General features: G+C 43.2%; 2 protein-coding genes across 4 annotated transcripts; both read right to left on the minus strand.

Annotated features, from left to right (window-relative positions):
* Positions 1-10,275: 10,275 nt before the first annotated feature.
* Positions 10,276-33,906, minus strand: MYBL2 (MYB proto-oncogene like 2). Of its 2 annotated transcripts, none has more exons than XM_081916870.1 (14): positions 33,664-33,906; positions 30,693-30,780; positions 29,831-29,899; positions 29,546-29,638; positions 27,828-28,048; positions 27,363-27,519; positions 26,464-26,736; positions 24,325-24,702; positions 23,558-23,697; positions 23,078-23,177; positions 21,858-21,971; positions 20,568-20,684; positions 15,825-15,953; positions 10,276-13,310 (listed from the first exon to the last, which is right to left on the minus strand). In XM_081916870.1, the coding sequence occupies exons 1-14, from the start codon at positions 33,681-33,683 to the stop codon at positions 13,182-13,184; spliced, it is 2,028 nt and encodes a 675-aa protein (XP_081772996.1). In that variant the 5' UTR covers positions 33,684-33,906; the 3' UTR covers positions 10,276-13,181. The 2 variants fall into 2 exon arrangements, with proteins under 2 accessions (XP_081772996.1, XP_081772995.1); XM_081916869.1 differs by having other exon boundaries at positions 15,825-15,974; positions 33,664-33,905.
* An 11,864-nt stretch (positions 33,907-45,770) lies between these two features.
* Positions 45,771-60,362, minus strand: IFT52 (intraflagellar transport 52). Of its 2 annotated transcripts, XM_081917077.1 has the most exons (14): positions 60,207-60,362; positions 58,336-58,460; positions 57,072-57,159; positions 55,873-56,002; positions 54,809-54,884; positions 54,634-54,705; positions 53,674-53,800; positions 52,479-52,565; positions 51,609-51,677; positions 50,642-50,796; positions 49,571-49,658; positions 47,444-47,552; positions 46,847-46,992; positions 45,771-46,099 (listed from the first exon to the last, which is right to left on the minus strand). In XM_081917077.1, the coding sequence occupies exons 1-14, from the start codon at positions 60,222-60,224 to the stop codon at positions 46,052-46,054; spliced, it is 1,338 nt and encodes a 445-aa protein (XP_081773203.1). In that variant the 5' UTR covers positions 60,225-60,362; the 3' UTR covers positions 45,771-46,051. The 2 variants fall into 2 exon arrangements, with proteins under 2 accessions (XP_081773203.1, XP_081773204.1); XM_081917078.1 differs by lacking the exons at positions 53,674-53,800; positions 54,809-54,884; positions 55,873-56,002; ... (1 more) ...; positions 58,336-58,460; positions 60,207-60,362.
* Positions 60,363-61,451: the final 1,089 nt, after the last annotated feature.

Genomic DNA, 61,451 nt, shown 5'->3' on the forward strand with positions numbered 1-61,451 from the left:
TCATCTTAAAACAATTCCATCTTAGTCAATGTAGCTATCTCTTTTTCATTTTGCCTACAGAAGAAACTGAAAATAGTCTAGGGATTAAGCCTCATAAAACTACAGTTTCTCAGATGTAGTAGCGGTATTTGAGCCAGTTTGTGCTTGGAGCATAGAGGTGATTTTAGATACCTATGATTCCAGTGACTGCAGTACAATTACTTGCATATAATAATCTACATTAAGGGGACACACATTGACACATTCTTAATAAGAGTTTAAATGCCGTTTCATAACTGTTCATTGGGAAACTGAATCAATTTAATTTTCCATTAACCAGGGGTATAATGAGGATGCAAAGGGTTGAATGCTTAAGCATCTAATCTATGCTCAAATAATAATGCAGCCTTTAAACATAATTCAACAGAGGAAATGTTCATCCCCACACACAGGCCCAATTTTGCTGCGTAGTCAGTTGCTTGTTTTGCCTTTTTTCCCCTCCCCAAGTGGTCTAACCTTATGCCAGGTTCCAGTGTTATTTACTTATTCTGTTTGTAAATCACTGTGCCGCAAGGCACACCCATGGTGGTTTAAAATATTAAAACACCAAAACAAATTAAATGGTACAAAACAAAGAGTGGGAACCTTTTTTACCCTAGCACCACATTCTCTTATGAGGAAACCTTATGAGGGCCATATGCCAGGGATGGCTGGGGCCAGAGATGAAAGTGGCCGGACCAATGAACCAAAAGTTTAGCACTTGCAGTAGGGTAGCTTCTGTACACATTCAAACACACCGCTCTCTCCTCCATCCGGACAAACAAGACATTATCAGAGGTCGAGGACATATTGTAGCCGGGTAATACTCTCAAGGAGAATGTGAAGAAAGGCCAGTGAGGGTGGGGCCTTGGAAGAAATCCAAGGGTTGTGTGATCTGGGGAGAATTCCGAGTCAGAAAGGGGTGAAGGGAGACAGAAATGGAGCAAGAGCTCTTGGGTTGAAAGCCTCTTCAGGAGCCAATGAAACATACTGCCTGATCTGGGCTTCTCCACTTCTGTTACTAAACTGCTGTGTGATGGGAAGAGCTGACATTCTTCATTCATCTCTCAAGCCACAGGCATCATAACACATGCTAACTCACCTCCCATCTCTCCAAACACGCCCTTGATGGCCAAAACCGCTATGTGCATCATGTATTTGTGCAGGGTGCCCATGCTTCTGTGCTCATCAGAAATGCACAAGCTGTTGCTGCAGCACCGTAGACACAGGTTTGTGCAATTAGTAGGAGCTTATTCAGGGCATTTGCCCTCTTTTTATGTTGCCCCCTCCCCCCAAAAAAAAAATCTGTTCTGGGGCTTCCTCCCAACTCACCAGAGTGGATGAGGGTGGTCCTCGCAGGAATAAGAGGAAGTCCCATAGTGCAGACAGATAAAACCCTACATATTGTGATGGTATGACAACAGAAAGGTTTCTCTTTCTTAACTGCTGATTCCAACATAAAGAGAAATATTAGTAGGAAAAACCGACCTTGAATCAATAGGATATTAAGCACTGGTTGAAATGAATATCCCAGTCCTTAGCACGGTCGATTTACTTCAGATTTGAGGCTTTCACCTCATCCTGTGCATTGAGCAAATAATCGTATCCATGAAAAATAAAACTGCATCCGTATTTTACACTTGCTGGGGAGTAATTCCGACAGAATGTACACCTTGTAAATCCCGTTGCAATTACTAGGATGTTTAAGCCTAGGATGCTTGCAATCCTGTGCACGTTGAATCAAAGAGTAAATTCTGTTAAATTCATTTGGTCTAACTTAAGTAAACACGTAGAGGCTTCCTTTACATGTAAGTTCATTTGATGGAATTTCAACATTTGAGTAAAAGTTTTGAACAAACCTTGTTTCCGAAAGCCTTATGCAAATTATATTTAAAACTGTTTTGATTATCATTATTAAAAAAATTCCCCAGGTATGACTAAGAAATTGATACAGCTAAAAAGAACTGAGTTTAGAATACCAACAGGTCTAGATTTACTGCTTCAGAAAAATAAAATGCAAAGTTATCCCATTAATTCAGTTGCATTAATCTTTACTTAAAATCTCCCAGTGCCAGCTGTCAGTTAATTTCCGCTTAATGGTACCTGCCATTTTAACGTCAAGTGTTGATTGCAAATTATGGAGGAAATATATGCCAAAAGACATGCCCTGTGTACTGAGAAGGGCTTATAATACCCACAATGTCCAAGTTGGGTACTGCAAATTGTCCCATCTTTTTTAAAATTTAAAATTTTATTTTGCTAAAGTAATATAAATGAATAAGAATAAAAATGTGCACCCCACCACTGAGACCATTCCATTGTAACTATCCAACCTCCCCAAATTTCAACACCTTTTGCAATGGTTTGACCCCTTTCCGTACAGTACAAATTCTACAAACACCCTCCATATCTCCTCAAAATCATTTCTCCTGCATATTCCCTGTGTTACCTTAATGACGCAAGTTAATTTATCATTAATAGCTATGTCCCACACCTCTGTTTACCATTCTTCCGTTTTATATTCTGCTTGCCCCTTCCTAGCTATAATAATTCGTGCAGCTGTCAATAAATTTGTGAGCAAGTCCTTCATAGCCTGTGAACCTTCCACTGCATCATAAATTGATAATAATGCTACCTCTGGACTTTCAGTCAGCTTTAACCCAGTGCAATTTGTACATCTTACTCAGAATTCTCTACTCTTTTAGTGGTTCTCAGGCAGGAGTCTTTCCCACATCATCTCCCTGGTCTGGAGAGAATATCGCCGCTTGATCCTGCTAATACCAAGGATTAAACCTGGAAACTTCTTCATGAAAAGCATGTGCTTTCCCACTGATATACAGTCCCTCCCCATTGTTATGGTTGAACCCAGTTGAGTATCCAATATAACAGGCTGAACCAGCTCTTGTTTATTCATATCCCACCTTTCCTCCAAAGAACTCAAGCTGGTGTGCATGATTCTTCCTCTCCTCCTTTAATCCCCACAGCAACTCTGAGGTTGGGGAGGCAGTGAGTGGCCCAAGGTCACCCAGCGAGCTTCATGGCGGAGTGGGGATTTGAACTCTGGTCTCCCAGGTCCTGGGCCAGCACTTTTAACCACTACACCACACTGGCTCTTGATGGCAGAAGCAGTGTTGAACCCATGCCGTTTCTGCTCTGTCACAGTGGGGTCACCCTTTGCAACACCCATTGCCCTTTGTGAGCTCCCAACATCACAGTACCTAAAAACGTGGTTCCATACTAATTTCAGCAGGGCCATGATCTTTGCATGCCGTATATTACTTGTGGAACCTTTTTCCAGGCTACATTTCCTTCTAGGGGCCACATGGCAAGAGCAGACAGGGCCAGAGGCAAAAGTGAACAGAAAAATGAATGTGTATTTTACATAAACCTCTCTGTGTTCTCCATGCAGGGCAGGAAGTGGTATCATTATCAGAGCTGAAGGACGCATTCAAGGCAGGCAAAAACACTCAAAGGTGTGAAGCGGGGACACTGAAGGGTGTGACCTTAGGAGGGTCTTCAGGACCAGGCAGAGGGGACTAGAGGGCTTCTGTCATCCACCAGGCCTGAGGTTCGCTACCTCTGTGTTCAAGCTGCTGCCAGACACCTTGCTGCAGTTTTGTTTATTTTCACCCAGACAGGGAAATACAGTGTTCATACACGCAAGGAACTAGCATCTGCATCTGACAGGGAAAGACAGGAAGAACAATGAGGTTACGCAAAACAGATTCCTAATTGGTGCAAGCAAGCAGACAATTCTGCCCCGCTGGTTCCACAGAAGGGACAGACAGTGCAGTGGGAGAGATTTATGGCTTTTACATCAGGCTTACCTGAGCAGCTGTCCTACATGGGGAAATGGAAATTAGCAAATGGTACCAGTTTTCTGAACAAGAGTAGCGAGAAGCCCTGGAACCAACAAAGCAAAAAGCCAAACAAGCAAACAACTCGAGTGTGCCTTTTCAGAAGACTACAATGGCAGCTCTGCTTGAACAACATCCCAAACACAAGCAACAAGACCAGCATGCTAATGTTATTTATACTGCTCAAGGACAGTAGTACATCCTGCAAGAATAAAAAAGATGGTCCTGACTTTGGAACATACAGAACGTTAAAGGAGTGGGAGCAGAAAGGGCTTAGCCAATAAAGGAGCACAGCGAAGTCCATTAACCTCTGACTCTCCACACCTAGGTGGAGGTGAAGGAGGAAGAGATGAGCTATGTGGCTGCAGGAAACAGTGGAGTCATCTTTTGGTCTGCTTCTAGCTGCACTGTCGTCAAAGTTCAGCTCAGCCTTTTTACCGGTTCTGAGAAAGTATTGGTGGGAACTGGTAGGAAAGCATTCTTAGGACTAATCAGTGCTTTTTTTCTGGGGGGACACAGGGGTATGCATACCCCTAAACATTTTGTAAATCTTTGTACTTTTGTACATTTACTGTGCAGAGGTACCTCAGATTACAGACGCTTCTGTTTACAGATGCCAGTAATCAGGAAGTAGTACCTTGGGTTAAGAACTTTGCTCCAGGATGAGAACAGAAATCATGCTCTGGCGGCACGGCGGCAGCAGGAGGCCCCATTAGCTAAAGTGGTACCTTAGGTTAAGAACAGTTTCAGGTTAAAAACGGACCTCCAGAACAAATTAAGTTCTTAACCCGAGGTACCACTATATTTATTTTCCCCAATTTGAACTATAAAATGGTGATTTTCTTGAGTCAAAATGAGAGTACCCCTAAACATTATTATTTTTTTAGAAAAAAAAGCACTGGGACTGATACCCACCACAAGAGCATGCTCCTATAGAGCTAGCAAATCAAATAACTGGGTCTATACCATAGTAGTGTGCTACAAAGGGACACTCAGAAATCTAAGCAAACCAAGGTGATACTAGCGCAGTGCTCCAAATGTTGTTGGACTACAGCTCCCATCATCCCTGACCACTGGCCATGCCAGGCTGGTGCTGATTGGAGCTGGAGCTGGAGTCCCAGTTGGCCATGACCCTGTGGTTCCCCAGTTGTGGAATGCCCTCCTAAATGTCTCCATCATTCTTAACTTTCAGGAGGAATCTAAAATTATTCCTGCTTACGCAGGCATTTGGTGGCTAATGAACAGCGTTTGTGGCGATCTCACGATCATTGGACGGAAGAATGTTTTTGACTGTAATTGCTTCTAACTAAAACTGCTTTTAGAGGTTTTGAATTGTAATTGTGTTCAGAATATATTTCCTTTATAAATTGTGTATCTGTTTGCTGCCCTGCGCTCCTTGCAGAGGAAGGGCAGGGTATGAATTCGGTTTATAATGAGTCACAGCATGTGGAAGGCCACAGGCTTTGCGCCCTTGGGCTGGAGTATCAAGTCTGAGATGTTGCAGATGAGGCTCAACACTTCCACCACAGTTAGGAAGCCCACTGGGAGGCGGGCTTGTGCAAGCCAGTTTCTCAGTCTAATCTTATTTCACATGGGTTGCTGAGAGGATAATACTGAAGAAGAAACATGCAACAAAAAGTTGAGCAGTGCAACCTCAGAGCATGCTTGTGGGATACAGGGTAGTGACAGCAGATAGCCCCGCTGCTTCGAAATACGAAGGGTTGGCGTGGCTGGACTTCATTTAAATAATTTTGAAAGGGGAAATTAGGAAATTACTGTAGCACACAGGAGGTCACCGGTATCCTCAAAGCATGTGCATTAAGCTCAGCCCACCCTCACCCACCCTTCCTGTCCTTGGATTTATCACAGAGGGAGCAATGCCAGGCCTAAAGGTGTGGTTAGATCAGGATTATGGAGAACCACTAGCCTTGCATGGTACATGTGCCAAACTGTAAGCTGTCAAGCAGGTACCATGTAACTCATATTTGTCTACTCTGAATGCGCCTTCTGCTTATTATTAGAGGATAACTCAGTCGATAAGAGCATGAAATCCTTAATCTCAGGGTCATGGGTTCAAGCCTCACATTGGGCAAGTTTCCTGCCTTGTAGGGGGTTGGACTAGAACAGGCATGTCCAACAGGTAGATCGTGAACTACCGGTAGATTACTGGATATCTGCAGTAGCTCACCGGTAGATCATTGGCTCCCCCCAAAGAAGCTGAACATCTGTGGCTCCCCTGAAAAAAACTCAACAACTTTGACCCGAACCCCCCCAAAAGGGGGTAGATCACTGCCAGTTTTAAACTGTGAGTAGATCGCAGTCTCTTGGGAGTTGGCCACCCCTGGACTTGAAGACCCTCGTGGTACCTTGCAGCTCTAGTTCTTCAATTCTTTGGTTCTAAATGAATAAAAGAAGGGCCACATACTGGCACTTAGATGTCACTGAATTGAATTCTGCCTCACCACGTTGCACAAGCAAACCTCACCTCTCTCTTCTCCCAAAATTTGCTCAAGGATGTCTTCCAACCCACTGTGTGGAGTGGCAGGCAAAAGGAGGATGTTGAAGCCCTGTTACATACATAAAAGTCCACTCCACACAGCCTGTCAACCTTGTGGACAGTATCCAACTACAGTGGTACCTCTGGTTACTTAACTTGTTCCGGAGGTCTGTTCTTAACCTGAAACTGTTCTTAACTTGAAGCACCACTTTAGCTAATGGGGCCTCCCACTGCAGCTGTGCCGCCACTGCACGATTTCTGTTCTCATACTGAAGCAAAGCTCTTAACCCGAGGTACTATTTCTGGGTTAGCGGACTCTGTAACCTGAAGTGTCTGTAACCTGAGGTGCCACTGGAATGGACCCTGTCAGTGCAAAGTTTTACACTTAGGCAACATAGCATCTCCCCTCTCCTCCTCCCCGCATGCCTCTTAAATCTCTTCTAAGCGTTCCCACTGATTTGGAGAGGGTGGAGGGAGGGCTGAAGAGAGACGGTAAAGTTCCATTGTGGAAGTGTAAATCCTTCTGCTGCTGGGATGTTCATTGGATACTGCCCTGTATTTTTAATTTAAGAAGCCTCTGGGGGGTTATAGACATGCATAGCATTTACCCATCCACTCCTACATCTATTGCACACGCCTCAAATGCTCCTATGAATCCACCACCATGTTGTTCTAACTCTACCCACAGACCAGCCAACTCCAAGAGACCAGCTTTAATTCTGCCAATGTGAATTATTTTAAGCCCCAGACTAAATAAAATGGAAGGGACGCAACCTGGAAGCTGAGGTCACTGTGGCCTTTCAGAGCCACTCCTACCAGAAATACCTCGTTAGTAACATTCAAGAATCACTTCACAATTTAGCTAAAGAAAAAGGCTTTGTAATACTTGAGAGCCGTTCTCTGATATTTTTGGTATCGAAGGCATTTTAAATGTATAACAAGATGTTCAGCATGCATCCGAGGTGGGTGGAAGAGGGGAAATGAACTGAAACAGGCATAAGTGTGCCAGCATTGGAGTGCCAGCTTTTGGCTTTGGCAACAGAATTCTTCCTTTTTCAGTTCATTGAACTGAATCTACTATGAGCAAAGCTCTCGCCCTCCACCCCCCGCCACACATGTTTACAAGCTATTACTAGGTTATAATTCTGTATGTAGCACTTATTATATTGTCTGGCTTCAGCAGAGATGCTGGTGAGCTTTGCACCAATGCTACTACCCAAGGGAGTTTGATCATAGGTACAGTCAACCTGTTCTTAGTGGAGAACCTACAGCCCATGGGTCAAATTAGGGTTGTGTTCCCCAAGCCTTATCCACCTGTCCTACAACTGATGTCATATATAATGTCAGGTACAGGACAGGTAAAGTCATGGCTACAAAGGAACAATTGGAAGCTCCTGGTTGTTCTTGACAAATCTGTATGTAGCAACTTTCACAAGCCCCACTGGCATGGTGTAGTAGAGTCAATCCCTGCTTAAAGCAGCATCAATCACATCCGATAGCACCGATCAATAGCACTTGTCAGTGGTGACATCAAGTCCCGCTATGATCAGCTGGACTCTTCCCTTTGCAGCAATTTGAACTCAAGCCGCTATGCAGAAGAAAAATGTGCCACCTGGTCATTGTGATGCCATGCGATTGGCAGGTGAGCAGCCGCAACCACTTGTCAAAGTGGCCTGTCAAGGGTAGGGGAGTTCAGGATCTGGCTGTTCCCCATCCCTGGTATAATTTGAACGAATATGCATGTGGATCCTTGGAGCCAAACTCTTGGCTGCTTTACTCCTCCTCCACTACCTGAAGGTAAGCCATGGTTTAGCTTAGTGTTAAATCAGAACTTGTTTATGGGTTGTTCCCTCCAAACTACAAGCAGTAGTCCAGGAACAGACCTTGGCTAGACCATGGTTTGTCTGAAGCAAAACAAACCAAAAGTTCAGGTTGACACGCAATACTAAGTCATGGCTTAGCTCTGGGTAGCTGGAGGATCGGGAAAGGAATGAAGTGCCACAATTTTTGCTATGAATACAAATATGCCTGGTTACTCACACTCAGCTATGGATTTAGCATTACTTCCAGTCCATGACACTGTATCAATCTTCCTCTCCTATCTACGAGAATATGGATGAAAAGGAGCACATTCTTCTCCCCAAAAAGGATGGGAGATCAGTCTACTCCCAGTCTGTGTCACTTTTGCATGTGTTCTGTTCTGTTCAGTTCAGTTCAGCATTCAATTGGGATGTTTAAAATTTTGCGGGCAGTTATTCTTCTATCCTGTTTGATCAGCACAAGGATTACCACTAGTGCAAAAGCACTCCATCCCACCCCCAAATATGTTCCCTAGAACAAATTTAGAGAACATGCAAGGAGAGGAAGTTCCATTGCAAGCAGATGGAACTTACTTATTACTATGTTGAATACAATCCTATGTTTCAAAATGTATTGCTAAATGCATTCTCTCACAATATAAATTTTGGTATGTTTTTGAAGCCAAAAGCTCATCCGAACATTTAGGAAATGCAAAGGCGGGTATGAGTCACAGAGAATCTGCCAATTAGTGGAGGCCCAGATAAGGTGAGTTCGTATAAGAATTCACAAAGATTGAATTCCTCAATTATCCCTACTCCCAAGCGCAGCATTACTGCTGCTCAACTCTCTCCAAAACAGAAAGGGAAGGTGATCTGCATTCATCAGAATGTTCTGCAACTCCATATTAGAGCATTTGGTTTGCATGCAGAATGTCCCAGTTTCCATCTCCTGGTAGGGCTGTCTGAAAAATCCTGGAGAGTCAGAGCTAGATAAACCAATCATGTGCTTTAGGAATTTCCTGTGATCCTGTGTTCTGTATTCTAGAATAGTAGCCCAGATACCTATTTTCAAGCATCATCTCTCTACTGGTTTCTGGCTAGGAAGAATTGTATCTTGCACCTAAAAGAAAATACGATGGACAAACACACATGCTTGTTGTACCAAGCTCAGAGGAGGAAGCACACAGGAGCCAGTAACAATCCTTTAAAAATGTAAGTAGTGCAGTGTCTTTTCGTTGCTTTTTCTTTTAATGGAGACTGGATAAGAATTTGAGGCAGGATAGTCACAGGGAAGACACAGGCAACATTGACAGAGCAGCTACTTTTAAAGATCACAAAATGGCTCCAGCAGGCAGAAGGAATGTCAGTGACCACCTGGGATATTTTGCCTGTGATGCTGAAAGGCGCAAGTGTCACACCCCTCACCACTTTATACAAAGCAAGCATTTTAACAAATAATAACTGTGCCAGGTGGGGGGCATTATCTTCCCCCAGGAACAAGATACAGCACACAAACGATGCTGGGGAAACATCGCTGCAACATTAGCATAACATGCAAGCTTAGAAAGTGGGACTTTGAGAAAGAAATATGTGTTTATTGGGAGAGAGGATTGAGGAAGACATCTATCCGCCCCCCCCCTGCAGGCCAAATGTAGCAGCTGAATGAGCCTAGATCATGGATAGGCAAACTAAGGCCCAGGGGCCGGCCCAATCGCCTTCTAAATCTGGCCCACGGACGGTCCGGGAATTAGCGTGTTTTTACATGAGTAGAATGTGTGCTTTTATTTAAAATGCATCTCTGGGGTATTTGTGGGGCATAGGAATTTGTTCATCCCACCCCCAAAAAATATAGTCCTGCCCCCCAGGGACAGTGTCTGAGGGACAGTGGACCAGCTCCTTGCTGAAAAAGTTTGCTGACCCCGCTTTAGATAGATGCAAGAATCTTCACAACGAATGTATGTGGATGAAGGAGCTTCTTATTCTTCCAAGACAGACAATTTGCATTGCTAAGAATAGATTCCTTTCAAGCCATCTTCCTCCTCAGCAGGCTGTGCTGCCTATCAGTTTTCTCTTTTCATAGGCACACAGTTCCCCTCACACAGGTCACTTGGGCAAATTCCAGGATGCTATTTAAAGTGAAAGTCCCAGTATTTCATTAGCCTGAACACACTTGGTAAGCCTGTGATCTTTGACACCTTACAGAACAGGAATAATTTTATCGTACATCCACACCATTTTTTATTTTAACTCAGGCCCAGAATACCACAAGGTATATACCAGCCGCCTTCTCTCAACTGTTCCTGTGCAACAAGCTAAGAGCCTAGACTCACAATGATATAACCTATTCTACAGGTGTTAGGACTCGGGGATAACATGGCCAGGCATGTGTTTCAGACAGGAAATGTCTGAGCTTTCCAATTAAAAGTTAATTGTCTTTGTCATTAACAGGCTCCCTCTGTTCATTTCCCCTGAAATTTGCTCAGCACTAGATCTTCCTTAATAAGCAATAAACACATAGCAGGGCACGCTGGTAGAATCAGATTTATGGGATTAGAAATGGCTTTTAATACCTTCATCATAATCTTTTAATTTAGAGCAGACTCCAAATCAAATCGGCCTCACTTTCTACAATGAATGATAATTTATTTAGGGTTTTAGCCATGACAGTGGTTCTATGAAAGATAAATTCTTAAAGCAAAAATAATACTAATTATTCACCAACCTCACCTGTTGTTTTTTTTCCAAGCAGGCATTTACATCGGAATGAACTGTGACATCTTCCCCCAAAGTAGTCTTACTTTCATAACAGTTCCTTCCACAAAAAAATTCAGAGCCACGCTGTTTGTCTTACATCCATCCCATGAGGCAGGTTAGGCTGAGAAATGGGGTCTTGCTTGCCCAGAGCGATCCAATAAGCTCTTCAGCACAGGTTGACTTAAAGTGCTATTTCAAAGACTGAACGATGGAGAGATAAGAGAAGCATGCCGCCTTCCATAAGCACATGTTGCAGAGGCATTGGTCAAACCCATTTTCTTTGTCCAAACATGTGCATTAAAGCACCCACCGTAAGGTGCAGGATGTAGATGCACACTTAAAATGTCCAAGCACTTCTGACTGAGCTACAAATCCCACAGCTAAACTATGGGGTTCACCTCCACAAGATGCGAAGATGACCACCAATTTAGACAACTTTAAAGGGGTTTTAGATCAATTCATGGGAGGTATCGATGGCTACTTATCATGATGGCTATGGTACCTACAAGATCAGAGAAACCATGCCTGTGTCCCAGTTGCTCAGAAACAACTATATTACTAGTGGACTCCCCAGAGGCATCTGATTGGCCATTATGGGATGCATGATATTGGACCAGATGCAGGATATTGGTTTGATCCAGCAGAGCTCTTCTTATACAACTAGACTTCCTACATTCAGATTGTCCTCTAAATCAATGCACTGCACTGGTTGCAAGGATTATTTCACATATTATGCAAAGGCAAGCACTGGTTAGTCAATGGGGACCACAGCCAATCACCACTTCCTGCCTAGTGTACCTGTTTGATGCAGGCATTTGCTAACTTATTTGTCATTCATCTATATAGCTGTAAAAACGAAAATGTGTGAAGTGGCTGTTAGCATACATCAGATGGTTGGGAAGTGTGGAAATCTGTGGTATCGGTCACCAATTTGAAATTCATTTTAGGCATCCAGAACTGATTCAGTTAACAATGCAGTTTTCACAATGTCTCCTTCTGCAAGATTCATCTGACAACACAACTCATGCTATACTCAGGAAGAATACAAAGCCCCAGACAATGAAGTGCTGTGGAGTATACAACACAGAACCACATTACTCTCTGGCCTCTCTTGTTTCAGCTCAGGTCTGGTTAGTGGAGGCCATTAAAAGGAAAAGGTTGATACACTGGGGAAGATCTGTTTGAATTGCTTTCCCAGGGATTACATCAAACTAATCTGAAGCAAAGTGTAAGAGTGCTTTGAAGAACCTATCTATAACATGACTGAAGACAAGGACTGCAAGACAGAGACGTATCTTATCTAGGACACGCTTTCTCTCAAGGGGTATGGGTCAGACTTTCACTCACATGTGATTTACACAGATCTCTGCAAAAGCTCCTTTTACCATAGCAGTTGTGAAGCGATAAAGCCGATTAACTCTCCCAGCACTGAGCAGACCAGCTCACTTTAAGCAGCCTGCACCTTTCCTTATATCAGAGCTGGAGTGAAAAGATTGGCATCAGCACCATCTGGTGGACTTGGAAATATAAAATACTCAGAAGCAAATCGCAACATCATATGCAACCTATCAATAGCAGATCAGGGTAAGAGGCAATGGTGTGCCTCTTTGGAGGCAGTGATTTTGATATTCTTAAGACTGCAATACTCTGGAAAAGAGGTTTTGATGCCTACCTTTACATAGTGCAACAGACCACGTCCCAGTTCACAGAGTTTGTCCAATCTAAAGAGCATATTGCAGACATTTCCAACTGCTAGCAGTTCTTCTTCCTTCCATCTCAATCCCTTTGCCCGTTACCACCAGACAAAAGTTCCAAAAGAGCCAGGTGGAACGGGCAGGGACTTTAAACATAATTACACTTGAAGAAACTCAAAGAAGGCAAAACCAAATCCAGAAGTCCAGGGCTTTCTCTTCCCCGTGAATTGGTTCACTTCTCCTGTGTCCCTCTTTGCAAGCCAACTGATTCTTTTTTATCAAAATGAAAAGGGAGGTAGAGAAGGTTTCTCAAGGGAAGTGACAATGTCTCAGCTTAATTAATGCAGGGCTGTTGCCAAAATTTTAAAAAAAAATCTTTTCTGAACATTGTTTTCTATATCATGCTTGGAACCCAGAATTTAGAGCAATAAATCAAAACAAGGACATCTATGGTAGAGCTCAGGAGTCACAAAGAAGGAGCTGGTATGAGAATGCCATTCCAGGTTCAGTTCCCTTCCTCTCCCTCCCTCCACCCATGGCTACAAGAGTTTACAAGAGTTCTTCAAGATAAGATTAATGTCCGTGATGTGTGGTTCTGTTTCAACACGCCCAAGACCTGTCGAGCTTTGTCTTGCATGATCAGCTGGTCTTTAGAACCACCACAAGCCACTGTTTTCCAAGCACTGGACATCTAAGGAAGAGAAGAGAAGAGAAAGTAAGCACACTTTGGGGGAAAGCTTCTTGATGCAATTTTGTATATTAGCCTCTCACTCAGGAGTCAGAATTGGCTCAGGTGAACCCATAGGGAAGCATTTGTAAAAAGTTGAGAATGAGTCCCCGAACTTCTCACTGACCATTGATGTGCTACAAACAATTTAAATGCACAGAGGACTAGTAATTTTGGGGGGTGGGGGGGATTTACTTGAAAGGCTGCAGTGGGTTTAAGCCATGTAATGTATACTGTCCCAGGGCTGTATCCAACATGGTAGTTTTGTTAGAGCAGAGTTTCCCCAAAGTTGAGTCTCCAGCTGTTATTGGACTACAACTCCTATCATTCCTAACTAGCAGGACCAGTGGTTAGGGATGATGGGAACTGTAGTCCAAAAACAGCTGGAGGCCCAAGTCTGGGAAACGCTGCAAGGGCTTTTCACTTCACAATGGAGCTTCCCCTCCATCTCCTCTCCCCGCATGCCCCCTAAATCCTTTAAGAACATAAGAGCCTGCTGGATCAGGCCAGTGGCCCATCTAGTCCAGCATCCTGTTCCCACAGTGGCCAACCAGATGCCTGTGGGAAGCGTGTGAGCAAGGACACTCTGCCCACCTGTGATTCGCAGCAGCTGGTATTCAGAGGCATAGTGCCTCTGGCAGTGGAGGCTGAACATAGCCATCAATAGACTTGACCTCTATGGATTTCTCTAATCCTCTTGTAAAGCCATACAATTCCATGGGTATCGCTGCCTCCAGTGGGAAGCAATTCCATAGTTTTAACTGTTCTGGGAGTTCCTGCAACCTTGCAGAACAGATCAGGGTAGGGCACTAGGGATGAATAAGTTCTGCTGTGCAAACTGAAATTCTTACATTAATGGAACTGCTTTGTTGGATACGTTGCCCTGTACTGATAGCCCTAATTGTGTGTTTCTTGGGAGCCCAAGTTCCAATAGCCACATTCACTTGCCCACCCCATCCCCACCCCACCAAAGGCATGATTTTAGACACCAGTGCTGTATCTCTTCCTTCGCTGTTTCCAAAGCAGGCTTTTTGTTGTTATAAGGCTGCATACTTTACGCACACAAACACACACAATCTGATTTCTCAAAAGCAATCCTGAATTCTGAACAAACTGCACGATTTCTTCAAAGAAGGAAGTTCACTCATTTTGTATCATATTTTCAGAGGCACAGCCTGCCAGGCAAGGAGTTGTACAGCTTACTCAAGTGTTGAACAGGGTGAGAGTTGGGATAGGGAAGCAGGAGGGGGCACGCAGTGTTCAAGTGCATACTCTTAACAGGCTGAGGTCCCAAATTCAGCCCCAAACATCTCCAGCTAAAAAGGACCCTCAGATAAAAGGAATAAATGGATTGACCATGTATAAGGCAACTTCCTACATTCCTAAGACCCATTCCCTGAATATTATGCATTAACTGCTGTAGCAATGCCAGGAAAGATTAATGACTGAAAATCTCAAGACCATTAAAAATAAGTCAGTCAGGTGACTGGGCAAAACCACATTCGCAGAATGACAACCACAATTGCATCTGGCGGTGGTCACCTGTGGTTAACCCCAGTGGCACCACTCCAAAAAGCAGGGAACCCGAAGACTCATACTGCTGGAGTCAGTGTCACAATTGGTGCCACAAGTTATCGATTTGCTGTGAAATTTCAGGTGCCTCACCACAAACTTTTAAGCAGCTTCTATGCCCATCAATTCAAGAAAACAACTTTTCAGCAAGGTTAGAAGGAGGCTCACACAAAATACCATGGTAAATAATATTGCTGGAACCTGGGACTAGAGTATAATCTCTCTCCCCAACCCCACTTGATTCTTTATCAACAGAATTTTGTTTTAAAAACTCGGCCCACTTATTTATAACCTAGATTCTGGGCTCAAATTTCAGTGAGTCTACTCTGAGTAGACTCATTGAACACCACCCTCCATAGAAGAAGAAGAAGAGGAGTTTGGATTTGATATCCCGCTTTATCACTACCCAAAGGAGTCTCAAAGCGGCTAACATTCTCCTTTCCCTTCCTCCCCCACAACAAATACTCTGTGAGGTGAGTGGGGCTGAGAGACTTCAGAGAAGTGTGACTAGCCCAAGGTCACCCAGCAGCTGCATGTGGAGGAGCGGAGACGCAAACCCGGTTCCCTAGATTACGGATCTACTGCTCTTAACCACTACACTACTCTGGCTCACATATGTGATCTTGTTTTAAGCTTGTACACAACAATATGCGAAATAGTGACTAAGCAGACTCTAGTCAAATGATGGAAAAATTAACCATCACAACTCTTCATAAACTCCACAATGGACCTTAATTCATTTAAGAAATGCAAAATCATTAACATGTGTACAACCATGTTGCCTGGCACTTGAGCATGGCACAACATTCACAAAGCTCATGGAGATGGCAGGTTCTGGTACTGCAAGTCTCTCAAAACCCCATAACTGTGGCACCTGCCCAAGTTTCCCCAATGGACTATGCTTACCAGAGGAGGTGGTCTGAATTTGCTTTGGATTCTCTTGGAAGACGGGGCCTTCTCTGCCTTCACATGCACAAACCCCCTGTTGAGCAAGCTGCTGTCATTCCTGCTGCTTGACAAAGAGAGGTTTAGGGACTGCGGAAGGAAGTTCACAGGCTGCAATCAACCAAAGGGAAAAACGAAAGTTACAACCAATGGCATTGCTGAGATTTCTCTCCCAAATCCTCTTTTTAGAAAAAGGAGGCGGTGGCAGGCAAAGAAGCAAATATTTAATGTAATCAAGTTTCTCTTATCTTTCACGGTGCAAGTTTCCTAGAGAAAAAGAGGACTTTGTAATCAATCACTGGGGCAGCGATCAGAACAATAAGCCTGATAGCCTAATGCTGTGCAGTCTAGCATCATATTCGGCAGTGGCTCTCCGTGACTAAGAAACTCCGTAACTATTACTGTGGAGTAATGGAAAAACTCAACCTTTTGGCGTTACTCCACAGTTAATTGTCATGGACACCTGCCGGCAAGGAGGTTAGGCAACACGGCTGATGGATAACAGTATTGTGCATATTGTTCCAATCGCTGCACAAATGAGTCATAGAACAAGGGCAGTTTCCCCCCCAAAAACCCCACAACCATTTACATCATGATGGAAGGGTAAGAGATAGGGTTGCCTGCTGGTCACAGAAAACAGTAGCTTCTACAGACTCCCAATGGTTTCAACTTTCTCGTCACAATGCGTGTGGAGAAATACTTGAACATTTTTGGCAGGTTAGAAGCTGGGTATCTTAGCAAATTGTGCTGTCTGTGTTGATTGGACTTGAGCCTGGCTCTTATACAGCCCCTTGGTAAGTCCAGGAGAGGCAGTGTGAAACTCCTCCCACACCATGTAGTGTGTCGTGTGAACAGTGGTCTGGGTAGAAGAGGAATGGTGGCCACAGGAAACTGCAGCTCCAGGATGTTTTCAGAGCAGGAGCAACATAATCTGCTGGAGCACCAGGATAATGGACAGACCTTTCTTGCTCCAGCAAGCGAACAAGGCGAAAAACAAGGTTTTCAAGTTTTACAGTGGAAATCAGGAGGAAAATAATTGAGCAGAATACTGTCCTTGGATGGGGTTCCTGAAACGTGCTTGCAATTTATTTGCAAGGTTGCTTCCATTTTAATTAAAAGCTAAAGGTTGCAATTCAGCAGGCTAAAGTGCTTTTGTTAAATCTCAGTGTTTTAAGAAGTTTAACCTGTACAATCAGGAGTACTGCGTTCGATGGAGCATATTCCCAGGTAATTCTGCACAGGACTAAAGTCATGCAACTCCAACATGCTAACCACTACACCTGCCTTTGCCAGCTCACTATCCTATGACTGATAGCTGACCCTAATAAGCTGGGGAGGTTTTTGTTTCTGTTTTGTTTTTTTAAAGTATCTCAGGATTCTGTTAGCAGGCCTGTTGCCCAAGTCTACCCAGTGAATTCATGAACAAGCTGGAGCAGCCAGGTCTCCCATCCTCCAAGAATCATAAATGTGAAAGTCAACATTGTGTAAATGTTACACAAATGAGAGGGTGTATTGAACTCTAACACTTCAGAGTTCATCTTATTTGGGGGTGGGGAGAGCAATATTTTTTTAAAAAATCTGACTCACCAACCTAGAAGTTATATGCAAGTGTTTTCAATGACAAGGGAGCATTCAATATAAAATGGCCTACTTGGTCTTAAGTGGTACAAATCCAAAATTCCAATCCCTGCTTCTATGAAATGTGCAGTATGCTTCTGAAGATGTTTAAACTATAATTGCTTAAGCACACAACCAGGATTAAATATAACTGATCTCAATGGGATATGTATTTATGAGAAAACACGCATATATACACAAATCAGAAGCACACAAAACAAGTTCCACCTAAGGGCACAGTTGGGCAACAATGCATATGGATTCATCAGAGGTTGCCAACACAACATTGCAGATGTTGCTGGACTCCAGACTCCTATCAGCCCCGGCCAAAATGGCCAATGATCAGGAATAATGTGAATTGTAGTTCAAAAGACCTGGAAGGCATCATATTTGTTGTTGTTGTTTAGTCGTGTCCGACCCTTCGTGACCCCATGGACCAGAGCACGCCAGGCACTTCTGTCTTCCACTGCCTCCCGCAGTTTGGTCAGATTCATGCTGGTAGCTTCGAGAACACTGTCCAACCATCTCGTCCTCTGTCGTCCCCTTCTCCTTGTGCCCTCCATCTTTCCCAACATCAGGGTCTTTTCCAGGGAGTCTTCTCTTCTCATGAGGTGGCCAAAGTATTGGAGCCTCAGCTTCAGGATCTGTCCTTCCAGTGAGCACTCAGGGCTGATTTCCTTAAGAATGGATAGGTTTGATCTTCTTGCAGTCCATGGGACTCTCAAGAGTCTCCTCCAGCACCAGAATTCAAAAGCATCAATTCTTTAGCGGCATCATATTAGCTGCCCCTTACTATAGATGTTAACATAATACAGTGATACCTTGGTTCCTGAACTGCTTAGTTGTGGAACAAATCGGCTCCCGGATGCTGCAAACCCAGAAGTGTGTATCCCAGTTTGTGAACATTTTTCGGAAGCCGAACATCTGACACTGCTTCTGCTTGAATGCAGGAAGCTCCTGCAGCCAATCGGAAGCCGCACCTTGGTTTTTGAACAGTTTCAGGAGTCAAACGGACACTCGGAATGGATTAAGTTCAAGAACCAAGGTTCCACTGTAAACATGTCACAAGGAAACGGGTTGGCTTTACCAACTTCCAATGTGTCCTTTTTTTCAGCACCATTCCTAGATTTGCTTCATCTTATTCTCTCTCTCTCTCTCTCTCTCTCTCTCTCTCTCTCTCTCTCTCTCTCGCATTTCCCCCCATTTCCCCACTTCTTATGAGCCAATCGCCCAGCAGATTTTTACCACCCTTTTTACCTGCAACAACCTGAGCCTCTCATCGGCAGACTGCCACGGCATGGTTGCTAAAAGCATGGGCCAAATGCAGCCTTGCTGCGACTCTACAGAGGTTAACCGTTTTATAGCATGCATGAGAAAAGCTGTAGCCTGCCGGTTTGCACTGGTGCACAAGTGCACCCCGTTAGCAAGCAAAACATTGATTATTGTATCAGAATTAATGAGGGTCAAACATTCAGCAATTGTTTTTAAAAGCCATATGGGATTTGTCTCGATTAAAAACAAACCTAGATTTCCAAGGCAATTCATTAGTGTGGACAGGCAAGTCACTAACATGCCTCTTGCAGAAATGAGTGCCACCAAGGGTGGCCTCACAAGGAAACAGCTCATTTGAATTCCCAGATTCTAGTACTGAAGGCACTTGCAATGCACTAAGCAAATGTCTCTGAAATGAGTCAGCCTGGCTGCTCCCACCTGTTAGCGAAGTCAAAGTAGAAATCCCTGGGGTCCTAATGAGCTGCTGGTTCCACCTCCCCTTTACTACACTTTCCTTGCTTCTGGCTGATTTTTTTTTAGTAATCCTTGGCATCTCCAGTGTTTGCCCTTTCTTTTCCCCTAGCAACCAGAATGCAGTGTTCCTGTGGTAGTGTCATCTGAGATCAGGTACTCCCTAGAACTTGTTTTCTGTGAATAAGTGTGGGTGAATGTTCAAGAATCCTCTCCTTAAAGGGAAAATCTAAGTTGTGGAAACTCTGCAAATAGGCTTAGACTGTGCAGAAGCTAAAGACCAGGCCCTCTTTAAGAATTCACTTTGGTTTGGGATTGGCATTGGAGAAAACAGGGTTCTTGTGCCTTTCACAGTTGTACTCCTTATGCTGGTCTGTGACCATAATAAAGTTCATTCATTCATTCACAGTTGTACTTTCCACAATCCAGAAAAGGAAGAGCAATTATGACTGTACAGTGGTACCTTGGGTTAAATATGCTTCAGGTTACAGACTCCGCTAACCCAGAAATAGTGCTTCAGGTTAAGAACTTTGCTTCAGGATGAGAACAGAAATTGTGCTCTGGCGGCGCAGCAGCAGCAGGAGGCTGCTAAAGTGGTGCTTCAGGTTAAGAACGGACCTCCAGAACGAATTAAGTACTTAACCTGAGGTACCACTGTACTCTCTTAATTCTGTGTTATGTCATGTCCCCAAAGCAGCCATTCTTTTCGTTGACACCCTCACTACTGTCTCAAAATTCAAAATGTGCCCACTGGTCCACACTTTTGGGCAATCAAAGCCCTGTACGGCCTACTTTGAAGCAGCTCTTGAAAATCTTCAACAGATGTTTTTTCTCTGACCGACTGCAAGGAATTCAACTTAAGACATTTTGTATTCAAATGCACTACCACTGAGCTATGGCCTGCCTCAGTGCATATCCATTGCCACAAAAAAAATATGGAGGCATCCAAAAGCCAAACTAGACGAGACGCAACAAAAGTGCCTTGTCTAGTTTGTTCCTCACTGAAATACACCCAAGGGTGGGGAGCAGAATTGATTCAGGTAGCGCTGGTGCAGAATGGGGGACTTAACCCTCTTTCCAATCAAAATGGCAATCTTGTATTTTGTGGGAAGCATCCACTTCTCTAATGAAATCTGCTGTCCACTATGGTTACATTCTGGCAAAGGTAATACAAACCCCTGTCAGATATTTGTCCCAAGTCTCATGTAGTTTGGCCTGTTCCAAGCTTTTTAATTCAGAACCACGAGGACCAGATACTTGTGGTTTTTAAAAATGATCTTAAAGAGTTTCTAGTTACTAAATCTACTCCCCACTATCACCACCACCCATCTGATTACGACTCACCTGAGATCTTTTGAAGCAAACAGGTTTGGCCGTGGTGGAAACTGTCAGCTTCAAGTCTTCATCCACAATATCAAGGGCTAAAGATTTCCTGACCTTCTTAATGGGACTCCTGTGCATCTGGAAAGACAAGAGAAGAATATTTAAGACCCAACAAAAAAACAGAAGGCAACAATTTGGGGATGCATTGTATATTAATTTTAGAACAAAGGGAAAGCTTCATGGGGCACCAGTAAGTTATGGAGAATGAATTCATTTGAGCACACTTGACAACTGTCAGGAAGACTCCATACTCTCTGCAGTTACATAGGAACAAAGGAATCTGCCTTCTACAAAGTCAGACAACTGCTTCATCTAATGTAGGACTATCTACACCAGAGGTGAGGAACCTTCCGCCCTCCAGATGCTGCTGGACTACAACTCCCATCATCCCTGACCGTTGACCACGCTCATTGAGAATGATGGGAGTTGTAATCTGGCAACATCCGGAGGGCCACAGGTTCCCCAGCCCAGACTGAGTGGCTGTGGCTCTCCAGAGTTTCAGACAGGAGTCTCTTCATGCCTTATGTAGATATGTGAGTGATTAAATGTGGGCCCTTCTGCGTGAAAGTCAGGGCACACTGAGCTACAGCCTTTCACCAAAACAATGTACAAACTGGCAGACCACATACATGCATTGGCTGTCATGACTGCAGCACCGGGGAAGTACAGAGCTGGCTTCAAACCGCCAGTGCAATACCGCCGGTGCAAAGCTGAATTTGCTAGCTGCAATGCCTATGGACAAAATATCATGCCTGGGAAAGAGAATCTGCTGTGGTCCACAATGAATGTCTTATTACCAGTTTTTAAAGATGCTGCAGCACACTTTATTTTGGGGGGGGGGGGTGCAGCCAACACTGTTAGCAAATGCTCAGCATTCTGGATGCATCAAATTCCTGCAGAACCCTAATGGTCCCAATGACCCAGCCTGTTCTTACATACTTGAGCAGATATCTCACTTATCCAGTACTGGTCCTCATGTAGTCATAATAGCTCTAGACACATGCAAGAGGGAGCTCTCAGAAGGCTTGGAGCAACTCTGCAGTTTGCAGATGTACCAAAAGTATTTAGAAACTATATAGTCCTTGAGAGGAACCCACCTACTCCCGAGAAAAACACCTCAATGAGGAGTTAGCCTGCTCAATGAGCACTGAATGCCGACTGAAGGTTTGATGAGCAGGGGATGAAACCCTAAAGAGAACCACTCCACACTGCACCGTTTTCCTGCAGATCATTCTTGTACAATATACTTACACCCTGTTTCCTCTTCTGTCTCTCTGGCTTCACATCATCTTCTATGATCAGCTCAATACCAGCCTCGCTCCGTAGTACTTCTTTCAAATCCTCTTCCAGGTTAGGCGTTTGAGGCTGGCGTTAGGGATGCAGGAGAAAGAGAAAAATTTGCACTTCCAGACTTTCCATCATGAACAAGATATGTGATCAGTACATGTAGCACAGGCCAAGAACATAAAATTGTTTCGTAGCCACTGTGCAGATCTCCATCATAGATAAAGGCTCTTTCTGGTAGTGCACAAAAGTCTGTGTCTCTAAGCTGGCTCTTAGCTAACCTGACCTGGAAGGACTCACATGGCACACTTCTCTTAGGACTAATGTTTCCCCAAGAACACCTACATGCTCAAAGACAGCAGCAAAGCCCAGCATGCAGCTTTGAGGAAAGAGCTGTGCGTCTGAAACACTGCAAGAGCCTTAGAACTATTGGAGCACAATAGCCTCCGGATATTTATCCTCCTTACGAAGAACCTAAAAAAGGTGGCAAGATCAATAACCTTATTACACAGCTTGACTGATATGGCATCCATAGCCATTTAGGGAAAAGACATCTAAAAATAAGGAAATTGCACGATTCCTTAATAGAGAAAAATACAATAAAATACCAGCCTTAAAGTGCTTGGGCTTGCTGAGAGCCGTAATGAAACTGAAAGCTGCTGTTTTGGACCTACTTTGTTAACCTATTAAAAAAAAAAATCAACATTGTTCAGACAAGCAGAACACCATCTCACAGGCCAAAAAACCTGACAGGTTGAATCTAGCCTACAGTCTAGAAATCTGCTCTTTTAATTTTCATGTGAAGCATCATTTCATTCTATACTAATGTAAGGATATTTCTGCTGAATGCTGGCTTGGTGTTTTTGCTTAAGATGGGGGACTTGGTCCAGAATTATAGCACTGTGGTCCCAGCAGTAGAAGTACATTGGGATGCAATACAGGTAGGATGCACAAAACAGCTATAATAATAATAATAAATAATAATAATTTGTTATTTATACCCCGCCCATCTGGCTGGGTCCCCCCAGCCACTCTGGGCGGCTTCCAACAAAACACTAAAATACAATAACCTGTTAAACATTAAAAGCTTCCCTAAACAGGGCTGCCTTTAGAGGTCTTCTAAAAGTTTGGTACAGCACGCGCGTGCGCGCACACACACACACACACACACACACACAGATACATACCAAAGGCCTAATTGGTCCGTACTTCTCCAGAGCATTCTTGAAAGGTGTGGGTGTATGAGGTGTATTGTCCGTGATGTACTTCTGATCAGGTGTCACAAATCTGAAAGCACAGAAGAGGAGAGGTTTGCTGCAGGAATTTTTAGGTCTTATAGATTTCGTAACTTGTCGATTAACTGTTGTATTCTAATTCCTCCTTGATTGTAAGCTCCCCAGACAACACTGTTACTGGGAAGCATACCAGCAATATAAACAAATATCCAAACAATTAAAAATACCAGCTCACATGCTCTTCCTTGAAGGAAGGTCAGTGGGATTTGCATGGAACGCACAGTGGTCTCTCATGCCCAAGACCACAACACTGTAGCTTCACTGGTGTCACTGTAGAATTAGGTCTCCAAGCACTGAACACTAGGTCCAGACATATCCATGAAGCCAACAGGATACATGCTGGAGTGAGAGTGAGGGGAAGAAAATGCTTACACCGAGTTTTTCTGAAGCAACGGTGTCTTGTCTCTGTGTAGCGGGGTAGTCACTATCACTTTCTGGCTGCACACAGGAGTGGAAGTTAAAGATGGGTTCTCAAGGTCAAGAGTGTCCTGCTTGGTCCAAAAATTCAGGAACTGCCAAAGAAAGGAAATTAGAAGAGTCAACACACATCAGCTGAATTGGATTAAGTAACGGATTGGTTTTCAAATCTATTTCAGCTTTGTGTAGCGATTCCTGAGCCCTGGATTTTACATTTTCAGTATAATATGACCAAGGACAGTTTTCCATGTTGTAAACACCTGGCCATAAGGAAGCATGGAAGGCTGTGCCTTCCTCCACCACAAGTGACTGAATCTGTAGTCAAATAGGTCCAAGAAGACCTGTAAATCATGTCTGGAGAGTGAGGGTCTAAAGCAGTCTGTGTTATCAACAAAAGTCATGCGACCAGGACACCCTGATCTTTCTTGGATAAAGGTCCTCCAAGCTGTATACTTAAATATGGAAGTGTAGGAAGAGTATCTAACATGACTTTAAAAAAAAAATACTACAAGAAAGCAGGCTGTAAAGCAAATTTTGTGTTTCTGAGTTGATTTTACCAACTCAAGTGAGCAATTTCCATATAAAAGCCATGCGAGCTCCAGTGAACCATTAATAAATGGAGGACATCACTAAAGAATAAAAGGGTGATTTGCAGAAGCTAAAATGTCATGCATGAAGGCAGCCACTGACTCACTCTTGCTGCCCTCTTTGCACCTCCATACCTGGGAAGGGGAGAATGGCAGCGTCTTGACAGGGGTGCTCTTAGGCGTCATGCTGTTGCAGGAGTCCTGGAAAGAGAGGTTGCCACTGGTCCACCCTTCTGGAACAGGCGAGAGTGCGACTTTCCTCTTCTTCTGCCGCTTAAGCACAGAAGGCGGTGTACCGAAGCTCATGTCCGTGCATGGGGAGATGGGGATGAGCTCGCCCTTGCTGCCTTTGCTCAGGTCCGAAATGGTGTGGCCATCCAAACGGTACTCTGTCACGTTCTGCGATGTGGAGGAGGGCTTGAGGGATGGTTGCCTATCTGGGCTGCTGCTGTTACTTGTAGACAGGTAGTCAGGGAGGTCAAATTGAAACAGATCACACCAACCATCTGGGTCCTGCCAGAATAGGAAGTTCAGAAAGTTTGGGAGGATAAAACTGCAGACAAAGAATGTGGCAGGGCAGAACGGGTGGCAGAATAACTTGGCATAGTAGATTTGAGCAATTATAATGCATACCAAATGCACAAGCTACGTACTGGAACCTTAGGCCTTGGATAAGGAGCAAGTTATTTTCCTGTTCAAATCCATGCAGAAAAGCTAACTTAACATCTAACTTAAGTCCTCTTGATTTGAATGGGAACTTAAGTGCAAAAAACCTGTGCCACAATCCTCCACACACTTTGCTTGAAAAATCAATACCCAACACTGGGGAAAAAGGCAGCATAGCTGGGTTTCGTTTTACATATAATGGCAGGACAGTTTTAAATTGTCTCAGTCGTAAATACTAAAAACCAGTAGTAAACTGGAGGGAGGGAAAGTGCTTCAAAGAACATTAAAGGATCCCTGCTGGATCAGACCAAACGGATATCCAATAACCATTCTGTTCCCCACAGTGGCCAATGGAAGGCTTATGGAAGGCCAGCACGCAGGACATGACTGCAACACCAACCTCCTGCTCATGTTCCCCAGCCACTTCTGAGATTGGAAGTAGCATCCAGCCACCATGACTAGTAGACACTGATAGCCTTTATCCTCCATGAATTTGCCTAACCCGCCTCTATAGTGGCTATCGCCCCATGCCATGAAGAAAAACTCCATAGTTTAACTATGTGCTGTATGAAGAAGTCCTCACTTTTGTCTGCCCTAAACCTGCCACCCCATTCAGCATCAATGGATGGCCCCACACTCATGAAAAGGGAAGAAAATTCTCTTTTGCTGCACCAAGCATAGTTTTTTCACATCTCAACTACGACCGCCCTTACTGTGCCAATTCCCTGCCGATAAGGTGGGGAGGGGATTGTTTGTGCTGCTATTTGAATGCTTTGTATTTTATTGTTAGTCACTGTTGCAGTGATGATCAACTTGAGATGTTTGTTGGCCCTATTGATATTGGTGTTTAAACTGTGTTGTAGCTCTTAGAGCAGTGGTTCCCAATTGGGGGTTTGCATAACTCACCCAGGGGGCTCACGGCACCATTCACATAACAAAAACTACCACAGAGATATCAAAATTTTCAAAAGTAGGGGGCCCAAGGCTTGGCTTTTGCAAAAAAAAAGCACTTTGATAATAGGGAACCACCGTTAGAGCATTATCTTGAAACGTTGTTATATTTTATTCTGCATGTTGCTGTGAGCTGCTTTGAGCATGGCTTTACCAAGAAGCGGCATACAGCGGTACCTCCTGTTACAAACACCTCGGGTTACAGACTCCGCTAACCTGGAAGTAGTACCTTGGGTTAAGAACTTTACCTCAGGATGAGAACAGAAATCGCGTGGCGGCAGCAGTGGGAGGCCCCATTAGCTAAAGTGGTACCTCAGGTTAAGAACAGTTTCATGTTAAAAACGGACCTCCGGAATGAATTAAGTTCATAACCAGAGGTACCAGTGTACAGTGGTACCTCAGGTTACATACGCTTCAGGTTACAGACTCCGCTAACCCAGAAATAGTGCTTCAGTGGCAGGCCCCATTAGCTAGTGGTGCTTCAGGTTAAGTACGGACCTCCGGAACGAATTAAGTACTTAACCTGAGGTACCACTGTACAAATAAACTTGATGGCGATTATGATCGTAGCAAAAAGAGCCTATGATGAGCAGAGCCTACATGCAAACTCCTCATCCCTGAACATACTACGGAAATAAACATCAATTCGCTTCTTACAGATTCGATCATGTCCAGAGCTTCTGTAATAGCTGGGGCCGTAGAGGTACACAAATAACTGCCTGCTTCGACCACCCATGTGTACTGAGATGAGCCTTCCTTCAGGTCACTGTCAGGCGCTGTGTTTTCTGATGCTCCTGCGATACTGTCGTCCGCCAGGCTTTCTGGGAGTTGCTCAGGAGGCAGCTTTGGAAGGCCAACAGATTCTTCATCCATGGCTACCTCCTGCTTTATTTCCAAGGCCTGAACAGGCCAGTCTGTCAACAAGGTTTGCTGTGGAAAGCAAATGAGGATTTGTGTGACTACTACACAACAACAATAAAAGCAAATCAAGTACACGGCTGCACTCAAAGAGCATCAAGGCTGCAAAATCAGGTACTAAAATCAGGAGCCAATGTCCAAAACAGTATTCGGCAGTGCTAAATCAGACCCTTCACAGTAAAAGCACAAAGTCATGAAACATTTCCGAAGCATCCAAAATGAGGCTGCAGTCCTAACCCCACGGACCACTTCTTGATATATGAGGATTATGTTGTTAAAGATTTATTTTGAAGCTTCGATGCCAACTCCTGTTGGATTACAAAATGCAAATGAGAAAAAGTTGAGCGGTTATGATACAAACGTTCTGCCTTCATTGATTCCAAAACCAGCATCTTGGCTACAAAGAAAACTCCTGCTTTCATCTGCCGTTTGGATCCCTGAATAAAAAATGAGTGGATTTTGCAAGATGCTTTTTACAAATGTAAAACCGAAGTTTGCAACCTTATTCCAACGTACCCCAAAAAAGGCAGATTAATTTAAGGCCATATAGAATATTGTGACACTATCATCTGGAAGCTTGCCTAAATATATTCTCTGTTTAATAACGTTTTCAGAGACATAAAAATGCTTTGCAATACCTGGCTTTCGACTTCTTGTGCAGTTTGGCTTTCCTTTCCTTCCACCTCCACCAGTAGATAGAGGGGCTTAGAGTCTTTTGCTTCGCTAAGAAAGCCTCCTGTCTCCACCTTCCTTTTGATGGTGGAATTCCAGTGGTTTTTCACAGCATTGTCTGTCCTGTAAAGTAGAAAACACAGACACATCATTGAAAAGTGAGTCACAAGAGGAGAAGCATCCTAGGAACAGACCAAGCTACCTTGGGCCAAGTCGGGCCATTGATTGGTCCATCTAGCATAATAATGTCTACACTGATTGGCAGTGATTCTCCAGAGTGCTAGACAGGGCTTTCTCCCAGCACCAGGGGTTGAACCTGGGATCTTCTGCATGCAAAGAAGATGGCCACCCACCGACCTCCTCCATTTTCTTGTTTGACAGATCCATCCCAGTATGGGACAGAAGAATGCAAAGGTCCATAAGGAACCTACCTCCCAGGCAGCAACTTCGCAATTTCGGCCCAGCGGTTCCCCAGAACCTTGTGAGCCTCACAAATGATACGGTCTTCCTCCTCTGTCCACGATGACTTTTTCACCTCCGGGTTCAGGTGGTTGTGCCAGCGTTCTCTACACTGCTTGCCCAGCCGGCCTTTCAAGTGCTTGGCTATGAGCGTCCATTGCTTTGTGCCATACTTCTTCACTAATTCAGTGACCTCATAAGGGGGAAAGGACAAATTGTTATTCACTGTGTGATCACGGTGGCAGACTCCATCCTCACTGTGCATTAAAGGGAAAAGGGAAAGGACCCCTGGACGGTTAAGTCCAGTCAAAGGCGGCTATGGGGTTGCGGCGCTCATCTCGCTTTCAGGCCGAGGGAGCCAGCGTTTGTCCATAAGACAGTCTTCCAGGTCATGTGGCCAGCATGACTAAACCACTTCTGGCACAACGAAACACTGTGACGGAAGCCAGTGCACACAGAAACTCCATTTACCTTCCCGCCGCAGCAGTACCTATTTATCTACTTGCACTGGCGTGCTTTCGAACTGCTAGGTTGGCAGTAGCTGGGACAGAGCAACAGCTCACCCCGTTGCGGGGATTCAAACCACCAACCTTCTGATCAGCAAGCCCAAGAGGCTCAGTGGTTAAGAACACAGCACCACCTGCATCCCTCTTCACTGTGCATATGTTCAACTCTATCATTCTATGATTCTACCCAGAAGAAAAATTCTTCTGAGTTCATTGCAAGGGTGTAGGATTCAACTGAATAGCTGCAGGGAGCCTGTGCATGTACAATTACATGCAAAGGTAGCTTGCAAAAGCAGAGCTCCTGACTGGGTTGAGAATATCCAATGTGTGTAGTTGTGTGTGTGTAGACTCCATGAAGCCATTTAATTGCGGGAGGGGGGTGTAGATCTCACCATCCCACACCACAGAGCTGCTCAACAGAGTTACATTGAGAAAATAATAAATTTGATTGGCAAAAAGGGTTGCTGAAAAAAATGTAAAATAAGGATGCAAAAAGGGTGAGGTATGGGGAAGTCCGAGAAAAGAGGTTTATGAAAAAGTGCTTTAAAAATTATATTTGTGTGTTTATTTGTTTTTTCTTTTTCTTTTTGATGTTCGTATGTTGTTGTTGTCTGGTCTTAAAATTTGGAAAATTAATTAAAAAAAATTTTTTTAAAAAAATACATTGAGAAAATAATATGAGCTTATTTGCTTGCTACCCTATTAATACATTGCTGTTTCACAATTCCCCAACTTAACAGCCATTAGCGTAAGGTAACTCATGTTCGATTTCTACCGAGCAACCAGAATTACCTTACCCCAAGGACAGTGCAATGGCTGCATGGAGTGTACAAACAAACGTTACCAAGTTACTAAAAGTGCAAGCCTATTTCGAAGGAACTTACTCCCTCGTAAAAACACACAGGACTGCAACCTTAGGATAGCAGCTGATGGGGGAGAGTGAAGACAGCATGGTGCTCTGTGTGTTTTTAAGGAGGATATTTAAGAATTAAATCAGCCTTACCAGAAAGCTGCTAGGGTTAGGAATCTGTACCACGGACAAATTAGACCCTGTATTTGATAGATGAAGAGTGGCAGCCAATACTGCAGAATCTTTCAAATACTGGGATTCTAGAGATATTCTACCTGCAAGATGGAATTCCAATTTCTTCAACTATAAGAGCCACATGTTGAGAAATAGTTACCTTCTGATCTTCTTGTTTCGTCCAAGGACCTTTAACCAGGACAGGGTTTAGCACCCGAAGCCAACGATATTGACACTGCTGCTCAGTGCGGTTCTATGAGCAAACGTAAATAAGTACATGCTAAAGTGAAGATTGATAAGGCAGGCATAAAGAGAAACCAAAAGTATCAGGCAGAGATATTTTTTTAAACTAGCAGCTTGATCTTTTGCAACTCTGTCGTACCCCTCTCTGCTCCAAAATACCCCACCAGCAAAACCTTCCACTCTGTTGAAAAACTCCACTTACAGGAAACTGACTTGCTAGGAACTTCCAGTCATGTCCAAACTGTGTCACCAGGGAATTCAAGAGCTCATCCTGCAAAAAAGCAAAGCCATCAGCTTTGGCACACAAGTAACATATACAGTATGTTGTTTCATTACCTAAATTATGTATTTCAGGAACAAAAGAATGGAATTTACCAAAACAGAAGTTTGTGACACCATGACATCATGAGATACAGCATGGCAAGGAAAGGAACAGAGGTTTGACCTTCAACACAGCATTCCAGCTACTTCTATGTGCCACCCAAAAAACAGAGCTGCCAGCTAGAAACTAGGCCTTGTGTTGTACTCTAAAGCAGCAAGGTGCTATAGCGGAAAGCAGGATGAACTGGGTAGCTCCATCTTATTTGTCAGGGACAGAATGCCTATTTCACAGTTGCTCCAGGAGCCTCTCCTCATGGCACAATAGCTAAGATGGTGATAAAGGATCGATCTTTAACAAGATACACACACACACACCAAGTCCATTGGTTCATATTTATCCCCACTCAGTTTGGCCAATTTGGGACAAGTAATGCTATATGTATTGCAACAATTTGACATGCAATACTTTAAGCACAGAACTTTGGCCTCCAGAGAATGTCTGGGCTTGTTTGCATTTAAAATCAAGTTTCTAGTCCTCATGAAAGTAGGGGAAGCAGCAGGAGAGAAGAGGGGAACATGGCTGGAATAGGCAAATTATGCATTCCATTCCCATTTTATTTCTTTATTGGATGCGTATACAAGGACTTCTGTAAGGATTTTCAAAGTAGCACTTATTGCATGTCAGCAAAGCATTTTCCATTCAGCTAAGCTCCCCAAGGCCACACACCCTACACATGACATACCTCTTCACGTGACCACTTGACTTTGCATCTGTTATCCCGCCGTTCAGATGCATCTGAATCTTGGTAATGCAGCTGATCTTGCTCTTCACTATTGCAAACAAAATTTAAAAGCAAATGGGAAAAGAGAGCATGTAAGTATCTTGCTTTACAGATTTTTAATTACCCCCCCCCAATACTCTACCACCGACTAGAATCTCCAGCCCATACCTCAGAACACATTAAAACAATACAAAGGAGAAAGATAGGTAGGTAGATAAAAAGAAATACTTAAACTTCCTTCATTGTGTACACTGCATCTGCTGGTTTGCTACTGGGACAGGTTCAAGGCACTTGTGGTAATTCACAATGTCCTAAACAACTTGGGGACAAAGTAGTTGAAGGACTGGACTCCTTATGCTCTACCTTGATCTCCAAGATCTTCTGCACCCATGAGGTTCAGCTGAACTTCACTGGGGCTGAGGCTTTAGTGTGGCAGGCCCTGCCCTATAGAATTTGCTACCAGCAGAATCACAGAACTATAGAATTGGAGAGTTGGTCCAACCCCTACAATGCAGGAATCTTTTTGCCCAACTTGGGGCTCGAACCCAGTACCCTGAGATCAAGAGTCTGAGCTATCGATCCTTCAGCAGTAACCACCCAGGCCTGCTTTTAGGTAACTTCTGAAAACTGTACTATTGTTTGGACAGGCCGCTGCAACATGAATTTCCCCTTTTACCCAACCAGTACTGATGTTTTTGACTGTTTTTACTGTAACTTTTGTACCTTTATGGAAAGGATGGATTACAAACACTTCAATAAATAAAATAAAAATAAGTGGCCTTAAGCATGTGCCCTCATAAGACATTTAGTGGGACTTACTAGAAAGTAAGGAGAGTTCAGAATTGCAGCTTTAGACGGAAATAAAAGTTTAAGAAACAGAGAAGAACAAGCAGTGGGGGAGAAGGCTTCATATATAATTTCATATGTTATTTCAAAACCACTGATTCCGTTTGCAAATCCGGCTGCTGTCCTGATATTTGGAATTGTCTCCCTCTGGAGACTTACCAAAGTACACAACATTGTTATTCCAACATATTTTTGGTAGTCAGAGTTTTGATAGAACAGTCACCTATATGACTCGCCCAAGTCCTCAAGATCAAGTGGGATATACACCCAACCAAATAAACTAAATTAAAACACCACCGCTATGGCTAGGTAAAAACATCATCCAATCTCTCAGCCAGTTAGAATATTCATGAATATTTTTACTGAAGGATTCAAAAAGATCCCTGCACAAATATTCCTAGTGGGCAAAGCGGCTTAGGCCAGAGCTGGGAAGTTCAAGACCCTCAGATGTTGTTGGGCTACAACTCCCTCACTCCTGACCATTGGCCTCGCTGGCTGGGGTTAATGGGAACTGGAAGCCAACCCACGTCCTTGGGCCACAGGTTCCACATCCCTAAGGTAAAGGTAAAGGGACCCCTGACCATTAGGTCCAGTCGTGACCTACTCTGTGGTTGCGGCGCTCATCTCACTTTATTGGCCGACGGAGCCGGTGTACAGCTACCGGGTCATGTGGCCTGCATGACCAAGCTGCTTCTGGCGAACCAGAGCAGCGCACAGAGACGCCGTTTACCTTCCCGCTGGAGCGGTACCTATTTATCTACTTGCACTTTGACGTGCTTTCGAACTGCTAGGTTGGCAGGAGCAGGGACCGAGCAACGGGAGCTCACCCCGTCACCGGGATTCGAACTGCCAATCTTCTGATCGTCAAGTCCTAGGCTCTGTGGTTTAACCCACAGTGCCACCCGCGTCCCTAGTTTGGCCCAAAAGCAGGCATCTAGGCCACTTACATGTGCAGTGCTTATTTAGTGTTAGACTAGACCAGGGTCCAAATTCCCCCTCAACCATGATGGTTGGTCTCCCAACCTAATGCACCTCACAGGTAACTTGCTGTGTGGCTCAACAGGGAAAGGGGAGATCCATGCACACCATTTTAAACACCTTGGGGAAAATGTGAGCTATAAACGCAACACCAAATAATATAAGTAATGCCATGCTGTCTTTCACACATTGTTGTTGTTGTTGTTTAGTCGTGTCCGACTCTTCGTGACTCCATGGACCAGAGCACGCCAGGCACTCCTGTCTTACACTGCCTCCCGCAGCTTGGTCAAACTCACAGCAACCTAAATGGCCAGAACATTCCCAGCAGTCTCCTCACAGATACAGTGTGTCTACTCAGAAGTAAGCGCTATTGAATTCAGTGGGGCCTACCGCCCAGTAAAGTGAGTTTAGGATGCAGCCATAAGCCATGACTTTTTCACAGCTTTCCCAACTACCCCCACCTGGTAGCTGGATGGACCTGGCAGTCCTCATATAACAACCATTAGGTCCACCATCCAGGCAATCCCAATTCAAGTCTTTGCCAGCTCGTTATCAGTTCCTCTCCTTGCTTTAGCACCACAAGGCCTCTAAACAAGATCTGGGGGGAGGGGGGTCCCGCTCCAGACTGTGGCCCACGATCCCTTTCATAACTGAACTGCTCTTCCTTGCAGAAGGATCAGCTTAATACTAATAATAATGATGAAAAAAGGAGAAAATAGATCACTAGGGAAAGCAGAGTGACGCTCTTCCTTTCCCCCTCCCGCACCGCTTGGCGCAAAAAAGAGCCAAGTTCCTCTCCCCGCCCTTGCAAATTCACGCGGGCCATTTTAAGCACCTTTAAAGCAGCTTTAAGCAGTTTACTCCCTTTCAGATCGCGGCAAATAAATCATCCGCGATATAATTTAACTGATCTATCCCTGTGCATGCTCCACTACCGTGGACGGTGAGTCAATCAGTTGGGGGGGAGGGGGGAAGGGTGCGGGGAGAGGAGAGAAAGGAAAAGAAAACAGGCGGGGAACGGATTTCCCACCACCTTTCCAACCCATCCTAAACGATGGCTCCAAAAACAGCTGCAATATTCTCTTTTCCCGCCCCAAATGCAACTCACCAGCGAGCCCTGCGAGACATCCTGCCTTTTCCCCCTCTGCGTTCAAATCATGCGATGGCCAAAAATAATAAAAAAACAAAACTTCCAAAACAACAGAAAAGGCTACCAGAACTTGGAGGGGGGTTGGGGAGACGAATGCCGCTAAAGGACCCCCTCTGAATAGCGCGCGCGCGCAAGCCAGGCTGCTGCTAGTGCAGCAACTGCAGCTCCGTGGCTCGCGCCCGCCCGGGACTCCGAAAAGCACTTTCCTATCTCGCGCCAACTCCGCCCCAGCCAGCCACCTTTTCCGGCGGAGTGACGCTACGCGCGCGAGGCTGACGACACACAGGGTATTCTTGGGAGGGAAAAAGAGGAGGCGGAGGAAGAAGAGGGGGAAAAAAGTGGCGCGCGCGGGCAAGTTGCAGCTTTGTATATTACAGTATCTCTCTAACTATTAGCATCCTCATAAAATTTTTATTTTCCTTTTTAAAGGAGAAAGCCGCTCCAAATCTAAGAAAGTGAAATATGGTGTTGCGACATTGCAGCAAGCAATGAAGAAACAAAAGCCAAAATGCTTACGTGGGAAATAACATGGGAACAATCGGTTTCTCCTTATTATTTCAATAGGCGAAATTATTATTATTAAGTGCTACGTTTCTTAAACAGACTGTATTTGTGGATTGCAGGTATTTATATAACCCACCTCTTTATTTTGGGTTTTTTTTTCTCCTATTAAGGAAAATATGTGTTGAGATTGAATGAGCAGCGTCCCTTTTTCCTTTCACTTTTTGAGTTCGCTTATTAGCACTGCTAAAATGTAACTTTTCCCATTAATGAATTCCGACGCGGGGGTGGTTTCTTAGGGTTAGTGGACGGCGCTTCCCGCTTTCCGGTTTAGTACTTTTATCCTGCCCTTCCTCCAAGAGGTTAGAATAGAGGAGTTCGGAAACTCCTGGCCATTTTGTCCTCCTAACAACCCTTTGAGGTAGGCAAGGGGCTGAGAGAAAGTGACGGGTCCCAGGAAACCCCAAGCCAGCTTCATGGTTGACCGAGGAGACTCTTAGGGCCAACAATTAACCCTACACAGCTTCCCTCTGTGCACCCCATATCATTGCGACCCTAGGATTGCAATCCTTGTTTCTAGCAGGGCATCTGCATCTTTCATTATTGCTGCGCAACAGGCAGAAATTCAAAAGGGGGTGCCTTTTCCATCCTCCACTAATTCAGTGCTGGGAGAGCTTCACTCATTGGATTTCTGCCTGCCATTGAAATGTTAAAAGCTGAGAAAGCCCCTGCAAGAGTGAAAAAGTGCCTGAAGGACTATTGTGCCTTAACAGGCAGACGAACACAAAGTCAGTAAGAGGGTAGCAAGCTACCAATGAGATCAAGAGGTGGTACAGGGAAAGAGAACCTATGGCCCTCCAGATGTTGAACACCTATCGAGTGCCGCCGCTATAGCCAGTGGAGTTGTAGTCCAGTCCAACAACATCTGCAGGCAGTGCCGGATTTACATATAGCTATAGCTTAAGGCTCCACTCTCTTGGGGGGCCCCAAAAAAATTAAGGGGGGGAAATTGGATGTACATTTCCAAAATATAAGATAAAAAACAAATAAAGTAAAACCTACATACAGCAACAGTGTTTTGTGTTGTGTAGGCTACTATGATGTAAGTCATGGGCCGCATCTGCTCCCTAAAATATCACTGGTTTGCTCATTTCTATATTTAGGGTGCCTACATTCAGCATGTGCAAATGGCTTCAGATACCTATTAGGTCCCTAAATTACCATATAGCATATATTCAACACAAAAACAGCAATAATTTGTTGTTGATGAAGGACACCTGGACATATCAAGGGCCCCATTACCTTCAGTAGCTTAGGACCTCATCAAACCTAAATCGGGCCCTGTCTTCAGGGCAGCTTGGTTGCCTGTTCCTGTTATTTCTTTGCAAAGAACGAATGCTGATTGTATTACAATATCAGGTTTCCCTTTGTTTCATTATCACATGACACAGTTGCTCCTTAAATGTAGATATGTATGGCTTTTTCTCCCCCTTGCTTCCAGTAGGTGGTAGGAAGATAAGCAGCTTGGGAGGCATCAAGAACTACCTCTCCCCATACCAACCGACCTGGACCCAGCAGTCATAATCTGAGGCCCTTCTTCATGTGCCTCTTCTGTGAGAGGTCCAGAGGATGGCAACACAAGAAGGGGCCTTTTCTGCGGTGGCTCCTCATTTGCGAAATGCTCTCCCCAAGGAGGTTTGCCTGGTGCCTAAGTTGCACCAGGCATATCTTTAGGCGCCAGACAAAAAACATTCCTCTACTCCCAGGCCTTTGGCTAATTAAACAAGCTATGACCTTTTAAAAGTGTGTGTGTGTAATTGATTGTTACTAATTTACAGGTGTTGGTCTGCCGTAGTCGAAACAAAATAAAAAAAAATCCTTCCAGTAGCACCCTAGAGAAAAACTAAGTTTGTTATTGGTATAAGCCTTCTTCAGATATCAATAACAAACTTAGTTGGTCTCTAAAGTGCAACTGGAAGGATTTTTAAAATTTCATTTTGATTGTTACTAAGTTGTGCATTTTTGTGTTTTTATATTGCAAGCTGCCTTGTGATCTTCGGGTGAAGGGCAGTGTAGAAATTTAATAAATAAGTAATAATAAAGAATAATTTAATAAAAGAAATCAAGTCATTTATTTCCTCAAAGCACGACTTCTTCACTGTACTAAATGTACAGTCAGTTACTTAAAAACAAGTTGTTAAAAACAATAGCAAAGATTTCGTTCACATCGGGTGGTTTCTCAAAAGAAAGCAAAACTCAGACATGATGTACTGTGCTGAGCTTGTACCTGCTTAGCCTTGAACAAGTCATTTTTTCCCAAGGACTATTATGAAAATAAAAATAGGCTAATCTTCCTGCTGCTTCCCACATATTTGTGGTGATGTCCGATAGGTGGGATCTTGTGGGTCCTTTTGCTGAGATGACTCCTTGTCACCCAGCCTAGGAGGGAGCCCTTGACAAGGAAAGGAGCCATGGTGGTTGCCTGAGGCAGAGGATTCCTCTCATCCTAACAGATGTTACTGGAACAGCATGTACCATGGCCATAACAGGAAGAATAGCTTTTATCTGATTTACAACCAGCCACCAGTCTGGTGTTGGTTACACCCACTCCCACTGAATCTCAGGCACATTTGCACCATGCATGATAATGCGACACACCCAGTGGAGACTATTGGCCCTTTAATCCCGTTGTTGTTGTTGTTTAAAAAATACTCTCTAATGTTGGGAATACCACTTTATGCATCTGATGAGGTGGACTCTAGCCCATGAAAGTTTCTATCACAATACGTTTGTTAGTCTTTAAGGTGCCACTGAAGTTCTTCCTAAGGGTACAAACTATATTTGGGTATAGGTCTGATGTATTTCAGCAACTAGGGTGCCCCAATTGAAAGATTCCGTACCTGCAAAATGAAGGCAGGCACTAATCAGCAAAGTAAGGGATTTCCAGAAGTCTTATACAGTATCTGGAAATAAGTCCCATTGACCTCAATGGAATTTGCACTGTTGACCATTTTGTCAGGATTAGACATTTGTTGTCACTGCCAGTAGATGGCGCTGATGTTTCTTATAAACTCAACAAATGAAGCCAATTTTTAAAAAAATGTTACATTAAAAAAAAATACAAGAGAGACATTACACATACCTTTGTAAATCAAGAAAATCTTTAAGCACCCTGGTTTATTTTAATTCGGCTCTGGTGATTTGAAAGGCAACACTCAGCTATCATATGCATTCTAGGTGCCACCACAAATGCAACTACAGTATGGGCAGTTCGTGTGGTTTGTGCCTTCTTAGGAGTCGGGGTAAGAAAGCATGTGTAAGTAGAAAGTAAGTCCCTTTGAGTTTAATGGGAATTTAGGCTGCGGTCCTTCCGAGGGAGTAAGCCCTGTGAATTCAGCAGGCCTTAACAAACGTGTTGGAGTGTACTGCATCTCAAAGTGCATGGAATAGCAGCCTAAGGCACAGAACTTTTGAATAAAAATGCATCAGCTAGGGCTTTGTAGCACTGTTTTTCAACACATCAACCAGAATGATCCACCTTCAACAAGGTGACGGACAGGTTCCATGATTATGTAGCTCACTCCTTTAAAAAAAACTTTTTAAAAATGTATCTTTATTAATGATTTTCTTGATTTACAAAGGTATGCGCAATGTATCGTATTTTTTTTTACATGTAACACTTTTTTACAAAACGGTTTCATTTGTTGAGACATTAGGAAGAAAAGGGGGAAAGAGGTGGAGGGGGGAATGAGTGGGGTCGGGTGGCCATGTTTCTATTTTACTTAATATATGTGGGGTTTTGTGTCAGCGTTGCTTGTGCAGGTTCTCTGCTGTTCACTTGTGTTCCTTTGGGAGGATGACATCGGCTATGAGATTAACCCCACTCAGTGGACCAGAATGTGGTTTAAACCCCCCTTTAAATCCATATCAACAGAAAGAAAAGAACTCACTCTGAAAATCACCTACAGTTGGTACCTAACACCAAGAAAACTAGCGCTAATACGCCCAGTAACCTCACCAAAATGCTGGAGAGGGGACACCTCCATAGGCACATACCTCCACATGTAGTAGGAGTGTCCCAAAATCCAACTATTCTGGACAACAGCCATACGAGAAATATGTAAAATAACCAAGCAAGTATTAGAAATCACCCCAGAATTGGCCCTACTAAACATCTTCCAAGACAACAATGCCCACTTACACCACAAAGAACTCATAACCCACCTACTCTCAGCAGCCAGAAACATCATAACCAGACACTGGAGAAACCTGTCAGTAGCTCACTCCTTTGGAGCACAGGTAGGTAGCCGTGTTGGTCTGCCGTAGTTGAAACAAAATAAAAAAAAATCCTTCCACACACAAAAGCTCATATCAATAACAAACTTAGTTGGTCTCTAAGGTGCTACTGGAAGGAATTTTTTCCTTTTGAGCATTTATATAGAATTTATATAGAATCATGTGGTTTATGGCGCCCGTCTTTCTCAGGAGACAATGGAGGAGTGTGCCTTTGGGGGTTAAGTCAAGCTGTTGGACATGGAATCTCAGAATCATGGAGTTGGAAGGGACTGGAGGGTTATATATCCAGCCCCGTGGAATGCAGGATTTATTAATTTATTAATCTGTCCCTTTGCTTCAGTGTGAGAAAGTGCCTATCTCTGTGTGTTGGTTCAGTGAACACTTTGAATACACATTTCACATTCACTTATTTTTTAAAAAAATGCACATTGTTCTAATGGCCAGGATATCCACCATGACTGCTGTTTACTCAGATGTAAATCCCATTGAGTCCAATGGGTCTTACTCACAAGCAAACGTGATTATTCTTTATCACTGAAGCCCATTATGTTTCTCTGCACTGCATTCCTCTCATACTGAAATGCAAAATAGCTCAGAAGATGGAGAGAGCCACCACCTCCCCCGTTGCCTAGGCAACCAGATAAAGAAAGGTGCTAGCTTTCACATGTGCCTTCTGGCAAGTATTCTTTTAACACTCACTCCCTCCCCCCCTCCAACCAGCAATACAGCAAGGAATTGTCTAGAGAAAACAGAACGCGGTTCTATAAAGTCACAGAAACATTTCTACTCAAAGTAGGACCTCTGTTTTGCAAATTTTGGATAGAAACGCTTATTTCTCCCCAGCCTGAGTTTCAAGGCCATTTTTCACTAGCCAGCTGCCCGCCATATCTTTTGGACTGGAACTCCCATCAAGCCCCAGCCAGCACAGAGGGCGTTGGGTCGAGGAGGGCTCACCTAGGCTGTTTAACAGCTTCATAGCATACAACAGGTGTAGCAGTCATCTCATCAATACATCTCCATGCCAAGAGGAACTGCACCCACTGTATTACCGCCTGCTATGCAGCTGGTAAAGAAGCAGGAGTAACAGCGCAAATTTGACCAAGGGGTTCAATGGTGCCTTCACTAGCTGCAAAATGAATAATACTGGAGAAAATGATAGCTGAAAGCTTGTCACCGTTTTGTGACATCTTGCTTGGTCCTAATAAAAGTATTGCTTTTAAAATAGATTAAAATCCAGGTTTTTTTGCTTATGGACCAACTCATTTCCCTTTGATTTTTGTGCCCTGGAGCATTTAACAAAGCTAGCCATTCCCGGAGGGATCTACATACAGAGGAAGTTTTAATTTCTTTTCTGCCACGTTTTGAGGATTAAGGTAAAGGTAAAGGTACCCCTGCCCGTACGGGCCAGTCTTGACAGACTCTGGGGTTGTGCGCCCATCTCACTCAAGAGGCCAGGGGCCAGCGCTGTCCGAAGACACTTCCGGGTCACGTGGCCAGCGTGACAAAGCTGCATCTGGCGAGCCAGAGCCGCACACGGAAACGCCGTTTACCTTCCCGCTGGTAAGCGGTCCCTATTTATCTACTTGCACCCGGAGGTGCTTTCGAACTGCTAGGTTGGCAGGCGCTGGGACCGAGCAGCGGGAGCGCACCCTGCCGCAGGGATTCGAACCGCCGACCTTTCAATCAGCAAGTCCTAGGCGCTGAGGCTTTAACCCACAGCGCCACCTGTGTCCCTTTGATTTTTGTGCCCTGGAGCATTTAACAAAGCTAGCCATTCCCGGAGGGATCTACATACAGAGGAAGTTTTAATTTCTTTTCTGCCACGTTTTGAGGATTACATCCCCTTAAACCTACAGAATTTGTCTTCAGTTGTCTCTTTTCAGCCAAATTGATCTCCAGCTATGCTAATAAAAAGGCAAACATGTTTCTCTCTACTTCTGCTTAACCAGAAACCTGTGAATTTTATTCGCGGTACAGGACAGATCTGGGTAACAGACAGGCTTTATGGTGATTTAAAATAGGGAGCAACCATGGCTTCTTTATCCCAAAATCTTTGGTATGTAATCTGATGTCTGTAGCACCTAAAGGAGGCTTTCCAGTCTACAACATACAGCTTAACACTATTTTGGGCTGCGCTATTTTATGACATTTCAGTTTGTCCTAATAAAAGTATTGCCCAGTGGTAGCCAATTCATACAATGGCACCTTAATCACTCATCAAGATTATTACGGCATAAGCATTTGTGGACTAGATTGCACATGGTGATAAAGGCTGAGCAGTTGTGAGCAGTAAGTACTGTAATAATATAATGGCAGTTCAGTTACAGCTAAAATGCATGCACAGGGACTCTTGACAGCAGAGGTGAGAGGTGATAAAACAATCAACTTAGTAATGGCCAAATTAATTAACATCTATAGTGGGGGGAAAGGAAATATGGCTTCTATTCAGACCCAAATGAATAGAGCTGAACTTCTTGATCAATTGCAATTCAGTTGCTTCCGTCCTCAGGAAATACTGTAGTTGCAATTAATACTTTTAAGCTCTGCTGGTTCAAAGATCCAGGTTATATTCTTAAGGGGAACAAAATTGTTGCAGGGTTGATGGCTAAAACAGTTTCAGGTGGTGTCTTCCAAACACCCTTGCAAACTAGCTTAATTAGAAAATCAAGAAAGTGTGCCACAATCTGTCATGAGGATTTATAAGAATCAGCTGCAGTGGTGCTACTTAAGAAGATTGCTGTTTATTAGAGGGGGAAAGTAAGTAAAACTCTTAGAAGTGGGTTTTGATAAGTAAAGAAACCTACAGTGTTAAAAATAAGTAATTGCCTTTATTGATTTCTGTTTAAAGGTGGGGTTTTTTGGGGGGTGGAATAAGTATAGCTTAGCAGTAAAGTATTGATACTAAATTAGGAAGCTATCACTTCAGACCTAAGCCAGAAGAACTTCAGTTTTCTAGTTATTAGCCAGATTTCTTCCTTTGACTCATGTGAAACTATATTAGCTCTTTCTGAACTGTGTCTATTTTGGGTTATGATCTTGAGCAGTAGAAATAACTGATTTTCTTATTCTGGGGAGATTGAAATATACCCTGTTAAGTTCTTGACTTCTTTTTTTTTTTTTAATGTCTTTGTCCCCTTGTCAGCTTCCTCTACTCTAGGCTTTGCAGAAAAACTTGCCTTCGTAGAGGAGTATGCAGATTTCAGGCTAGTGGGGGGCAGTGTGAAGACTTGGCTTTTGGCTTTGCTGTGTTGCAGGGCCAACCCCCTAGCATTCAATGGAGTGAGACAACCATGGATAGGCAGTGGCAGTGGCAAGGTGTTGTAAGGCTAGGGCTCTGTGGGCGACACACAGCTTGTCATGCTTCTGTTAAACTAGATTAGTATAATATTTTCTACATTAGTTGACAGCGTCTCTCCAGGGTTTCAGACAATAGACTTTTTTTCAGCCTTACATGGAGGCCATAGGTGCCAACTCCCTGGGACCCTGGGTGCTCAAGCACCCACAAAATTCTCCATGAAGGGTCCGGGCACCCACAAATTTTGATGCCAAGGAGCATACATGCTGTATGGCACCCACGGCCCCTGGTACCCATGGTCGTGGGGCCAAGTTGGCTCTCCTGGTACAAGCAGCAGGGGGTTGAATTAGGAATCTTCCGTTTGCTCCACATCTGAGCTCCGACTCCCCATGGCCAGTGTTAAAGCAAGATTCTGCTCCCAGTCCAGTACTTCCCTGCCCACAGAACTGTGTGTCTGTCTGTGTGTGTGTTTCTGTTTTGGGTGAATGCTATATTGTCTTTTACATCAGGCAGCAAAATGTTTTGGGCCATACCTGCAAGGTTGGAACAGTTCTGATGCCTACAAAAATGGCTGCCCAACATTGTTTCAGACAAGTATTGGAGCAAACTTGATTAATTTAAACCTAAGTCACAGGAGCCAGCTCCTAGGCGCCGAGATCCCTTTGCCCCCACAATAAAATATTTGAGGGGGCTGCACCCCCAAGTTGATGGGCAGTGCCATTCAAATGGTGTGTGTGTGCCGTGTCATGTGATTATATGGGGCACGGCTTACCTGCCTCCCCACCCCAATATTTTATTTAAGTTGACACCACTGACCTAAGTCCATTTTAGTGAATGCACATCGTTCCCTAGTGTTAAATTTTAGACTGGAGGCTCTTGATCGCAAAAAAACTGCCCTCTTCGACTTTTAAGTGCTAGATACATAATACCTTCGCTATACAGTGGTACCTCAGGTTAAGTACTTAATTCGTTCCGGAGGTCTGTACTTAACCTGAAACTGTTCTTAACCTGAAGCACCACTTTAGCTAATGGGGCCTCCCGATGCGGCCGCGCCGCTGGAGCACGATTTCTGTTCTCAACCTGAAGCAAAGTTCTTAACCTGAAGCACTATTTCTGGGTTAGCGGTGTCTGTAACCTGAAGCGTATGTAACCTGAAGCGTATGTAACCCAAGGTACCACTGTAATCTTATACATGCACAAAGCATATTCTGAATAAATAAGCTTTGGATCACGCTGCATGATGAAATAAAATTATCTGGCATTAGTGGAGAAAAAGCAAGTGTCTAAATCTAGTTTGTAACTTGGGGTGATGGGTAACTGAATAAACAAAACTCCTTTGAATTCCATCTCCAGGTGCCCCTAGGATTCAGAAGACTGACCTCTTTTCCTTGGGAACCAAAAAATGTCTTCTCAAAACTGTTCTAGTTCTCTGTCACTGAAAGACATATTCGAAAATGGATTTCTGATTGGTGCTTCTGGTTACAGCATCTCTCCGGGTAGCAGCTGTTTCCTAGAAATGAGCAGCATCCCCCAGCCTGATGCATGCGACAGTGCAAGCAAGATGCAGAATGTGACAAAGGGAAGCTCTCTGGCTCTAAAGGCAACAGACTCCTCCACCAGCAGCTCAAAGGAGAATCTGCAGGCCTCATCGGATGCTCTTGCATCTTTCTGCAAGACTCCCATCCAGCCATGTGCCTTTGACTTGTCAAGCTCAAGCTCTGCAAATGACAGCAAAACCAATTACACAGAGGGTGTGTTCCACAATACCAAATCTTCTACTCCATGCAGGGAAGATAATCCCTCTAAACCGACAACTGAGAATATGTTGAAGAGCTCTGAAATAAATGATGTTGCAGTCTTCAAGAAGCCGCCACCGCCACCACCAATATTGGAGATCTCTGGAATACAAGCCACTCTGGGCAATGTACTTTCTCCAGAAGCAAGCTTAGAAGAATTTGGGTCCCTGGGCTCTGTGAAGCTTGATACACCATCTCTGGAGATGTCAAACCTTGCCATGCCTCTGGGTGGTGGTAGTGCTGTGTCTGCTACTATTACAAGACACTAGACTTCTGCATTTTGATCTAATGTTTCACTGGTTGGGCAAAAGCTCCAGGTGGTTTGCACCATCCAGCCATCTTGCTATGTTTCTTGCATTCTCTTTTTCCAGCTAACAAGTGAAGCATAAATGCAAATAAAGAACTGGTCACATAAGGCACTCGTGCTACGTGGACAAAGGCATGAAAGCATCCAATAAGGAAGCACCTGGACAACTCTGTCCTTTTCTTGCTGAAGGTAACTCAGAGGCCTGTGTGGTCAACCCTAACTGGTAGCTGAACAGCCATACTTCAGAGCTGAACAAGCTTTAGGGGGATGTTTTACAAGCCCCAACAGCCAAGAGGCAACTGCCACTCCCCCCTCCAGCTGGTGGTAAATGGTTGTTGCTCTGCTAATGACTTGGAAGTGAGACATGCGTATGCTGTTCAGCTTGTTGCAAGATTAGGTATTTTATGTAAACGGGCAGGACCATTTCTCTGGACAACATTCATACCGTAAATAGAACGTCATTGATTTCCTAATTATCATGTCTAGTCTACTCTGGTCTAGTTGGTACAGTGCCACATGGTTTTTGATCACATGTAGTGAGAACCCCATGATTGAAAGCTTCTCTTTTTTCCAGTGAGCACTTTTCCACATAGTTCATTTGTCATGGCTTCCCCATACAATAATCACCTTAGTACAGGGTAAAACGATTTTACACTTTTGCAGTTCTGCTTTGGGTGACTGCCATCTTAAATACAAAGTTAAGTTTACACATGCTGCAGTGGTTACTGTAAACAGGGGCCTGTTACCACTAGAAAGAGAAGTTAAGAAACATATTGCAGCTGTTATTCTAATGCCCATTATTCCAATTGCATATTTTGGAGTGTGATGTCAATAAATTGTGCTCATCTAAAATGTGGGTTGCAACATACTTGCTCCCCCAGCCTACTTCAGTCTCAGTTCACCCTTCACATCTATTTACTAATTCTCAGGGGATTGTAATAATGGGAAGATCATACCTCTAGTATGAGTCTGTGCAGTGTTCTTCATATTGGCCATACTCTCAAGATCATAGCCTTAGTAACAGAACACAATTCTTTTCATCTTTTATGTTTTAGGATTCACTACCCTTATATTTTCAATTATCCATTCAAGCGAGGAGGGACTGAGGCCCAACTGACCAAAATTGCCAAAGCAAAATTCCACATTCAAAGCACCCTTTTGAAAGAGGCTTCTTCTTCTTTTTTTTTTTTTAAGAGGATCACAAATCATCCATATTGGTGAGATGCCATGTATGATTCAAATCTAGAAGTGAGAGTTTATAGACGCATTTACAACTTTGTAGCTTTCCAAGTCTTAGTATTGGCCCTGCAAACTTATATCATTATGTTGCTAAAATGCAGCAGCTGGAATGCGCATCTTTTGATTTCTTAAAATTGTATGCATTTCTCATGGCTTTTGACTGTTACTTTTAAGTATTCTAAACTCTTATAAGTTTTGCCAGCTCAGTAATACATGCATCTGTCAAGGCAGATAAGTGACATTAATGATCTGAAAAGGAGCAAGTGCCCAGATGAGGTTGGAAAAACCACACACAGTGCGTGGGAGACATACACTTGCCTTTAGAATATACTCTCCTAAACATCCACTCCAAGGCAATCCCTAACTTGCAAGAGGATTTACAGGACATGGTTGCAGCAGCGGAGCTACAGCAAAGTCCAAACAAGGCCATTAGTCAGAATGTACAAAATCTTGAGTAAAAAGGAGCAAGCAAGCTTGTGATAACACCCACCCTACTTATAGGTATATGCTGTTTGTTGTATAGCTATGCTTTTACCTTCTAGAAGATTATCTGCCTCTTCCCCACCGTATATGCATACTGTATTAATCCACACACAGAGACGCATTGAAGGGTGACGGCTAAAAACAAGAATTTTAAGTTGTACAAAATGTGATATTTATTTATAAATAGAAATATTAAATATGGAATGCTTCATACATAAGAAATTATCAAAATTATTGCTGCCTATAAGGCAATCCCTCATTTGGCTTCGGCGTTTTAGACTATCTACATATTTGTAAGGTAACATAGGGTACAGAAAATGGCAGGAAGAAGCAAAGCAAGCCAGTTTATTGAAGAAAAAAAAACCAAAACAAAATAAGAGAAGCTGTTCTATTATCCTTCCCTGCGACATCAAATTTTCTTTCAAATATTCAAAAGCCACCCTGGAATCCAGCTTCACTTGTATCAATATCGTGCTCCTTTAAAGAAAAGAAAAGGGATATTTATCAATACAGACAAATGACTCTAGGCTCCTTTGCATTTTCAGGGTCCAAAAAAAAATTTAAATGGTCTTGAAGGTTTTCAGCTCCTGGACTTTATGGCCCAGGGCCGATACAATGTTCCCAAGCTCTTGCCCATGTTTAACAGATTAGGAGCACCCTGAAGGCTCACACACTCTTCTTCCCCACTCTTCTCATGTAAATTCCTCTTCCTATTTCCATAGCTGACTATCAATGTCCGTAAAAATGTTACCACTAACCAGTTTGTAGTCACAGCTAGAAATGGGACTGAAAACTCTGGGATTAGACAGCCCTGGTTAGCATTAACATTGGTGCACATATAACACTGCCCGAGGGTTGCTGCTAAAATGAAGAAGGGAATCTGGCAGTCAAGGAAGGAGGAAGCATAAAGTCTAATATGCTCAACTATCAACTAGGTATTTAATATTGCTTTCTATAAGGAGGACACAGAATCACAAAAAAGCTAGAAAGCATTCTCTCCACCCATCTTTTTTTCTTCTGAAAGAGGTGTTGGAACAGAATACTCAATTAACTTGAAAAACAAATTAGATAAAGCTCAAGTCCTGTTTTATTATTAATTTTAATGTGGCGGTGCCTCTATAGATCACTGAGATCAGGAAGGAGTCTGCTTTCCCAGAAACCTGGCTTTCATATCTTCCCAATGATCACTGGACAGCGCTTCAAGAAAAATGTCCATTAGTTTACCTGATTTAACTTCTTGAACTCCACCACTTGGAAGAAAATGTGTTCCAGGATATGTTTGGCATCTTGCTGCTCCTTTGGTAGTTTGTTAGTTACCCCTAGGATGTCCCCACATTTTCTTACATAGAATTCCAGATCATCTTCAGTGCCTAATAAGGACATAAAAGTAGCATAATACACACAAAATTTGCCAAACCATTTAAAGATATTATATGGGTTTCCACAAGCAGAGAAGGGATGCAGAGCCTATATGCAGCCACACATTACTAGACCACAGGATCCTTCATCCCTGACCACTGGGGCTGGGCTGGAGGTAACTGGTTTCCAATAACATCCAGAGGGCCACATATTATCTATCCTGATCTAGAGTACCTCCATTAGCATGAGGAAACAGATTTAAAAGATCTGGTTTTCTTAACAAAATGCAAAGTATTTTTGAAAAATTTTAAGGTATGCATAATATGGAGGACTTCAGTAATTTTCAGCTTTCTAAAGTGTGCCCTGGAGATAAAAGTTTGAGAAGCTCTTCATCTAGAAAGTTCCCCTGCCCATCCCACAAATAGTTTAGCAATCCCAAGTTCAAATGTTTGCACTACTTACATTTGTTTGTTATTTGAGCAAGGCGAGCTTTCTCAGAAGAGAAAGTTTCATCCAAATCAAACAGGTCCAGGCTGGGAGGAGGCAGCTCTCTGAAGGCCGGTGGAAAAACCTAGTAAAGATTAGGCAAAACTTAACATGCTGAGTCTGCCCATACTTGTTCAGAGAAAAAGAGCATTGGTGCAGGCTCTAGTTAAACTACTCGCATGCTGTAATCTTGTTTATACTATGTAAGCCTCAGAAAGTAAACTATTCTGTTTATAGGCCCTTCAAAAACATATACAGGTTTGACATTTCCAATTTCTACTTCGGGAAAATCAGTGACATTCAGTTTAAGCATTTTGGTGAGAGGAAAGCAAGCACCAGATTACTTATTTCCTAACCACAGGATGTCAGGTCTTGGAAAAGTGTGTTCAGGGCATGGCCTGAATTGAGAGAAATGTGATTAGCTGCAAGGACTGGACACATAAAATAAGTTAGGCTGTCCATGTAGGGAATTTCTAACTTTGAGGAATGATGGGCAGAACATAATGTCTGGGTTAAACTTTTCCTCATTTTTACTGCCTTCCTTTGAAAAACGAACTTTTGGTCAGCTACAACAGTGTTTCCCAACCGGGGCCCATATGCCCCCTGGGACCTTCCATTTCAGGTTTCAGGCGTCAGGCGTCAGGAAAATGGCTTCCTCCTCCCCCCCCCATTGGCTGTGGATCAGGAAGAACAAAGCAGTTAAAGTCCCATGCAAGTTTAAGAGTGTTTAATGATCACAGACAAAGAACAAAACAGCCATTCTCAAAGTTAAGGTGCTGTCAATTAGGTTTTCCTCCTCCTCTCCCCACCCCCCGTCCCCCGAGCCATCCTCATCACTTCCCCTTCTGGCAACCTGTTCTTGCAACCACTGAGCCTTCTGCGAAGTAACCTTATCAGTTCTTTTTGCCCTTGGAGAGAGAGGCTGGACAATTTCCAGCGAAGGGGAGTCAGTTATCTCTCTCTCTCTTCCTGTTCTGTTTCTCCGTTCCCCACTCAGCTCTGCCCAGCTTTTGTCTTCCAAACTATGTCCCTCTGCAAACCAATTCTCTATACGGCTCTACTGTTCCTGGGCAGCTTCAGGATCCAGGTCAGGAGCAGGAAGAGGGAGAGGTTCCCACCATTCCTCATCAGAGCTGTAATCCTCAGTCTGGTCTCTGACACCCCAGGATATTCCAAGGGGTCCACAGGTGAAAAACGCATAAATGGGACACCATGGCATGAGACTAGGGAGCAACAGAGGGGAAGTGAAAAGTGAAGAAAATAGAAAAGTGACCAAGAAAAGAAAAAAGAAAACAAAGAAGTGAAGAAAAGAGAAAACAGAGAAGTAGAGGGAGCAGAGAAGTGACCGTGATTCCCAATGAATGGAGTGCCACACGCACTTTGCAGCGAAGTCGCTTCCAGTTCCTTCTCACCCCCACTTCCGCACTCCACTACTACATGCACCAAACTGTCCACATGTCGTTTGTCACGGGCAAGATGTGTGGCTGCAGCAGTGTTAGTGTGTGGGGTGATGTTTCTTCGTGCAAGTATTACTGTGAAAGGAGGCATGTTGCTGCATGCAATTGTTACTCAGCCTCACGCAGAATCGGCTCAACGTAATGGACAGAGGTGATCTTCAGTTATCCCTCGCAGCAAAAGAACCAGATATAAAAAAGCTTGTTTCTGATCACCAAGCACAAGTGTCACATTGATCAAGAAATACTTAAAGTATATTTTTTATGTATTTTGTATAAATTATAAATATATATATGAATATAACATGTTCTATTTACAAACAAAACATCTGAATAGCTACCCTTTCTGCTAGTAGGACAGGGGGGCCACAGGAAGGAAACAAGGTCAGAAGGAGGACGCGGTCGGAAAAAGGTTGAGAAACACTGACCTACAATTCACAGACCTGCTTCAACACACATTGAAACTTTCAGTCATTCTGCCAAGATGACCTGCCTGATCCTCTCTTCCTACCCCATAAGCCTTGAACTCTCCCTGCACTATATATTGTGTTGCCTCTTCTGTTTCTCAAATCACCCAAGACCCATCTGTTCACCCTACTCATAAATGCTTGTCACCTTATTTCCTTCCTCTCCCAGGACAGTTACTTACAGCTGGCTGAAGTGCAGGCAACGGAGTTTCAAACTGAGGCTGAATTAGTTGGAGCGGTTCGTATTTCACATTCAGCTGCTCATAAGACCTGCAACGTATAACAATGTGTAAAGTTTGCAGCATTGGCTAAAGGTTTTTTGCTTTGGAGTTTTGGCATGCATTAACAACTTTTACTATCACCACGAGTCCAGGATAGATATTAATTTAACTATAACGAGGATTAGAAGTGTACATGGGCAAAACCCCAAATTTAACCACCTTTCTGCTGATGGTGCATAACATATTGAAATTCAAGTCAAAGTGCTGATACTGAACCTTAAAAATGCTGAACAGCTTAAGGCCATGTTATATGAAGGACTGCATCTGCCCATTTGAAGCTTGAAGACAACAGCATCAGAAACTCTGCTTCTGCGCCACCTTTAAGATTGTTAAGATTGGTGGACACCAAGGATAGGGTCTTTGCAGTAGTGGCCCTGTTCTTTGTAACTCCCAAAGGATACACAGTGGCCCTTTCAGTCTTGGTATTCAAAAAGACTTTAAAAATCCTACCTGTTTCAAGTGGCTTTTACCTGATGCACTTTGCTGCTGATTTTATTGCCTATTTTATACTGCTGCCTACTATTGTATATTTTAAATTTTTAAGAAGTATTTAACAAAATGTATTTTTATTGTAATTTAATGTTTGTGTTATTGTTCTCCACCTTGTTCTCCAGCTTGAGAGGACTCTGTCCTCAAAGAGCCTATAAACAACGAAAATAATGCAATGAATAGGCCCTAAAATCTATTAAACTAAAATGAAGAAGAAAAAGGCACTGAGTTGGATCCAGACTTTGCTGTCTGCAAATGGAATATCTCCTTTTGCACACAGGAAACATTTGATCATGTGTGTGTGTGTGTGTGTGTGTAATGTGACTTCTGCTGATTCTCCCAGCCCCCAATCCTCTGGACCAGAGTTTCACAGGGTGCAAAGTGATGGGGAAAACTGTTAAAAGTTGCCTCCTCACTCCTGCTGCTGGCAGCAAAATCTGGATTCAACCCATTGTTTTGGGAAACATAAATGGGGTCACCAACTTGATGATTTTCGGAAGTGCAGTGGTATCCAGCTGGTAAATAGACATGTCAAAAAGTGTTGTGAAGTCTCGTGGATTTTCATCTCCCTCCTGCAGGCAAACTCGCAGTCGCTCTGACAGGGTTGCTATATCTGGAAGCATCGTATAATCAGATATCTGGAGGAAAAGCACACGGAATTTGCTGTGAACAAAGAGACAGCTCACACTAAAAAGGGAACCTTTCCAGTGAGCTAAACAACTACATGATAAAAGAAATGCATCTTGAATCATATATCCAAGAAACAATACACTTAAGAGTGTGGATTTTACTTTAGTTTGGCCAATTTTCTAACCGTCATAGTTATGAGCACTTATATACATCTCTTGATATAGGAAACGGATTTTAAAAGCTTCTTCAACAGTTAAGTAAGTTTGGTGGTAATAAATTTATCTTCTGTACGTACTTCTAAATTCACATATATTATGATACCTCTTTATTTTTCAAGATAAAACCTATTTGTTGATGGCAGACATCATAGGAAAGAAAATTAGCTTTACTTTTTCACCTCAGTGTATTCTTCACAACATGACATTACTACAAACTGCTAAGTAATTTTAAAGTTTCGGATAATTGGAAAGTTGAAACAGTGATGGAACTGAATAAACTTTACAGAACAAGTGTAAAAATTAACAACTCAACTTTTTGTCTTTAAGTTAAGAGTAGTCAATGGGGTCCACTCTAGATGTTACTGAACCCCCAACCCACATCAGTCCCAGTTCCCATGGCCAATGGTCAAAGATAATGGGAGTTGGAGCCTGCATCTAGAGGGTACAGCACCAGCTACCCCTGCTTTCAGCTTATCAAGGCTTCCTTCTTGGCAGGGACAAAAGTAAAAGATGCAAAAATAGAAATTCAGCAAAGTTGGCAGTTATACTTTATGATATATAAAGCTAATGTTACTAAATAATGTTAAATTAGTTCCCCTTACCTCGGGATCTTCTGCATCAATCTGGTTTAAATGGATGTCACTTGTTGTAAGCCACTGGAACAGTACATCCTAAGAAACCAAACAGCCCATTTATAATTGTGGAATTCTTTGAATTATCAATATTAACAGTGCAAAAAAAACCAAACAAAAAAAAAAAAAACCAACCCCAACAGAAGTTCCTTGGCATATTCAATCAATCACACTTAGGGGACGACACATATAGGTAAATTGGCTGGAAGCAGGAAACATTTAGAGTAAATGATTATAAGAGAGGTGGTGGCTGCATTCTGATGTCACACTAAACCAGTCCTGTCTTGCATCCCTTTCCTAGCCACCACTGGCAACCAGGAATTCTACAGTGAGTGCAGTGGAACTGCTTCCAGGCGAGTGAAAGCAAGAGTGTGCTCTGTTTTGCCAGCTCAATCATCTTCACTACTGGCTGCAGAAGTTTGTCACCTCCTCCATGGCCAGTATGGAATCTCATCTGGCTGATGAAGCAGAGTGCTCTGTTCCATTTCTCTAGCTTGACCTGCTCCTGCAGCCAATCGGAAGCCATGGAAACTCCGTCGTATGTTTGGCTTCCAAAAATAGTTCGCAAACCAGAACAGTCACTTCCGGGGTCGCGGCGTTTGGGAGCCAAAAAATTTGAGAACTAGGCTGTTCGAAAACCATGGTACGACTATATTGCAAAAAAGACTACATACCATAGCGTCCAAAAGAAGTAAGTAGCAAAAACTTCAACTTGATATGGTTGAAAAGACAGCTCACTCTGCTGAATAACTCCTAAGCTTCAAATAAACCTGGTCAACTGATCGTTAGAGGGCATACATTATTAAAGTATTAGCAGTGAAGTTGACAACAGAGGCTCACCATAATCTTGCTGTTTTCTTCTTTTTCCAAATATTGGTCACTGAACATATGACAAGATCCTAGTACAGCTAACTTGCCACCTTGATTCTATCAAAGAAGAAATCAGTAGAACCGATTTAATAACTTATACTGTACATCAATGCAGGTGTACTTTTTATATTACACTCTTTAACATTCTGCATGACACTGCAGGATTGGGGAACCTGGTCTGACCAACAGGCTAGATCCCTCTGTCCACTACACCTCACAAGCCAGATGTGACAGGTGACCATGTTATTTTCCTAGATTGGCTGTGTGGGATAGGTATTGGAGGCACAGTACTACAGTAGCTCTTTGAATTCCACCTCATTTGTCTTGAACAGATTCTATATTTTCCTTCTGATCATTTTGTCTGCCCTAACATTCTACCAATTTCTTCAGAATCCTCTTGCACACGTTTGAAGCTGCCAACATCCTTATTATACCATGGTGCCCAGACCTGGACACAGTACTCTTGATTGGGTCTGACCAAGGCAGAACAGAGCAAACTATTACTCCCCGGTATCTAGACAATATACTTCTGTTGATGCAGCCTAGAATTGCCTGGGACACTAAAAATTAATTTGTCTCAGTTTTGAGGACACCATATACTCATATTACATGTTTCTATGAAGGCATTAAAAGCTCATACAGATTATGAATGCACAGACATTACTGGGGGCAGAATAAAGAAAAGATTACAAGGCATACTTGTTTGGAATGCCTTTAATAACTGGGATAAACTATGTGTACAAATGTCAAGTTATCTTGTTTTTATCAATCTCAGTTGAATTTGTATGGATGCTTAACATGCTCTTCCGTTTTCCAAATATTTTGGGACAAGCTAAGAAAATAAGTAAGTAAATTCAAATGAACATATTTACCATATATTATTTAAAGTTAGTAAATTACACAGTAAATTGTCTTAGAAGTGTTTTAGAAATGGTAGAATTATTATTACTAATGACTGATTAAACTGGGAAGGAACTGCAATAACAGTTCAATGTGCTTCCCTACCCCTGTTATAGGTCAACTCTTTTCAAAGGTTCCAACATAAAGGAGCTTTTATCTGAATGCTTTCCTGCTAAAGTTGCACAAGATGTGCAAGTAACAGAAATTATGAACGTTACAAAATATCATGTTTTACAAGTATTTGATGGCTCATGCAGTTATGTACCTTAAAGTGATAAAAAGCCAAGATGGGTCTATTAAGAGGAAAGCAGACAGATCCCGTGGACAGAACAGCCACTGCTGGTTTCATCACATTAAGTGTAGCACCAAATGGATACACAAAAGTGAGAGCCCTACAAAATAGTACAAAGACTGTCATAAGCATTTTCTATATTTCACAGAATTGCAATGCTGTCAAACACAATCAACCATTCTCTCTTTCCACACCCCTTCATGTTCTTCTGCTGGTAGGAGGTTTTTTTTCTTTAAAAAAAGAAAAAAGATACATTGTCTTTGTAACACTCTAGAATTAATTGTGATGGCTTAGATCCAAAGAACCAAAAGTGGACGAAAGGTGCATTTGTACTGCTTAGCAAGCATTCACAGAAGTCTTCTACTTCTCCCAGGGCAGTACCACAATTTAGCAGAGGTTACAATACTGTATAGGCAACAGACTGAATGAGGAAGGGAAAAGGCGGAAGTTTATAGACTCCAGGCCACAAGAAAGTTTTGAGAAGGAACCTGTGCTTCAAAAAGAGCTTGTGACAATGCAATACCTTCTTGGGATTTGGGTGTCTCTTTTTAAAAACAGTGCTCTTCCATTGCATTTTGAGTGGAAGAGGCCTTCCAATAGTGGATCCAAATCAGTAATTAAAAGGACTATACTTTACGATGTATTAAAATCCTGTTTTTCTTGCTTTCTGTGGTGACATGTTTAAAGCATGTATAAAAAATGTCCATAAACAGTACACAAAAAATCCAGAACACTGTGCAAAACTGTTCCATTCCTTGGATTTTGTAGCATTACTCCACTTAAGCAGCATTTCAAGAGGCAAAATACAAAATCTTAGGCATTAATTAGAATATTCTACATATTTCAAGAGCACTTCCCACACAATGCTTTATTATAACTTTTCAGAATGAACATTGATGGCATTTGTAACATGGCTGGAAAGAAGATACTTACTGTGAATCATTTCCACTGTTGTCTTCATCTATTATCCCAGATACTGTTTTTCCAGCAGCTCTACTGATTTCCCTTATAGATGGAAACCCAAAAATAACTGATTTGTAGTTGTAAAATATGGCAAAGTTACACAAGATAAAATGTGAATGCACCCATCCACTATCAAAATACTTACCGATTTAAAACTCCATTGGAGACCAAAGCTTCTTTAGGATGGAAGTATTTATAATACACATTTCTCACCACAGAGTCTTAAGAGAAATGAAAAATAATATTTTTTCCAGTAAGATGCAGCGCTGCAAAGCATGGGCTATGGATTCTAGATCCTGGTTCTCTCTAAATGTATGAAGGCTGATGTTGCCAACAAAACACCTTCTGACTTCATATGATCCCCCCGCCCCACCCTACTAAAATTTGGCTTGAAAAAAGAATAGTAGCCAATTGACTAGGCTGCAGTGTGTGCCTGGCTGAGGTGTGCATGTGATGCCCACAACAGTTTCTGTTTGCAAATGTGCCCATGGTCCTTAAAAAGCTGGCAAATCTCTCATATTTTCCTTGTGGCAGCCCATAAGAAGATGCAGATGTACAATCATAGCAAAAGTACAAATGGAACAGTCACAAAGAAAGATAAGAGGTGCAGTGGCTCTTTTGCTGTATCAGAAGCAATTCATCAAGCTATTCACTTTAGGCCAAGGCAGTTCTACATCGCACATGAATCCATCTTCCCCAAGCCCTTGCACTGCTCTGCTCTTGCATCCGCTGAACGCAGTCCATGCACTGAGGCCACAGAGAGGAGGGGCTGCTGAATAATCGAATGTGCAGTGCACACAATGGTTTAAAGAAAAATGAAAATTACAGCGCAATGGTGCGCAGCTAGAGATACAGCAAAAGATGTTTACTTAGAGCCTAACAGAGAGAAACTCTGTGGACCTTGCTCTCTGCTCACACAGAGTTCAGGCCTGCCACCATACCAAATATCCCTCAGACTTGGATGTAATTTATCGCAGTACTGTTCACTTGCTTAGTATTTTCAAAATCAGCAAACATGGAAAAGGGAAGCAGGCAAAGCTACAATCATACTCTGTCGCTAGCTCTTTTGGGACCTAGCAATATCAAATTAATAAAGCACACTCAAACTGCTCTAAGTTGGGTCACTTGTTTGTGGTTTCTGACTTTATGATATGTAAACATTCCCAAGACTGACCAAAGAAGAAAGCTTGTCCTCAGGTCAGTTATTACCATTATTGACCATGATGCCATATTCTTCCAATAAAAAGTTGATGTTGGTGTCATATCGAGATTCACCACCTTCTCCCAGCATCACCAGGATATCCCCACCACTTTCTAGATACTTCTTCAGAACCTCAAACTGTAAAGGAAAAAAAGCAACAAAGTCTTGAGTGCCAGGATGAAAGGTTTTCCTGCTTTTACAGAATTTAACCCTTGAAAATTAGAATAGCAACACAACACAGCTTGCACATCTTTACAAATACTAAGTCCCCTTTGGTAAAGAAACCCCATCTTATTATTCTTACAATACAAAGGGGAAATTAACCCCAAAGATGGTTAAAGTTTAAGCAGTGCAAATAGGCATTTAAGCTAACAAACTACCTGCTGTTTGGCATACAGCAGAACAGGGTTAACTTTAGTCTTCCATAGTCCACTTTCTTCTCTTTGTTTTTCATCTGTAAGTCCACCAATATGTTTTAAATTTATCAAGTATGAGTGCATACTCAAGGTCTCTTTACAAGTTATGGCATAATTAATCTGCTCTAAGGAATTCTGAGTAGGCATTCATGTTTAGTGCTTTAGTGGATTACATTTAGGCTGTAGTCCTAAAACTACTTACCTGAAAGTAAGCCCCACTGAATCCAACAGGAGAGACTTTTGAGTAGACATGGTTAGAATTGTACAGTTAGGGCGGTATTCAGCTAAATAATTTTGTGATTGTCCCTCTGCACGCTGTCTCCAGATTTACTGCAGAGGACTGGGGTAACATGTAGAACAGATTTATGGAGTGCACAGGGGAGGAGAGGGGGAGAATGTTCCACTGCATAAGGAAAAATCATTGCACTGACAGAACATGAACCTTAACGCTACACTGAATTCTGCCCTATGTCTAGCACTCTTTGCAAAAATCCCAACAAGAAGGCATTAGGTAATCCATTAGTAAACAGTGAACAGCCCACCTAACATACATACAGGGCACAGCACTGTGGCTTAGACACATTTGCAAGGCACCAATCCTGCCCCAGATCATACAAAACAGGATGGCCAGAGTGTGCATCATCCTGCTCTGCTTCCATGAATCCAAAAGGCCTATAGGATGTGATGCAAGAGAACCACTGAAGCAGTTCACAGGATCAAAATACTAGACAGGATCAGCAAGGTAAATAGATCTTTAAACAGTTATTGAGGCATTTAAGACAATTACATACTTCAGCAGCTGTGAACTTTTCTCTAGGTCCTGATGTAATCCAGAGTTTTACTCCGGTCAGCTTCTCTGAAGTTATTTCATCTTTTAAGCTATGGACAAATTAATAGAAGACATGTTACCCAACATTGGCAAACCACAATTCCAGGATTGGATATAACACAAAGACAGTGATCGTGTTTTGTTTTTTCTCAGCAGGGAGGAGGAAAAGAGCCATTTTAGCGGTGTTCAGGGTGAACTATGGCTTACTGTGACATGCATGCTGGGTCAATATCTCAATTGTCTAGGCAGATGTTGCATTATAATGTATTTTTAATTTTCTTCTCTACTTTGAAAATGACTACAAAAATAAGAAGGTATTCAACCCTAAAATAAAGACTGATGTTCTGAACAAGATTACCAAATCTCATTCCATTATCAAAATGTTCAAGGGAGATATATTACAAACCACGAAGACCTAATGCCAAATGCATATAGGTATATTAAGCTAAAAGCTTCATTCCAATTGCACAATTATCCCCACAATGAAGGTGAAGGGCTGATGCTTTAAAGAACAGGGGCTTAGACCCATCTCGAAAAGCTGTGGTTGAGGTAAGGCTTGAATACAAGACTATGAAACCCACACTCTGTCACTATCCTACACTAACAAAATAAGCTTGTTTAAAATCTGCAATCAGATATACAGATATTCTACAAGATATGAGGAGAGCAAAAATTTAACTGTTATGGGCAGCCATTGTCCTGGGTACTTTCAAGCATTTTTATGCCTTCATCAAACTTCAGTGCTGGTGTAGAAACAAAAGATGGCTCGCCTTCTCCTCTCAGAACAGCAATAGTAAAATGCAGGAAGCTAACACAGATCAGACGGGACGCGGGTGGCGCTGTGGGTAAAACCCTCAGCGCCTAGGGCTTGCCGATCGAAAGGTCGGCGGCTCGAATCCCCGCGGCGGGGTGCGCTCCTGTTGCTCGGTCCTAGTGCCTGCCAACCTAGCAGTTCGAAAGCACCCTTGGGTGCAAGTAGATAAATAGGGACCGCTTTCTAGCGGGAAGGTAAACGGCGTTTCCGTGTGCAGCTCTGGCTCGCCAGAGCAGCGATGTCACACTGGCCACGTGACCCGGAAGTGTCTTCGGACAGCGCTGGCCCCTGGCCTCTTGAGTGAGATGAGCACACAACCCCAGAGTCTGGCAAGACTGGCCCGTACGGGCAGGGGTACCTTTACCTTTTTAACACAGATCAGAAAAAAGAAAACAATACATACTCCACTCACCTCTGTATCTTCCAGTTGCTTCGAAGCTTTTTTTGTAGAATCCTATAACCATTGTTCATAGTAAAAATTTCCTTTTTAGAAGCATTGAAGACGATTATATTACGAAGTTCTCCCTCCATAGTTACCTCAAAAATGAAAGAGCACAGGCAAATAAATAAAAAACAAAGCAAAAGGAAAAAGAGCTATCATTATTCAGAAATTCTAAGAACCTTTCCCAAATTAATGTAGAATTAATGAATACCCACAATTAACCAAATAACATTATGTTTTATTGATTGATCTAGCACAGTGGAAAGAAAGAAAATCTGGGTTCTCTGCAAAGATTTTTGACTTCCAACTTTCCAAATACCCGAACCTGCCAAAAAGAATGCTAGTGAAAATGAAGAAAGCTTGGGGCGACAAGTGTATTTTTGAGTGGTATGAGTGTCAGCTTTGTTTGGTTCTTAGCTATGTCTTTTGTACCTGGCAGCTGGTGGATCTAAGAGTTCTAGTAGAAAGCAAAGCAACCCCACTTCTGTTCCAGCAATTGAGACAATAAAGTAGTAGGCCAGGATCTCTTGTTCTTGAGCTATATTACTACACACTATCAAAACTCTCTCCAAGGGCTAGTTCCCAGGACTCTCTTGGGAGAGCTATAGCAGTGAATAAACTGGCATAAAATCATTACAAGCTTGCAGTGCTGAGATTTCCTAAGCATTTGTAGTTCGAAAAATGAGGGTAATTCTATCAGTAAGTCTATGATTTGGCACTGAGGAACAAAAATACAGTAGATCTGGAAGCAAGTAGTAGTTGCATCTAGTAATTAAAAAAACAGTCTGCTTGAAATTGTATTTTTACAAAGGTTTGTCTTAATCCCATTATAGAATCTCCCTCTCCAGAGGCTGAAGCATGAAGAATCATGATGTATCTGGTGTTTTCTGACACAGCCATGGCACGAAAACATGGATCTGAGGCATTGGGCAGATTTTTCACATAGGTTTTATACAGAATGCCACCAAAACCACTGTGACGTCTGTTGTCACAGGCAGCACCTCAAAACTCAGCGTAACCAGAGTGCTTCACATTAACAGCATTAACCATTGGCTCTAGGCCTAGGGGGCACAGATCCTTACAGATTCTTGAACAGGAGCCTCTCCCTCAAACCACCATCAAATCACATTACATCTGTATCCTCAGACCATGCCACAATGTTTCTGGTGTTTGCTGACATGTTACAGATGTCATGTTTTTAATAGTAGGGTTTTTTTGGGGGGGGGGTATAAATCAGTATAAAAATATTGCAAGTTTCCTGCACCACAAAGTGTGGGATCTATTCCTGCACTGCAGGGGATTGGACTAGAATGATCCTCAGGGTTGTTTCCAACTCTACAATTCTCTGATTCTGTATGATTCAGTTTGTTAGGCACAGATATGATCTGTGATTTGATAGTGGTTTCCATGTATCCTATTTTTAAAAAAATCTAATTCCATAGGACTCTTGGACTGGAGTAATGTTTGTTTGAGGGGGCTTTTGTTGCTGCTATTGAATTTTTTTTGTACATTTGTTTTGGGTCTTTTTATGATTTATGTGGGAATTTTCCAATATGGTTGCATGCTTTTGGATGTGTTTTATTTACTGCTCCTGCCTGCTCTTGCTATGTTTGTAATTATGCAATTCCCGCCCCGTCCCCCGTTTGTAAGCCGCCTTTCAGCATGGTTTTTCTGGCTACGGAGAGGCGGGAGGCAACTAAAATTTACCAGCTCGGACTTCTACAAGGTCCCAAGGTGGGGGGGGAGCCAGGGTCGTGCCTACAAAGTAACCCTCCGCCTCCATAAATGGTCCCGAGGGAGGGGGAAGCACCTCTCCACCGCCACCACAAAAGTTGACTTACCTGCGGGGTCGCCACCATCCTTTCCCCGTCCCCTCCAACCGCGGAGCAGCAGCAACGCGCGGTAACTAAGGGCCTTCTCCCTCCTTAGCAACGCGAGCCCTTTCCGTCTGCGCAGGCGCCCAAAGCGACTTCACTGGCAAAAGCAGGGGGCGGGGGAGAGCAAGGGAAAGCCGCGTTGCGTCCGACGTGATGACGACACAGGCCCGCCTAGAGTCTCCTTGAGCTACAGGGAAAAGGCTCATTCAGCGATGGAATCTTCCATTCTCGATGGTGGAGGGGAGTCCGCCAACGTCGGCAGCGGCAGGAGCAGGGAAAATCTCTCTTGGCAACGTGTGTTGTTGTTGTTTTGTGCTTTGGAAGAGTTTTGGAAACAGCAGAGGGCACTGGATGTGGTGTAGTGTGACTTGAAGGGTTAGACCTAAATCCCAGAAATCTCATTCTCCCCCCCCTCCCCACTTTCGTGCTGAGTAGCAGCACGTTCCTAACATGTACTGTATTATTCTGTTGGTCATTTTGTCATTATTTCTAGTGTTGTCGCTTCAGCTTTCTTGGGAACTCGTACCCGTTTATGTTTTATGTTTACTGGCAAGCAATTAATACATAAGCAACAAATAAATAAAAAGGAGTCTCCCTCCTACATAATGCAGCTAATTACATATTGCAAAAAAGAGGAAATGGATCACACCCACTAACACCCACAAAAGGGCAGATATTGGCACTTGCTAATTACTATGTACTGTATCGGTACAAATTCAGGAATAGTTGTTGTGTTAAAAAGAGAAATACAATATATCTCACCACCGTGGGGAGACGATGACCTGTGTTGCTTGGTCGGTCTGTTGTTCGGGTGCTGAAAGTTGTTGGCCCTTGCCCTCCTTCCTTAAAGCTCTTTTATCTTTAAACCGGACAGCTCTTCAAGGGGGGACTGTCTTTAGTAAACTAGCACACATGGCCATATTGAGCCCTCACTCTTCCCAACCCCTCCCCCCCACACCCTACACCTGCTTATGTCATGCCTATGGTTTGTTCTCACCTTCTATGGAAGAGAACACTCCAAGAGAGTTTGCAATTGCTTGCAAGACAGAAACAAGGGATGAGAGGCTTTCAGGTCAATGTGCAGAATTGCAGCCCCTCTCTAATGTATTTCAATAATGACCATTTGAAGACGGGTGCATTACTTGGCTATACAGTGGTACCTCAGGTTAAGTACTTAATTCGTTCCGGAGGTCCGTTCTTAACCTGAAG

Source organism: Podarcis melisellensis (genome assembly GCF_964234715.1).
Source record: "Podarcis melisellensis genome assembly, chromosome: 6".
NCBI lineage: Eukaryota > Metazoa > Chordata > Lepidosauria > Squamata > Lacertidae > Podarcis > Podarcis melisellensis.

Coding starts and splice junctions, on each gene's coding strand:
- IFT52 (XM_081917077.1), bottom strand. Junction 54,885..55,872: donor TGGCATCATGGTCAATAATG/GTAATAACTGAC, acceptor ATTTCTCTTAAG/ACTCTGTGGTGAGAAATGTG. Junction 54,706..54,808: donor TCCAATGGAGTTTTAAATCG/GTAAGTATTTTG, acceptor TCCATCTATAAG/GGAAATCAGTAGAGCTGCTG.
- MYBL2 (XM_081916869.1), bottom strand. CDS start 33,683: ATGTCTCGCAGGGCTCGCTG. Junction 30,781..33,663: donor ATGTCTCGCAGGGCTCGCTG/GTGAGTTGCATT, acceptor TGTTTGCAATAG/TGAAGAGCAAGATCAGCTGC. Junction 28,049..29,545: donor CGAAACAAGAAGATCAGAAG/GTAACTATTTCT, acceptor CCCCCTTATGAG/GTCACTGAATTAGTGAAGAA.